This window comes from Scomber scombrus, chromosome 16, assembly GCF_963691925.1.
Source record: "Scomber scombrus chromosome 16, fScoSco1.1, whole genome shotgun sequence".
NCBI lineage: Eukaryota > Metazoa > Chordata > Actinopteri > Scombriformes > Scombridae > Scomber > Scomber scombrus.
The window spans coordinates 17,410,952-17,483,040 of record NC_084985.1 but is presented as its reverse complement, the minus strand read 5'-3'; the positions used below and the strand labels follow the sequence as shown (position 1 = coordinate 17,483,040).

The 72,089-nt window shown below is 41.0% G+C and overlaps 4 protein-coding genes and 1 pseudogene across 4 annotated transcripts; 2 read left to right on the top strand and 3 right to left on the bottom strand.

Annotated features, from left to right (window-relative positions):
• LOC133995926 (4-galactosyl-N-acetylglucosaminide 3-alpha-L-fucosyltransferase 9-like) overlaps nucleotides 1–11,065 on the bottom strand; it is a 22,703-nt pseudogene extending 11,638 nt beyond the window's left edge.
• On the top strand, nucleotides 11,066–25,461 carry itgb8 (integrin, beta 8). The gene is made up of 16 exons (XM_062436352.1): nucleotides 11,066–11,214; nucleotides 12,297–12,382; nucleotides 14,513–14,681; nucleotides 14,897–15,003; nucleotides 15,283–15,422; nucleotides 16,348–16,513; nucleotides 17,799–17,957; nucleotides 18,141–18,236; nucleotides 18,537–18,629; nucleotides 19,860–20,000; nucleotides 21,154–21,574; nucleotides 21,738–21,960; nucleotides 22,076–22,179; nucleotides 22,805–22,921; nucleotides 23,970–24,133; nucleotides 25,133–25,461. Exons 1-16 carry the CDS (start codon nucleotides 11,136–11,138, stop codon nucleotides 25,250–25,252), a joined length of 2,385 nt encoding a protein of 794 aa, XP_062292336.1. The 5' UTR covers nucleotides 11,066–11,135; the 3' UTR covers nucleotides 25,253–25,461.
• A 2,597-nt stretch (nucleotides 25,462–28,058) lies between these two features.
• Nucleotides 28,059–30,073, bottom strand: sp8a (sp8 transcription factor a). Its single transcript, XM_062435438.1, has 2 exons — nucleotides 29,936–30,073; nucleotides 28,059–29,258 (listed from the first exon to the last, which is right to left on the bottom strand). Exons 1-2 carry the CDS (start codon nucleotides 29,954–29,956, stop codon nucleotides 28,059–28,061), a joined length of 1,221 nt encoding a protein of 406 aa, XP_062291422.1. The 5' UTR covers nucleotides 29,957–30,073.
• Nucleotides 30,074–46,792: 16,719 nt separating this feature from the next.
• sp4 (sp4 transcription factor) lies at nucleotides 46,793–55,348 on the top strand. Its single transcript, XM_062436608.1, has 7 exons — nucleotides 46,793–47,018; nucleotides 47,316–47,386; nucleotides 48,381–48,719; nucleotides 48,842–50,084; nucleotides 50,456–50,645; nucleotides 51,472–51,671; nucleotides 52,067–55,348. The coding sequence occupies exons 1-7, from the start codon at nucleotides 47,012–47,014 to the stop codon at nucleotides 52,324–52,326; spliced, it is 2,310 nt and encodes a 769-aa protein (XP_062292592.1). The 5' UTR covers nucleotides 46,793–47,011; the 3' UTR covers nucleotides 52,327–55,348.
• A 1,530-nt stretch (nucleotides 55,349–56,878) lies between these two features.
• cdca7b (cell division cycle associated 7b) lies at nucleotides 56,879–67,664 on the bottom strand. The gene is made up of 10 exons (XM_062436345.1): nucleotides 67,590–67,664; nucleotides 63,959–64,102; nucleotides 63,759–63,859; nucleotides 63,218–63,431; nucleotides 62,978–63,040; nucleotides 61,531–61,713; nucleotides 60,561–60,716; nucleotides 60,292–60,441; nucleotides 58,778–58,914; nucleotides 56,879–57,271 (listed from the first exon to the last, which is right to left on the bottom strand). Exons 1-10 carry the CDS (start codon nucleotides 67,605–67,607, stop codon nucleotides 57,250–57,252), a joined length of 1,188 nt encoding a protein of 395 aa, XP_062292329.1. The 5' UTR covers nucleotides 67,608–67,664; the 3' UTR covers nucleotides 56,879–57,249.
• Between the last annotated feature and the right edge of the window lie 4,425 nt (nucleotides 67,665–72,089).

Here is a 72,089-nt window from a genome sequence, read left to right as displayed (position 1 = left end):
TTTAGGAACGAAGACAAAAATGTGAGATATTGGATATTTTTGTTTTGCATTTTTTAATATATCCTGACTTCTGTTTACAAGGTGGGGCCACAAGAGGGCCCTGTCACACAGTCAGAGCCTAGATATAGCTATATAGACACTATAGGAATATTAATAAAAAGCAAAAGGTGAGAATGTAATATGGTGCATTTTAATACCAGGAATGTCTTTATTATGTTTTTTTTATGAATGTATTTATTGTATACGTTATGGGTTGTGCTATAAGTCTGAATTTGATTGGACTGGACTGAACTTTAGGGCTGCAACCATAGTGATTATTTTCAATATTGAATAATGTGAAGATTTATTTTTAAATGAATCAATTCACTGTTCTATGAACTGTGTAAAATAAAACATTGTTCACAAGTTTATGAGCTCAAGATGAGTTGACTTGAAAAAAATACTGACAGATTTCTCTCAAATTGGTCCTGTACAGGGCAAACCATTTTTACATACTATACTGGCCATGTAGTGAGATTAAAGGATAGGTTCACAACTTTTCAAGTCTGTCTTAAAATTATAGGCAGGTGTCCATATGGACACTGAAAGAGAATTTTACTGGTCTTTGGATTTTGGACACCATCACTAACATTGAAAGCACATTAGGAACACATCTTTCCATTGCCAGTATAAACAGGAGGAATGATAACAGCAAGGAAAACATTTTTTAGTGTTCATATGGACACCTGACTATATGAAAAATTGTGAATCTATCCTGTAAGCTGCTTTGTGTCTCAGTTTTTTAGAGATTTATTAATCATGCCCACTGGATCTTTTACTTATACTCAAGGAAGAACATAAGTTAAGAATATGAGTTTAGATGTCTTACTGTTTTAGTTCAATCTTAATCTGGTTGTGTAAATAACATACTCACTGTGACTTCCATCCAAGTTTTAAAACTTGTTTTTTAGGTGTGGAAAGCTTATAAGGAGAAACTATTTGTACAGTATGAGGTAGAAGGGAGGCTGACTTTCATCAAAGTTGTGAATGTTCGCGTCCACTCTGAGGGTGAAAAGGTTTACTGCATATTTTCATTCTCCACCTCTCATGGCCGAGCCCTGACCACAGGAGAAGTCCACTGAATGACACACTAACTAGTTCACCCAGGAAAGGAAACTCCCCGCCTTCCCAAAGGACGGCCGTTCAAAGTCCGCTGAAGCAGCTGCTTGTTTGTGTGCATGCATTTCTAAGGAAAGAAAGCGGAAAGAGAGGGGGCTGTGTCAATACACACACGAGCCGACTCCCTCAAGTGTACCGTCAAGCATCAAAGGCGAAGTTTCATACTGATACCCACAGCAGTTTGTTTTAATAAAAACAATCCCTCCTCTCTTCCTTTCTCACAGCAGATTCAGATTCAGATTCAGAAACAAATCAAATAAGTGCTGAAATGCAAACTATAGATGAGTAGTTTTGTGGAGGGGTGACATATTCATGAATGACGCATGTGGGAGGGACACACACACACACACATGCACTCACTCACATCATCAACCTTACACTTGGACAAATAATTTAACGGATGACATGCACACCCACACACATTTGTAGAGGTGATGTAATAGCTTCCTGGATCTGCTGTTTTCCAGAGTGAATAAGAGTTGTTCAGGCCTCAGCCAACTGAAGGACAGTATATACAGTGGATACACCAAAAGACACACACATCTATTTACACCACTCCCAATTCTTCCATCATACACCCAGTACTGGTGTTGTTGGATCCACCTCTGTTTGATTTTATGAATCACATGAAGTTTTGTTTCTCACTGTAATGCTGCACACTTAAACTAAAATGGACAGTGATGTATTTCATTTCAAATCAGCGCTTTATGCTATTTTAGCCCAAATCTAGTCTACATATACTGTATGCTGTTACATCTTGATGTCACATCTGTGATCAAAGCACACCCACACAGGTGTTTTCACTTATTCTGGCTAATTAGTCTTCCGCTCAGGTAGAAGTTGAGCCGAGCTACACTCGAAAATAAAATATAAAAACATCAGAGAGGTTAGAGTGATGTCAGCCAAACACAGTCTGCACACCCCCACAAAGTCCTCAGGAAGGGTCTTAAAGGTAACATGCGCTGAGTTCTTCTGTCACTATTTTGCAGAAGATGTGGCTGTATCGCAAGTAGCCACTGGGTCAGATTAAATGAACTCTTAATAAATCTGTGGTAGAAGCTCTGAAAGCTTTAGCTTAGTTTGCAGCGCAACAACAGCGCCCTCTTCCCTCTTCCCTCTTCCCTTTTGTCATGTTTTGTTATTTCTTGAAAAGTGAGGAGAAGTTGCCTGAAATGTTAAGATTATTTTAAAAACCAAGAAAAATCCACTTGTCTTTGGTTTCCCTTATGTATTTTTATGATAGGATCTCAAAATTAGTGAACTAGTTTGCTAATGTTAAAAACGTTCTGATAGTACCTTTAAAGTCATGGCCTGGGTTCAAATGTTCAAAACATGTTATGAGCAATTATCACATTAAAACTAGTAAACAATTACATAGTGTAACCAAAAGAACTCAGAGTCAGGAATGCATTTTAACTTATGTTAACTTTGTGTTGACATTGTTTTGTCAAATACAAAAATTATTTTTGTATAACTTCTACACAGTGAGGATAAATGAGATTAGTACAGATAAAAGTGTAAATTAAAGGCTCGGTTTGAAACAAAATATCATTTTTTCAGGCACCACAACCGCATAAATTTGCAGTTCACTGTCAGATATAAAACATTATCTTTGACCTGACTTTATGTAATTAGCCAGTTAGACCAATAACAGGATCTGTTGAACTCACTACCTGCATCATGAGAAACTAGCTTGGCAGCTAATTTATAGCTACTTTGCTAAAATTTTCATTTTTTGAAACTGTAACCACCTGCTTATCTTGCTCTGTACAACTTCATTATTGTTTACAGTACAGACTGTCCTTGGTATCACCTCTCTACCACGTGAATTGGTATTACTGCAACAAAAGCACGGAAAGCACTGGGAGGTGAAGCAGACAGAGTTCCCGGATCTACCTTTAGATTTCCCCAGACACCAAAACCTTTTGGGGAATTAGATCAGAACTCTTATTGGGCTAATCTAGTTTATTATAGAGAGTTTTCACTTTCCCTTTCCACTTTACAGAGCTCCTCTCTTTTAACAAGGCCATGTAAAAGTTCTTCCTTGGCCTTTTTTCTCTCTAATATTGCCAGAAACAGTGAGTTGGCGCTTTTGCTCTAACCAGAGTCTCACAAGCAGTGGGATGACATCCATGAACAGCGGGGGCTCGTCTTCTGGCCTCTTTGATGAATTTAAATCATTTATGTGAATTTCAACAGAATATGATTCATTTTTAAAATTGTAAACAGATTTTGTTAGTATCTAAATCACTGCGGAAGTACTTAATCTTTAATTGTGTTGCATTTAGGGAAAACAACCTGTTACTCACCAGCCTCAACTGGGAAAAGGACACAATGGCTTCAGTGAAGCCACATTATTCATTTGCAGTGGAACTATTGCTGCACTGACACAGATAGTGGGTGTATTACCTGGAAATCAGAACCTATTTTCACATGACTGCACAAACAACCTCACAGTTGTGTCAGGGAAATATAACCTGGGTGGAGATTCAAAGGAGCCAGTGGCAAGTGTGTGTGTGTGTGTGTGTGTGCATGTGCGTGTGTGAACTGGAAGGCAAGCTGAACCACAGGATGGTATATCATTGTTACTCTTCCCTGCTGCAGCCTGTACTGCTGTCAAAATGTGTTATTTCCCTGAATATAGACACTGTGGCTTAAAATCCTTGAGAATGGTGACCTTTCTCTCTCCCTCCCTCGCTTTCCCCTCCTTTCTCATGGTGAGGCTGGCACAGAGCCGGACAGCAGCTCTGTCGGCCTTGATAGAATTACAGTTACAGAGGGCTCAGCAGCTGGCACCTGGGATGTGGGTGAGAAAATTAGGGACTCTCCAAGACTCCCTGGTGAGCAGGAAAGGGTATGATGAGGAGAATAATTAACCAGCCTCTCCTGGAGGTCTCTTCTTGCATTTCACTTTCACATTTAAAGGAAACGAGTAAAATTTGTCCTTCTGAAATGCTAAGTACTGTGACAGGTGTCCATCCTACAAGTTCTCAGTAAAAGGAATGCAGAATTCTGGAGTATAAAGGGAGATTTTACTATTTCATTTTCTTTTAGCACTTTGTTAATATATTCGTATAAATAAGTACCATCACTAGCTTTCTTCTAAGTTTTCAATTGCTTGGTTTCATGGTTTTCATCTGTTTCTGTTCATCTATCATGAAGAGGATTCGGTTGTAATCATGTGACCCATGTATGGAATGTGCCCATTAGCTCGTGCTCCTGGTCTGACCCCTCTCCAGTCAATATTGTGATCGGACTGATCGGCTGATGTTGTCTGTTTGCGGTGTTCATTCAGTCTCTTGTTTCCTAGCTGTTGCATTTGGGGAGGTCTCATCTTTAGGGTCTACCAGTGGAGATCATAAAGTGTTGGCTTTTGGTAGGTTTCTGACTCCTGGTGACCTTAAAACTCTGGTTTGATCTTCTGTTAGCCCAACCATGTAAGGGAGTCACACGTTAGTGACTGGTGACAACTAAGCTAATTCTGTCCTCTGATTAAGGTGAGATGTATTTAGCTCTGGAAGACACAAGTTAGTGTACCTTGAGCTAAAATTATTTTGTCAAACTACTAGATCGCGGGTCAAGAAAGACATTTCAACCTCGAGTTGAGTTGAGTTTTGCTTGCATTATCCATGCTGTGATGCAATAAAATCCAGCTAAACAATTAGTAGAGTTAAACATCAGCACCATTGAGTTATGTTAGTCAACTTACCAGATCCCAAAAATAACTGAATTGTATGAAAGATTTGTTTGTTGTCGCTTACTGAAACCACTGAGAAATACTGACCAGAAACACATAGGTCACTGTGGTATTGGAGTGTCTGTTATGTGCTGATAGTCATGCTGGTGGTTGAATGAAGCATAGGTTTCTGACTGTGTGCGTGTATGCATTTGACCACGAGGCCACCAATGGTCAATGTAAATGTCAGCATTGACATGGTTAGAACCACGGGGTTTCCTCGGTTATGTACAGGAGGGACCATGCAGATGTTTTTGGAAATTTAAGTGCATGCTATCATTCCAACCATAAAACCACAAAGGAAATATTTGATCCAGTTACTTCCCCTGAGAATTACATCTCTATTCAAATTCCTGAAAGTAATGTTGACATCCACAAAATAATGTTCTTCAAACACAAAAGTTATGAGTAAAACATTAACTCTGACATGTTTGTAGCCGTCAGGAAAGTGATAAATAGATTGGGAAGTTGGTCAAGTGGCATGAATGTTTTTACAACAGTAAGCAGCAATGGTTTATGTGTATTGTGGTCTTAACATGGAACAACACTTGCATAAACCACCAGTAAGAAGGTGGGGGATTTTATCAAAGTGTCTCAGTTACTTTGTGTTACTGCTGCACTGTGGAAAATGTCAACTATTGTTCTGTGTCTTTGCAACTTCTGCTATAATGAACATGTTTTTCATTAAGCATAATGAGCTCCATTACGCTTTAGTTCATGACTGGGGGCAGTGCCCACTGGACTTAAAGGGCGGCTGATATCATGGAAAATAAGAAAAAAGTGCTTTAGGAAGGATTTCAGTGATGGACCCTCTTGTACTGTAAAATTACTCAATTCTATCTTTTCTGTATTTTTAAGTTTTTTTTTGAAATTTTGAAATTAGTGTCTCAAGAGCTAGCGTGTTGAGGTGGAATCTGTTACTATGTTACTAAGTCTTTACAGCCCTCCAGAGGATGGAAGTTTATGTTCAGAATGGTCACTTTTGAAGGCAATCTTTCTCTAATATCGGAAAGCGGTTTGTCGTGGAAATTGTCTTAAAACACCACACACAAAGATGAAATAATACACAAAACACTAATAGGTTGAAGACCAGCATACACACAAAGTGGCATCAGCGCATCTCAACAAGCAAAGAACAAACCTAAACTATTATAGTTTCTGAAGGAACAAAGCAATGATCTGTGATAATTTGAAAAAAATATTTTGGTTCTTCCTATATACTGTCCCATGATTCCAGCTGTAGCCATTACTCCAGGTAAATGTCCCTAAGGAAATGTGCATTATTCATTAGGTGGTCTTCTGATTGGCTGGGGGCAACACCTCCAGCCAATTGAAATAGCTGCTCTTCTATAATATTGCTTTCATGTAAATAGCTTGGAAATCTGAACTGTAGCATTTAGATGGATTTAGAGAAATCTAAATGTCTTTTGGTGAATAAAATGTCACAGATATGTTTAAGTCGAAAAAGGCCATAATACCACATCTTTATTTTTAATTTTTATTATTTATTATTTTTAATTATCAAACGTTAATGTTTTTCTTTTACATTTTAAGTGAGTAATTATTTGGTTATGAAAGTCTTGTAATAATAGCATATCTTGTAGTAATTTGCACTTTTGTTGTTAAATGTAATTGGAAAATGCATCCTTTTATCTTCAAGGCTTCTTTGCCAAAGCAGCACCTTGAAGTATTTTGTACATGTTCTCCCCTTAATTTTGTTTTTCTGTCGCCTCGTCTGTCTCCTCGTCATTTTTCCCTGAAGGTTAACAAATGTATTATTCATGACAAACAGATGCAAATTCCTTCCCCAGCAGTAGCCCCAATAGACAAACAAACAGTACAGCCACACGACATGTATCTTAAATGAGGTCTATAATCGCTTTATAACAAACTACTCCCCAGTTGGTATCACTGCTGATTTTTCTTCCAAACTCAAAAACCCACATCATATGTGAGAGCTGTGGAATGGAGGTTGAATGGATGCAGCTTAACAGTTGTGGTGGATGAAATATTCAGATACAGTACTTAAAGGTTATATATATAGTCATTTACATGTGTCATTCATTTCTATTGCCAATGAGTGAATAGGTACTAAAGTAACTTCCTAATGTAACTAAATGAGTCCTTCCCCACTTCCCTGGTTGCATGTAACAGCCTGTGGTCTGATTTCTATTTGAGTTACCCAGGACGGACAACACAACAGTAACAGTATCCAACTAGAAACAGCCTGCAAATATTAGCTCTCCAGCTAATGAGATGGCTAGCTGCCCTCATTGAACACATTTCATGACAAAACATGGCCACAATGACCAGTTGCACACTGTTGAGCACACACACAGAAATATTATTTCCTCACCAAAGAAAATAACCTCCAGAGCAAAAGCAGAATATAACTTATCCCTTTTGTTTTTTCTGTTGGTTGTCCAAAGGTGGTAAGCACACATTTCACAACAAACAACACAGACTCAGCGCATTGTTTCCTGAACACAGCCTGTTGCTCCCTGACCACAGTGCTTTGCTCTACAGACACAGTGTGTTGCTTCCTGGACACAGGGTGTTGCTCCCTTGATACAGCCTGGTGTTCCCTGGACGCAATGTATTGCTCCCCGGACACAGCACATTGTTTCCTGGACACAGCCTGTTGCTCCCTGACCACAGCGCTTTGCTCCCCAGACACAGCATGTTTCTTCCTGGCCCTAGTTTGTTGTTTCCAAGCCACAGCTCATTGAGCCTACCAGTGTTTAGTAAATATGGTTTATAAAAAACAGTTGTTGGTTTGCAGGTTGGGTGGTGCAGATTCGTTCTCACCAGTCACCAACCAAGTACAACAGGAGCCTCTATGTGTGTGAGCATATAGCAGGAGGCATGGGAGGAATCACCAGCATTAGACTCACAAGAGTTCAAGATAGATGTAGAAGTACAGAAGTGCTACCTAAATTTATTAAAAATGTCAAAAGTAAAAGGACTCATCATGCAGCAGAATGGTCTCCGTAAGTGTAATATTACTATACATTCTTCCTTTTTCATTATACCTGGAGCAAATAGTAACCACTGTATGTATTGTTAGGTAGTTGAATCTTTAACATTGATCACATGTTTTGTATGTTACATCTTAATCTTTAATGTAACTATTAACTGTAGGTGTCAGATACTTTTAGTGGAGTACAAAATATAATGTTTAAATGCTTTAATCTTCACAGAAAATTGCATTTTTATCCCTGGATGAAATATGATTTCAAAAAGGATTGTTGTCGTGTGATTTGTCAAAATCACCCAGTATATTACAGTACAAAAATGACATTAAAAAGTGTGAACATGTAGTAATAACATACGCTTCACTTCTACATTTTTGGAAAATAAATATCAAAAAACAGATCAGCAGTTCATTGGGTATTCTGGACAATAGTGCAATCAAGGTCAAGTTCACACAATAACTGTCAGATTGTTTCCATGGTGACATTCAAAATAGTGAAGTGGTTACAATAGAAACAAGTGGGCTCAAACTAGACAATGTCATCACATGTTGAAACACTTCTTTATTACTATCACCTGATAGCGAGAATCAAATTTCAGTTCTATGTTGGATTTCCATGTAGGAGACTCTTTGACTAAATTGTTACAAACACACAAAACACAAAGCAAAACAGGAACGTAAAGAAGGAAGGTTCCTCAAGCACTATTTTTAGATTGTATGTTGTGATAAAGTGAAGTGGGTCTGTCTGTGGCTTGTGATTCATTAATTGCAGTTGCCAAATTTAAATCACCATGACGTTATTGCTGATATGCAGATTTGACTGAAGCTGCTGTTTAATTTTAAACTCTAGATACTCTCTCTTTAGACTCTTGTCTAGAGAATTTGAAAACAAAATCATTTCAGTCAGTGTGTATGCACTGTCTGGGTATTAATGTTTGAACGTAGGTGTAGGAAGATTTAATCTGAAGGGGAAATACAGTTAACTAAATGCCAGATGTTGACACAGTATGAAAGGGGAATTCATTTTGCTGTTTTTCTAGCTGAATCATGATGATTAGGAGAGAAAATACTACATAATTTACAATTGTGCATATTGTTCGACTCCCACGTACAGTAAATGTTTCAGAATATTTCACACAATTTCAGATTCAGTCAGTCCATGCACTTGTGTTGGATGGTTAAGGTCAGTGAATGGGAATCCTCAGTGGGGTCCCGTCTCCCCTTTGACCCCTTCTTTGTCCTTCCATCAACTTATCCAGTTGCGCTAAAGAATGTGCGGCTGAAAGGGGAGTGTGGGAGTCACTTCAGAGAGACAACCAGTGAGAAGAGTTGACTTTGAGTGGGGATTTGGAGAGAAAGGCAGGCAGGTGTTAGAGTGGGAGTGGTGGTTCAAAATTGGACATGAACTAGGTTAGTGTGTGTGTGATCGCAGAGTGATGAAACCAGACCAGCGTGAGGGAAAGCCCAGCCGACTGCTAACACAAACACACCAGGGGGAGAGGAGGAGAAAAAAGAGAGGGGGAGGATGTGGAGGTTAGAAAGGTGGGGGAGAATTGACAGAAGGAAGAGTGTTTTGTGTCAGCTTTACAAGGACTACAGCTGTCAGGAAGATGCTGATGTTGACCAGTATTGACAGGGTCGAGGGACTGTTTACACCAGAGTCCATTACCGAGTTTGCTTGGCGGAGAACAGATCCATATTTTGTCCGATCCTTCCTGCCACTGCAGCACGGAGAGCAGAGACTTGGCCTGAGTGGCGAGGCATCTATGAGTGAAGGGCCTTGGAATCTGGATTTCAGAGATGTTTCACACACTTAGAAAACAGTGTGGTGTGTGTTTGCATCATTACCATAATTGAGAGTGACTGTTAAGAGGGCATGCATGGGGAGGTGTTGGCACTCCTCGTCCAAAAAATCCTGTTTGACAAATTATGTGAATGAATGAGAGGAGAGGCGTAGCTGGCTTGGCTCCAGCGCTCCTGAACGATGGATAGGGTCACAGAGTAGATAAGGGACTTGTGCGAGTGTGTGTGTTTAGTGTATTTCTTGCTGTGAATTGGTTGCAACTGCTGGCATTTTCACAATCACTGTTTAGGCTACTTGCCAAGCAAAACATGTCTGTTTTATCTGGTAGACCTCTGCCTGAGACAAGCATCCGATCATGCCAAAGATGGTAGACTATTGTGTCTTTTGTCCCTGCGCGGCTCTGTTTTTCCCCAGCTTAAAATGTTGAGTTGTTTAGAAAGTCTTTGGCTCCTGCTCAGTGGAGCAGCCGGCGGAGTGAGGTTACTCCATGTCATTGGAATCTGTGCACAATGGACCCAAAACCCTCCTCCCCCTTTAGCACCAGCTTGCGAACCCCTCTGCAAGAGCTCTGGTTTTACTGACCCCCCGCCCCCGCACCCCCATCCTCCATCCACAGTTTGAGTCCCCCCAACATACACAGGAGCCCTCAGTGCTGTTAAATGGCTCCCTGAAGAAGCAATATAAACATCAGTGTTCAATTCAAGGCCATAGTTCAGCTGGAATGCACCCCACCACAACTGCTTATAGTAAGCACTTCTTCCTCTCTCTCCTTATTTGTCTCTCTTCCCTCCCTCTTTAACTCTCTCTCTCTCTCTCTCTCTCTCTCTCTCTCTCTCTCTCTCTCTCTCTCTCTCTCTCTCTCTCTCTCTCTCTCTCTTTTTCTGATAGCCTAAATCCACGGACAGCGTCGTTGCCATGGCACCGCCAGTGAGTCAGTAGCCTACAGCGGTTAAAACACGCTCACTCTCCTGGTTTTACTGTGGGATGTTCAGTCAGCATGTTGGAGCGCACCGGCTGAACGCAGCACTGGGAGCCATTGGTGTGCGCTGTAACTCTTAGCTCTGTCCCGGGATGAGACTTCAACTGTGAGACTGCGAGGTCCGTCGTGGACGCACAACGGGACACGTCGCACACCTGCGGCTGAATGGAAATAGATGGAGGGACTTGCGCTGCAGCCGAGCTGTCGCCGCACTCGACCGATTACTTCACCTCCTCTCCTGGTCCACGGGGGAGCGCGCTTGTAAGCTGATTTGACCGGGGTATGTGAATACCTCTCCGGGATTAGAAGGTTATTGGGTGAACGACAATGCCCCGTGGCTCGGTCCGGCACTCCCGGCTATTGTTAGTGCGGCGGCAGACGCACGGTGCCCGGTCTCCCCCGGTTCCACGTCATCTCAAGTAGCTGCACAGCCTGCTACTCTGCCTCCTCGCTCCGGTCGTCCTCCCGGTGTGGATAGGATAATATGACTTCCTGGCTCCGCACATACGGCAGCGTCCCTCTGTGTCTCCTGCTCGGCTTCTTAGGGGTCTACGCAGAACCGGGTGAGTGGAGGCTCATTAGGGCCAATTACATCATATCCTACCAATTACCCTACGTCTTTTATCATGTCAAGCCATCACTGCGCAACATCAGCCCCCATCCCGCATCAGTGGTATCTGTACTCTCTGCAGGGGATCCACTGGACACAAATCTTTCTGAAAATAGATTTATATATGATGACGACTCTTTATGAGCATTTTATCCCTCAATTTCCACAAAACTGTCATTATCACATATTAGAGGAAGACCGAACATTTTAAACCAGTCAGACATATCCTCATTAAATGAGTGAAATAGATGCTTATTTTAATGGGGGAACCTATTAAGCCTCCACCATGGCCATAGGGCCCCAGTCTGAGAGCCAGGGGAGCAGCCTACACTACACCAACTTCTACTTAAGCATTTATTGATCAGATATAATTAGAATTTAAATGTTTCACCTATTCAGGGCTTTGCCAGAGGCCAGGAGCGTTAATTGGGTCAGAGCAGCTTGTTAGTGGGCTGTTAGTGATGCTCAGACCTGCAGCCTTTCTCTGTCCTACATTTCTCTATCTCAGCTTACTGCAAGGGTTGTGGAAAATGAGATTTCAGCAAAATAAATCTTCTCAATGAATCATTAATCCCACTAAAGCAAGCCTGAGGTCCATTTTGTGCCATTTATCACCTGGTAAAACCTTTTGCTAACACTGTGTAATACTGCCTTGCAAGAGTGATTTGCCACATCAGTTTCATTCCATTAAAAAGTTCATGCACTTGTAGCATTGACTGTTGATTGACTCATGATTACATACCGTTTGTGTGTATGAGTGTGTATGGGTGTGGGAATGACCTATTGCGCCGCTCCAATGACTGAAGCACCTGCTCCCACACTCCCAGCTGTTTTTCCACAACACAGCCGGCTGATGTGCACTGAATAGCTCCATATGAGAAGCTAAATGGTGCATCGATCATTAAAAGTGAGCATGAATTCTCCACATATCCACAGGGGCTTGGCTGCATGACTAATGAGTGCTGACACACTCTTTCTTTCATATGCTAATTGAAATAACAGATTCTTTTGCCTCTTCCCCTCTCTTCTCGACAGGTGACAGTGCGTGTTGGTCTCCTAGTATGGCTTCTTGTGCTGAGTGTCTCAGACGTGGACCACAGTGTGCCTGGTGCTTCAAAGAGGTACTGTGTATAAAAGTGTGTGTTTAACAGAGGGAGAGAAGCTTAAACAATAAAGGGGAATGTGGCGAATATTCAAGAGCATTCCTCAGATGACACACACCAAAGCTTTGATGCCATCCACAGATGTGAATATAATGCAAATGTTTGCGCTTGGTGGCCTGACCTATGACCTATTTGTGTGACTGCATGTGTGTGAATGTTTCCATGCGTGCGTTCTCATGCAGCAGACGCAGAGACAGAGACACTTTCTATCCATGTGTTTAGTCTAGACACATCACTGCAGTTGTGTGCATCCGCCTGCATGTTTGTCAGTGTCTGCCATTACGTTTTTGGTGTCTGTCTGTCTCGTAAAGAGTCCTCCTGAAATTACTGAACAGAAGACAAAAGAATTACACCCACTCACACAAAACTGCACCGGTAGACCAGACTGTCAATATGTGTGTGTTTAAAGACTTCAGGTGGTTTCCCACCCTGTAAACTTTTACCTTATCTGACATCATTAAGTAGGGCTGGCTTCACTGGTGTGTGAAAGCATTAAAACTCTTTTAAACTCCTACATACACACAGACATGCGCACACACACACACACACACACACACACACACACACACACACACACACACAAACACACACACACACACACACACACACACACACACACACACACACACACACACACACACACACACACACACACACACACACACAAACTCAAAAGAGCCAAGCTGGGAAAAGTACTTAAAACTGAACAGGTACAACACACACGCACGTTCACACACAGCCGTTGATGTTCCGTGCCAGCTGAAGGAAAGAAAGTCCCAGGAAGTCTCTCTGAACCTTTCTGATATTCAGAGTTGTTAGAGGACAAATTATAGCCACAGAGGGGCAGCTATAAATAAACCAAATTCAGTTTAACTTAAGGGTTCATGCACCGGTCACATATTCAGTTTCAGCTTTTATTGTAGAGAGTTTGCTTTGCTTTCATGCAATTGCTGTTTTTGAAAGTAATTAAGGGTATTCATTCCCCATCTGCACAATCCTGCTGGTCATGTCGATTCTTCTATTTATAGTAAAATGACTCATGCCATCCTCTTCTGAATGAGCATGATGTAAATATTCACATTTAATGATCTAGTGTTATGTTTCTGTATTTGTGTTTCTCACAGACTAAACTACCAAAGGTCACTAATCTGTTGAAAAGCTGCAGGGCATGACACTGTTCTATTGTCAGGTTAGCTGGCTGTTAAGAGGTTAGCTACACAGTATATAAAGATTCATTCAATGAGGTGTTGATTAAATTATATCCTAAATAAGAAAAAGCCCATCGACCAATGTAGTCTTGCTTCTTTACTTCTTTATCCATCAAAATTCCTACTTAAGATTTAACTTTGACTCTTTCTTCAGTGATCTGATGAATACAAACACATTTTTCTTCCTGATATTTCAAACTAATTAGTAACTGTAGAATCACATAAAAAAACGTTAATGGTTCTCATGGCAGTGTAACAATGTAGGAAATCAATACAAACAACATCAAAATGTCAGAAATGAATAATGGAACCAAAGTGACTAATTTTGAAACCAGTTTCAATTTGCAATTGCTTTAAACCAAAGTGTTTTAAGCTAACAGGCTTATCACACTGAGTCCAAAGCTCACTGAGTAAAAGCAATGGGTAAATTAATACATACATTAAAAACTGTACTCTGTAAATCTTTTACTCCACCCTGCTGCAGACAGTGCTTCAAGTAGAAGTTAATCATTAGATGATTAGGAAACCCCAAAACACAGAAGAGATCTGACAGAACAAACTGTACATTTGTAATGATCATATATTTGGCAGCATCATAGCTTCTGTCTGTGAGGTCACATGGAAAAATCAACTTGACCCACTTGTTTGTGTCACTTGTTCTCATTCCTTACACATCCGATTATTGTGATAACATCTTGAAACACAGCTTAGTTGGATTATCTTTACAAATGTCTAGCAGGTTTGCTCTTTTGTCTTTTTTTCATTTTCTGTGTGCTGTTTTCTATATTTTGTATAATTTTGTTACCGTAGATTTAAAAACTAAAATCATTAAAATATATTAAAAGAAAACTACCTGATCTTGACCATGTGTGACCTCCAGGACTTTCTGGATGGGGCGGGCCCGAGCCACCGCTGTGACCTGCCGGTGAACCTGCTCAGAAGAGGCTGTGGACCAGAGTTCATGGAGCAGTCGGAGATTAAAGTGGTCAACACCACCACCAGCAGCACACAAGTGTCCCCACAGGACATCAGCATCACCCTCAGACCCGGTACAGGCGCCTCATACTTGTGTCTAAAGTAGGACTTGAAGTATAAAATGGTGGATCTCTGGTTTGCTTTAAGTTTCCTGAAGTCAGGTGTAGAGTTATCTGCTGTTATTTTATTATGTGTATGTGTGTGTGTGTGTGTGTGTGTGTGTGTGTGTTTGTGTGTGTGTGTGTGTGTGTGTGTGTGTGTGTGTGTGTGTGTGTGTGTTTGGCTCCAGGTTCAGAGGCCAGCTTCAGAGTGGATGTGAAGCAGCTGGAGCGTTATCCTGTGGATCTATATTACCTGGTGGATGTATCGGCATCTATGCAGGAAAACCTTGATCATGTAGGTGTTCATACGTGAGCTATGACCACCATTCAGTGAGTCAGTGTAGAAGCATTACACTCCCTTTTCTTAAGGAGATAGTGTAAGAATTTTTTACACAAATTCTCACACTGTTTTGATAATGGTCGGAAAAAAATAAGACCTAAGAACGCAGATAACAGTTTGGTATTAAATCATTTAGGCTGTACTGTGTTTACATTTGGGATGTGATAAACAAGCAAGAAACTTATTCATATTTGGCTTCTCCAACCTGTGTCCACCTTCTTCTGCTTGCTGCAGCTGAAGACGGTGGGCGTTGCTCTGTCTCTTCGTATGACGGAGCACTCCTCAGACCTTTGGCTGGGTTTTGGCTCATTTGTGGACAAACCTGTCTCCCCTTACATCAATGTCCATCCCTCTAAGATCAACAACCCCTGCAGGTAAGGCACATCATTTTAACAGCTAGATTATTGAACTAGCCTTCCAAAGCAATGTTCATCATCCTTATGTAACTCATTTTGTGAATTTTCTTGCAATCAATATCATGCATTTGTTTCACCATCGGAGTTGACCTCTTTTATATTCCTGAAATAACATGACTGATGTGTAATTTGACCGATTATTCGTTTACAGCCATGCTTGCTCTGGGTCTGTGGCTATACTTGGACACAGTAATGCTTTGAGCTAAACCAGTAACAACGCTGACATGATGATGTTTAGAAGATATAATGTTTATCATATTCACCATCTTAGTTCAGCCTGTTTGCATTTATTAATTAGCAGTAAATACAAAGTACAGCTAAACCTGATGGGAATCCCATTACAATATATTCTAGCTATAGCTTTGCATGTATTTGGTCATACTGTACAAAGAAAGGTTTTCACCTGATGTTGGCACTTGAAGAAAAGTCAGAGGATCACCAAAGTTATTACAATTCATCCTGAGGGAAGCATGACCAAATTTAATGTCAATCCTTCAAATGATTGTTTTCATTCAAAATCACAAATGTCAACCTTATGATAATGCTAGAGGAAAAATCAGAGGATCATCAAAGTCTTTAGGATACGTCTACTGGGGATCATGAACATATGTATAAAATATTGTGCCAATCCATTGAATAATTGGACAAATCTGGCGCCCCACAGACAGACAGTACAACAGCCACACAGCAAGCTGCTCCCATTAATTGTTCCCAATTGTAGTGTGACTCAAGCAAAGACTCATTGTTATGATAATGAGCTGTGCCGGGAGACCGAAACAACAAGCTTTCAAGATTTGTTCATTTCGGTTGTTGTTCTGGAGATCTGCATTCTTGAATGTTGCAATTAAAAATGTTTTTTTGGCACGTCCCTGCCTTTCACCAGTGATTTTGAAATCCGCTGTCGTCCAGCCCACGGCTTCCATCACGGCTTAAGTATGACAGGGAATATGAGTGAGTTCACACGTGTCATCAAACGCCAGAAGATCTCCGGTAACATGGACACACCTGAGGGAGGACTGGACGCTATGCTGCAAGCTGCTGTCTGCCAGGTGTGTGTATAAAGAGAGAACATTTTGAGATTGATTTTTAGTTGCTTTGTTTTCATAGCATACACGTTTTATAAGTAGGGGCTGTATTTGTAAGGGCTTCTCAATTATGTCCTCCTTGAATAGCTCTGAAATGTGTGAGAACCCTAATATGGTGATAAGTCTGCATAGTGGTGAAAGAAGCAATTATTCTGGGATAATGGTGGCACTCTGACTCAGCACTGGATAGCAACACTGGAATCCCACTAAGTAATGACAGCACTAATCGGGAATGACAGACACAGACACATAACAACCCACACATGCACACACACAGATTCACAATTGCTTATACTATGGCTGCAGGAGGGCTTTGAGTCAGACCATGCTGGGGGCCCTGAGTAAGTAGGCTGCAGGGAAACACCACAGTAGTCATGAGTCTAGAAATAGATTCCCGATTATGTCATGCCTATGTTATAAGATCACTGGATTTTCTTAAATACACACACATGTGCAGAAAGACCCACACAGAACCCTTTTTCTCACACTGCCTATGACGAGTCACAGACATAAAGAAGGGGTCTCTGTGACTGCTGCTTTTCCATGGGAACTAATATAGTTCAGATGAGGAAAATGTTTTGAATTTGGAGTATCTTACCACACATGCAAACATTTAAAATATAAATGATGCACATATTTTCCACAGCACTCTTCGTGTGTGTGTTGTGGCAAGTGATATGAAGTAATAGTAATGATGTAATTTGTAAAATATTCTGTGACTTTAGGCAATTGCTGTAGAAAATGGATGCTTCCATGTGTGGGGTACCAGACTGACGCATCAGCTATGAGGGGCATGAGGGACTTCATCTCATGAATTTATTGTTTGATAGTTTTATATTGGTTTTATTTATTTAAATGTATGTTCTTAGGCTGCTCTCAGGTTGTCTTTAAGGAAGTTCGCTTAGGTCATTTCAGCTTGCATGCTTTTATGATTCTTTTTGGTAGTAACTGAATTTGGCATAATTTAAAAATTGCATTTTTGTTTAATGCTGATCTTGTGACAGATTTTTTGGTTCTGCTATCACTCCCTATCTTGGCCAGAACCTTGTGAAAAAAAATGTTAAATAGTGTTTAAATAAATTAACAAAATAAGGTAAATGGCAGTTATGTCTGATAAGGTGTAGTTTGTTTTGTCCTGTAGATTTGTGATGGTTGTATGGTTCATATCAAAGCCAGTTTTTTCAAATTACAAGTAAACAATTTAACTATATTTGGATGACATTTTGAGTCCTCTCTGTCTCTCTGTCAGAGAGAGTTGGGTTGGAGGCCAGAATCCAAACGTCTGCTGCTCCTGATGACCGACCAGCCTTCCCACCTCGCCCTGGACAGCCGCCTGGCAGGAATCGTCACCCCAAATGACGGCCTGTGTCACCTGGAGAACAACGTCTACACGGCAAGCACCAGGATGGTGAGAGAGCAGATGCTGCAGGCTCACAGGAGCTACACTGAGGATTTATTACAGAGTGTGACATATTAACTGATTAAAACCCACATGGTCACATGCCTACATGGACTGTGTACACTATTGTTGTAGTCTTGTGAAAAGCGTGTTTCTCTGAAAAACTGTTAATTTAGTGTTTGTCTGTCTCAGGACCATCCCAGTGTGGGCCAGTTGTCCGATAAGCTGCTGGACAGCCATATCTACTCTATCTTTGCAGTGGAGAAGCAACAGTACCAGTGGTATGAGGTAATCTCTCCTACACAAGTGCATAAAACAACACATGCCTACGCTGTCATACATAGTTTTTGCAGGTAGGGAGAAATGTTCAACGTGGGATCAGCAAACGCTTGCCCTGTTCATGAGTTTTTAAGCAATGCTGTGAATCCCTGCTAGCTGCTGAGGAACAGCATCAGTGAGAGCTCCAGAGCCAAACTCAACTCTCACCTTTTATCTTTTATCAAATATGTTGCTATTGAAATGGTATTGATATGCCAGCTTTGTGACACTAGTGATTTTCTTTCTCCTCATCTACCTTTCCTTCTCTAGGAGTTAGTGCGTTTGCTGCCTGGCTCCTACCTGGGCAAGATAGGCTACTTCCAGGCCCCAAACCTCATAGAGCTGGTGGTAGACGCATACAAGGTACAGAACACTCACCTACTCCCTCAACTACAGAGAATGACTTCTCTCTCATTTTTAAATTTCCTGTCCCGTCCTCCCTCTGTGTATTATTCATCCTTTAGACCACAAACAAAGAGCAGAGATAGGTGAAAGGTTGGGCAGAAAAGTGCAGCAGCACAGCATGACCTGCATCCACAAGCCCACGCAGTCCCAGTTCAAAAGAGTTGATGCATTAGTCTGTTCATCTGCTGAGGGAACATGAAACTTTTATTTTGGCTTTGTTTACTTTAAAATATGCAAACTCAGTAATAGCACAATCTTGTTCGCAGACCAGGCATGGGAATACCTGATACTGAAGTTTCTGAAAGTAAATAATCTGCTTATAAGTATGGAGGAAATTTTGGTTTGGATGCTCGGAGTGCATACTAACGACAAAGATATTTGTAAAAAAAAAAAAAAAAAAAAACAATTGCATGAAATTAAGTTTGTTTTTGGTTACTGAAGCCCTAATGAAACAGAAAAACGTAGATGAGAACAAGAGGTTAAGGAGGGGTTAAGGCCTTCTGTGTGCATGTGAGTGTGTGTGTGTGAGTGACTAGGGGTTTGTTCAGTTGGCAGCAATCTAGGCTATAATCTTGCCTCAGGCACAGCGCTCCATTGTTTGCTACGAGAATCTGCCGAATCCACAGTTCCGGGTGCACAGATCCACATACACAGACACAGACACACACAGACACACACACACACACACACACACACACACACACACACACACACACACACACACACACACACACACACACACACACACACACACACACACACACACACACACACACAAGCAGCAGAGCCCAAACAGAAGCTGGCATTATAATAGCTATCAGATCCCCACGGAAACCATGTGTCTTAATCATGGATGAATACAAAGATGCTATTTTTGGCCCCACCTCCTTTTTCTCATAAGCCCCCTCGTATTTCAGAATGAAAGGACGACAATGAGTTCTTTCTGGGGACATGTGACAACTTTAATTAATCACAGTTCTCCCTTTCTGTCTCTCGTTCTCCCTCTTGCTTCATTACTTTCACTCTCCCAAATGATGGTCATTAAAATTTTAAATGGTCACTGTTCATTCTTCAGTCTTTTATCTTTTCCTACATTCCCCTCAAATGTAATACTTTAAAGGATTTCTCGATTTCAGGTAGTAAACTTAATGTTGCTTTTTCATTCCTTTTCACCCTCTCTGCGCCCAGAGGTTGTTGTCGGAGGTGGCGGTGTCAGTGTCAGTTGAGGACAAGGCAGCCAGCAGGTACTGGGTGTCTGTGTCTCCCGTCTGTCCTGACGGGTCCACTGCTAGGGACCAGAGCTGCTTGGGGGTGCAGCCCAACCAGACGGTAAACACACCTTCAGTACACAAAAACACTGGAGTACACACACACAACTAATATAGTGAAACAGCTAAATGTCAGTCATAAAGATCTTTGAATTAAGCTCCCAGAAATGTCATTTATTGGTTGTATTGGATTACTTTGACAAATTCAAACACACTGACAAACACATCACTGAGAGCTTTACGTGACAGAAAAGATTTGGTAAATAATCCAAATTAAGCGGATTAGGGGCTGTATTTAACAGGAAAAAATGTCCATGTGATTCCATGACCTTATCGTCCACAAATCCTTGCATGCAAATAAGACATTTGTTTTTTGAAATAGTCCATTGAACTTGTAGTGCTTTCATACCTGCTTCACAAAGCCGCTTAAGAGAAGGCACAAACACTCACTTGAAGATTTTAGTGCTGCTGAGAGTTTGCACTACACAGATTTTCTGACTTTGTTATAATGATTAAACAGAAGGCTAAGTGTCACAGAAATGTTCAGTTATAACAACCAAAGAGATATTTTGGTAGCCATGAAAACATTTCCTTTCTGTACACTCCCTGCCTATGAAACCTCTCTCCTCTTTAACCTTTCAGGCCTCTTAACTTTGTTGACCAAGATGCTTAATCACTGCTCTATAGTTACTCTATTGTGCAAAGAGAGTAAAGCTCAGCCTTTTAATCCATTGGTGGATTAAAGTGAATTACGGAAAGTACACACACAGTTACCAGAATCGTGATAAAAATCAACTGAAATGCCTGACTGTATGCATTCTCCTTTCCACATCAATGGAAAGGAGAATGATCCGAATTTGTTAAGAACTCAGTTCCTGGTTAAAAACAAGTCTTATCAGAGTTTGTTATAATTATGTAATGAGTGGAAGCACATTATAGGTTATATTTAATAGCATTTTGAACTGACTGCTGCTAAATTGCATGTTTTTTTAACCTCTCTCAACCTACTTGAAGATGTGTCACCCTTCCTCCTTTCTAACAGCTACCACAACTGAGCTTTTAACCGTATGGTGTTTTTTACCCACATTTTTATATACTGTATGTCAGGACTGAGTGATTTGCCTTTTATTACTGTTAAATACACGATATCTGCCTTCTCAAAAACCACTACAACATCACTTAGCAGCTGTTAACTTATTTGTCTTCTCGTTCAGGTTTCCTTCAATATCACCATCGGCCTGCGATCTTGTCCGGATGATGGTGAAGATGAAGACATAACAGTGACGGTTCGCCCTGTGGGTTACAACGAATCCACCATTATTAGGGTTCACGCTAAATGTCACTGCAGTTGTGGACCAACAGGACGCTGCCGTGATGGCAACCAGTCGCCATGCAGCGGGACTGAAGATGGCACTAACTGGGAGCAGAGGCCAGATCGGGGATTTCTTAAAGACTCAAGCAGAGATTCAAACTGGAATTGCAGAGCCGATGGGTCTGATGTGGACTGTAGTGGTCGGGGAGTGTGTGAATGTGGGAAGTGTGTGTGTGAGCAGAGCAGACTCGGGACAGTGTATGGGAAACACTGCGAGTTAGATGACTTTTCCTGCCCTTACGAAGGTGGACTGCTGTGCGGAGGTAAGAAGGAAAATAACATGGGCACACTGAAAACTGAAAAAAGCACTTTTCATCATATAAATTAAAGTCAGAGAGAATTAAAATGTGATTAAAATGGTAATAAAATGAGGGCTTTTCATGCACAAACTCACTTTTTCATCCTGTCTCTGCCTGTCCCTCACAGGACGGGGTATGTGTGTGTTAGGTGAGTGCGTGTGTGAGGACAGCTGGACAGGTGATAGCTGCAGTTGTCCCATCTCCACAGCAACCTGCCAGTCGCCTAACGGCCTGCTGTGCGGTGGGCAGGGCAGGTGTGTGTGTGGCAAATGTGTGTGTGATGACAGCCGATACTCTGGAAACTTCTGCGAGAGATGCCCTGCTTGCCAAACCACCTGCCAGTCATCGTGGTACTTTTCATTTTCTGTTTACTACCAAAAAGCATGATGGAAACTATTTTTACCTTTAATACTGACGCAATTATACAGTTATATGTAATTTGTTCCATCTAACTCTCTCACTCAGGAAGTGTGTAAAGTGCCACCTGTCTCATGGTCTCACGCAACAAGAGGCGGGCCACTGCAATGACACTTGTGCTTCATTGGTGGGCTACATGGATGATGTATCAGGTACATCTGGTTTGGCCAATAGAATTTTTCTCTGTGCACAATTTCACACCACTCCATGTGTGGTTTTGATGTTCAGAGAGAAGCTGATAATATATAAGAACTACGATGTGTTTTATGCATTTAATTGAAAGCTTGGGCTCCATTTGAGCTTCCTCTTTGTCAAAAAATGTACAGCTTGTTTTTAATATTTGATGAGAACATAAAAGTGCATGAATCAATCTTTTTGGCCAATTGGGGGCAGCAGATCAAGCCAAAAATGAGATCTGACAAAGTATCACTTCATTAAGTTGTTATGGTAAATATAGAAATTATCAAACAGTTTACCCATTTACACATCTAGCAGACACAGAGCAACTTAAGCATTCATTCACATTTGTGTCCATCTGATTTATGTAAGTCACGTTACATAATCTGACTCTTTAGCTGCTTAATGCCTCGCAATGTTCACCAGATATGTACAAACTATGTCTGTCTGGTGTTTAAAGTAAATAAAGTCAAAAACACAGCAACTCTCTAGTAATAATACTGTGATTGTTTCTTTGGTTTTCAGTAATCCTACAGGTTTTTCATCTGGGTTTAAAGTTCAACATGTTTGGACTGAACATCAGCATTCTCTTATTTTTAGGTCAAGTGGGGGAGATGTGGATTCAGTGTATGTACATCAGTAATGACAACTGTCGCTACCGGTTTCAAACGAGCTCAGAGACTGGACTGAACCAGCTTCACATTAGCACAAGACCAGGTATAATGACAATAAGCACACACACACACACACACACACACACACGCACACACACGCACACACACGCACACACACTTGCTTCATTCCAGGTCACTTCCGTTGCTACCATTGCTGGAGTACTGCACCCTGGTGTATTTGAGTCAGCAAACCTGCTGTCAGTGTTACAGCTGTATTTTACATTTCCCCTCAGTTCCCAGTTCCCCAATCCCTTCCTTGATTTTCACAGCCATGCACACACACACACACACACACACACACACACACAAATGTACATACACAACTGGAAACACACTAGTTCACACATGCCCTGGGATACACACACACGCATTATTGCACATCCAAGTGTTACAGTTCATCCCCGCCTTACCGATTTTGGAACAGCACTGCTCATTGTGCGTCCTCTGCCCCCCATCACCCCTCATCCCTTCACCCCCCACCCGTCCACCCAACGGGACACTCTCTTCCTGCTCACACCCACTCCTCCCGGGTGCAGCAGGAGCCAGGTCTCCATAGTAACCATGTTACAAAATGTCAGAGCACTCTTTGGGCTCTTTGTATTGAGCGATGAGCCCGTCATCCACACATGCTCCCCAGCAGATACACAGCTAACTAACTATTCAGTACAGCACCACTGGCACAGCTGCCCCTGAGTGAGCTGTGTGCGTGTACTCTTTACTGGTGGAAAGAATCTAAGTACATCTACTCAGTACTATACATAAGTACAATTTAAAGGTACTTGCACTTCTATTTTATGCAGCTTAATACTTCAGGGGCTAGGGGAAAGGTGGTGCTCACAAGTATAGAAGTATAAATGTGTGTTTGTTTGTCTTTTGTTTTGATGTGGTCACGAAGAATCTCTGCACCTGCATTTCTTTTTTTGACTGCATATTTTAGTGTGTATTTGTGTGTACATGTGTATATGCATTGGTGTTTGTTTAAATTCCACATGACTGCAGTGCTTACTTTCCTCAACTTTTTTCCCACCACAGGGAAAGGCAAAGAGTCCCCACAGTGAAATGTGTGTTTGTGTTTATGTGTGTGTCCACAGAGTGCACCAGCAACAGCCGGCTGGTAGGAACCTTCCTGAGCGTGTGCGCGCTGACAGTATTGTGTGGGCTGGTGGTGGTGGCTGTGTCCAGACTAGTGCTGCAGAAGAAAGGCTGGTCACCAGGGGACGCCACTGAGGATGGAGACTATCACTGCACTGTCAAGGTCTGCTCACAAAGGTTCACACAAAGCTGTATGTGGTCATAATCAGCACCGCAGGGCTTTAATTTAGCAGAGCTGAGGCGTCTTTGGAGCCCTCAGAGGCATTAAGGCATCCCGTAATTCTTTTATTTTTGTTCATGCACGCTGTCTGCTAAAACCAGGAGTGTGAAATTTGAGTCTGCCGTCAGTAGTACAGCTGTATTTTACATTTCCTCTCAACTCCCAGCTCACCATCTACAGCGTCCAGATTTGTGACCTTACAGTGATGTACAGCACCACTGAGAAGAAAAAAGGGATGGAGGTTTTAACAAGGGGTGGGGGATTTCTGGGGATATTTGTGCATAAATTGGTTTAGACTGCTAGTATCCATTAGATTCATCTCAATATCATATTACAGACTCTAAAAAGTCATGCATCTAGTTAGGTTCAAGTTAAATTCTCGAAAGGGGCACAATTCCTTGCTAGTTGTGCAGATGTAAAATGATACTCTCAGGAGAGCCTTACAAGTTCTGTAAAGCTGTGCATACTTCCACAATGATTACATAATGTGACAAATGGTTTCTCTCCACTTAAGTTAAATATTTATGAAATCCACTGAAAATGAGCTGCTAATATTAAAGTTGCACTCCACTGATTTTACATGTTAATGTAAAAGTCACAAGAGTTCTACACAGTCTGTAAAAACATTGAAAAGTGCTCTCTGGAGGAGCTTTTGTAAGTCTTACAAAATTACCCAAGTGGCAGTACTTGAGCTACATATTTTTAGCAGAAGATTGTATGGACATACTCTTAATTCTTTCCACTGCACAGTATTTATAGCCTTCACATGGCCAATGTCCGCCACCACTGCATCAATTTTGACCCTGTGATTGCCCCCATTATAGAAATGCAACTTTAAATCAAGCATCATGTTTTGGTTTAAATCTGTCTGTATATATCCATGGATAAACGCGTGTTCATGCATGTGGGTGTGACTGACTGCATATTTCTGTCACCCATCAGGACCTGTCATACATTCCTACAACCAATGAGAAGACAGTTACCTACAGGAGGGACCATCCACCTGAGCGGCCCGTGGAGATGCACATCCAAGTTTCCAAGATGCAGTCCTGGCACTGCTAGGTGGAGTCAAAGGTCAAGGTGAAGATCAGAAGGAAGTCAGTAGAGACATTCAGTAGAGAAGAGTTGGACAAATAGCTTCTCTCTTGCTCTCTCTCTTAACCTTCATATACCAGCTCTAAGTGAACACTCTGATGGTAGTAAACTAAACTATGAAACCTCTGTGGAATCACAAAATGAACTGAAATATTTTTCATAGACTGTGTGACTAACATGGCCAGTATCCTGGAAATCGAAATGAGACAAAGTGCACAAGTACCCCACCTGCCACCATCTGTAGCAGCGGGGAGGCTACTTCTTCTACAGGGTAAAGGGTGATCATTCCTCACTTTTCAGCCATGTAGCAATTACTGCTCTAACTTATGAGTGTGTATGTTTGTGTGCGTGCATGTGTGTATGTATGTGTGTGGTGCAGGTTCCAATGTATTGATGCTTGATGTAGGCTTTCTATTTATAATTTGGTAGTTAAAACACTACGTTTTAGGTTTACATGACTGTCTGGCTGTTAAATGCTCCAAATGTATTATTTCTCTGTCTTAATCTGCCCCCATGTGGTCAGTTTGAGGTACGACTTTTTTTTTCCTCCAATAATACTGTCTACACATTCCTGACCTCAGCTGTATTGCCTTGGGATTTGACTCATGAGACACACCAATGACTCAGTACGGCCTTGTATTTTTCATTTTTACTTTGAGTAGATTTTTCAGTGATTGGTGGTGTACGTTGTTCTAGTGTTTTGGAAATGTTTCATTGTATCTTGCATTGTGTTCTTGTGAATGGATCAACTGCATTGCATAATACTGTTATTTTAAGGCATTTTTCCATCATTATAGGGGAGACTGTAGTTTCATGTGATTTTCAGTTAATAACCTGTTAGACTTGCACTAGAACAATTATTTTGCATTATACTACTGAAAACTGAGGAGGCTCGTCATGACAGCACAGAGCTGGTTAGTGGGTTTGAAATAACTCTTGTATTATAAATTGGGCATTAGAAGGCATTGCAGTGATTGCGTTTGAAGCTAATATAACAAATCCACTGGAATTACAATGGACATATTTTAAAGCCTGAGCATGTGACCTCTACATCAGAGACAGAACTTTGTCTGCATGAGTCTGTTTAATGATGATCATCTGTTGCTACATCCAGCTGCACTGGACAGACAACTTTACACTTTGATAACAATGCCTGGGCAAAGGTACAGTCTTCATCTCTAAAGGTACAGAGATCAGAGATGGAATTACACTCCTAACACCCTTCATGCACTAGATCCTCTTGATCCAAAATGCCAACTGCATGGCATCTTGTGAGAATTTTGCTTGCCCGATCCTGTTACTCTTTTTGATTTTTATTTAACGCAATGTTTACAGCAATAGCTGCTCTGTTTTACTGTAAATCAGGAACACTAATTATTATTTATTGTTATATTATTATATTTTCTTTTTATTTGATATGTTAATTGTATTATTTTACTGTAAGGCTACTTGAGCTACAGATAGAAAGTACTGTTTGTGTTAATGAAGAGCAGTCTCTCTCTAACCCTGAGAGTAACTCAGCAATAAAGTACTAATCATCTCATATAACTGGACAGAGTTTGGAGTAACAACAGCACTTTTCTCTGTAGTTTTGCTATCAATCAATGTGACTAGTTGTGTAGCATGAATGTTTTCATCAGAATAAAAATGTGCAAAATTTTTTATCATTTCTGTTGATATCCTCTGCTTTCCAACAACGTTGAATTAAGACTTTTAAGAAAATGTTAGTGTAATAGACATGTCCAACCTATATGCATTATTAAGACATGAGCAGGTGAAGCACGACTAGTGTCTTATTTGCAAGATACTTTGTGTTTTAATTAATATTCTGCCACTGTTTTCAACTAAGTTGACAGTACATTTTTGTGTTGTGTTCATATTTGTAGTCCAACTAAATGTACAAAAGTTAAAAGTTTTACCAACTTTTTCATTCAAGTGTAGGATCCAAACCACATGTGGTCCAACTAGCAGCCACAGCTGACGGTATAATCTGAACACTAGGTGGAGATGCACACAAAGGCAACTGAGAGGAGTGTTGCTGGAAAGTGATTGATAAAAAAGGAGCAAGTTTTCACTGGTCATATCCCCAACTCAACTAAAATATTAATGATAAGTGTTTATAACAATCTAACACTCCATTTAAAAACTACATGTTTGTGTTTGATTCATACTAGCAGTGCTGATGATATTTGTTCGCCTCCTTTATACTGGTTAAGATAAAGATAATTAGTCTTGTATCAGATATAAGTTATACACTATTTAATGTTTTTTAAAGGCTCTTTAGTCACCAATTATAATATGCAATACAAATTATAATATGCTTAAATGATAGTAGGCATGAGCAGAAATGAAAAATGTCCCGAAATTGTCCTGTTTTATTGATACCAGTGAGATACAAGCAAGATAAATTATAACACTTAGTGTTCCAACCAACGATGTTTTAAAATAACCTACAAAGATAATGGCAGAATCAATGTATGCCAAGAAATAAGCCCTGATAAGAACAAATAATCACTTAATAAAAAGTAGAATAAATTAGGCACAGACAAACGTCTTCAAATAAACTGTAGAGTAAAAGTGTATTTTAAAGAAGGCTAAAATAACATAGATGAGGTAAGGACACATGTTCATCCGCAGCTGAGTTCATCATAAAGTGCCATTTCAGTCTTTAAGTACACTCCATACAGGCTGGTACAGTGTGATCAAATGCCCATGTGTTGCTTTGTTCATTTAGTTTTTCAAATTATTACCCCGCACTTTGTCCCTTGTTCCTCTAAACAGTCTCACGCACGTGCAGCTCGGGTGACTGTCTCGGGCTACCGGAGACGCTATTGTCCGTGTCGCTGCTGGTCTTACCGAGTCCCGGTTCCCCGCCGTCCTCTGAGCCCTCCGCGCTGTGCGTCCTTGCGTGCTTGCTCAGGTGGTCGGAGCGCATGAACCTTTTGTGGCAAGTCGGGCACTCGAATCTCTTCTCCCCGGTGTGCGTGCGCAAATGCCTCTGCAGCTCGTCGGAGCGCGTGAAGCGTTTCCCGCAGAAGAGCCAGTTGCAGACAAACGGTCTCTCCCCGGTGTGCCAGCGCAGGTGAGCCTTCAGGTGGGAGGTCTTACCATAAACTTTACCACAACCCGGGATGTGACAACTGTGAAGACCCCTCCGCCGCGGGCTCGCGCCCCCCTGGCCGAGGCTCTCCGCCTCCTGGCAGTTGGGACAGTCACAGGTGGCTCTGCCGGTGTAGCGGCGTGAGGAGGAGCGAGAGGATGCCGGCAAAGAAACTACAGGCGCTCCTGTCAGCTCAGGAGCACTGGACGTGGTGGACTCTGAGTAGGAGGCTGGGGCAGGTGGTCTGAAGCCGTCAAACAGGTGTTGCGTGGCGGGGAGCAAATGCTGAGAGGCACCAGAGCTGAAGGCGGAGCTGTAGTCAGTGCTGTAGCCGCTCAAAGAAGAGGATAACCCGGCCGGGCTCTGTGTGTCCACCCAGCTGGTACCCATATCCCACCAGGCAGAAGACCCGTTACTAACCTCCCCCACAGGTTTGAACCAGGACTCATAGGGATGCGAGTGCATCCTAGGGTATATCCCCGCTATGCTTTCCATTGAGGGGGGGAATTTGGCCAGAAACACAGACCGCTGTGCGTGCGGATCGGGAACACTGGTATCTGATGGCACAGCCGTCTGGTACATCGAAAAATCATTTCCAAAAGGAGAACCGGCGGTGGTCACTGAGAAAGCGCTGGAGGTCTCTGTCAGCCCGGTCCCGTTACTCCTGGAGGTCCCAGAGGGAACCTCGAGTGAGGTGAGGCAGGTGCCAAAGCTGTTGCTACCCGGGGCGCTCCGTTTCCACGGGTGAAAGCCCCTGACGAGCCCCGGGGCCCCATCGGAAAGAGCAGGGGAGCAAGAAGGACCGGGCTCACCGATTCTGCTACAGGTGGCAGCCAGCATAGCCAGAGGGGTGCTGCCCAACCGGGGCTCCTCCTGAGGGGAACACACAAACATTAACGTCTGCCACGCCAACAAGTCATGGCCAAATACAGTGTGCGTAAAGACGCGCAATAAATGTAATGCCCCAGTTATGCGCACTGATACAATACTTTGGCTCTTAAGGATCAAACTTATGTCAGTCAAGAATGGAGCATAGTTGTTCATTTTATAAACCGCTTGACTTAGTTTTATTAGAGAAGATGGGATGCGTTTTGTCATAAATGAACTAACAGCACCGACACTGCAGAAAGTCAACGATTTCATATTCCGAAAAATCAGCAGTTTATATTAATCAGAATACATTAAGATAGGGTCTAAAATCAAATGCTCAATTGTTGCTTTTCTTTTCACTTGAGCCAATACTTCCTAATGCCCAACCTGTAACAGCATTCATTAACTCTGTAATTATTACAAGATTTAAAACATCAGCCTCAATAATACTATTCATGCAAACTAGGCAAGAATATATGCTACATAATCTGAGTTTTAGCAGTTTATTAGGTCTATAATTATATATATTTTTAAGTTTAAGGTTACGGCAGCAAACCGGGAAATTAAAAAAGAAATAATGTGACTATAACTCCAAGTTTTCGCTTTGAACACAGTCACACTATAATCACATTAAACTAATATCATTAGTAGTTTCTCTGTAAATTATAATATAAACTTACCCCTAGCAGTGTAGCAGCCATGGTCTGTGCTTCCTCTGACTGTGCGAGTGTGTGTTTGTTTGTGTGTATGTGTGTGTGTGCTCGCAGAGACTGGATGTGATGAGTCTGTGCTCAGTCTCTGACTGCTTTGGTAGTTGTAGCTTCTTCATGGCTTTGAAGCGCCGCTGGGAGACTGAGGACCAATCAGAGAGCAGTCCACAATGTCTCTGAAGATTTGCGCTCCAGGTCGTCGTAAATTTGAAAGGTGAGGTCTCACGAGCGCTCGCACTAAAACTGCAACAAAGTGGGTGAGGAGAAGTTCAAGACAATAAGTAAGCAGTGATGGATAATCAGAAAGGTCGAATATTTGGCCATACCGGCCATTAGTGGGCCAAAAGCTACTTGACAATTACCTTCTTTTTAAAAAAATAAAAAAAAACCTATGACTACATGTGCTCTTCTACATTTATTATGACTTATACTTATTATCAGTTTTATATAATCTTTTAAAATGTATTTACACAGGTCTGACAAAAGAGGGTCCATTATGTATCAGACAAAGTGGGTAACTCCGAGGGCCTGAGGGACCCCATGAACCCAGTTCATTGTGTCCTCATTGGTAATTTGATTAAATGAAAATTTGTGAGGAAACATGCACAGTTTAAGCAAATTAAAGATTCTATTTTAAAAACAGGGGTCTGGATGTGTCAGACAAAAAAGTCTCTTTTCAGATAAAGACTGCTGTCTTTACTGCTGTTGTGAAGCCATGCAGTGGGAGAGGCTGATGAATGAGAGGCTGGCCTGGTCCGTCCCATCCTGTCCCTGGGGCGTATCCAGTCAGCCCTGGGGGAGGGAGGGGAGGACACCATCACTGCCTCCACAATTTCATCTCATTCAACCCAAAACAATTGTTGGCTTTCACATGAACACCTCTTGCCGTGATTTCTTACAACCAAGGGAAGGAACATATTTATCACCTGCATGTGTACATCTAGTTAATCTTATTAAGTCAAGAAATGGTTGATCAATATGATGACGCACACCCTGGAAATAAACCAGAATAATCCTAAGTCTCTTAATAATATGAACATCCGAAGCACAGAGGGAGTATTTCATTTGAATTTCAAATTTAATAAAATAGCAGGATTTAATCAATTTCCTTCATTTGTTTGGTATTAACTGCTTCCCTGCCTTTTTTTCATCTCTCTTGTTTTATGAGCAGCCTGATAAAGTCTGCCGGACACAGACGGAAAAGTTAATCAACATTCCTCATCCACTCAAACCCTCCCATATGCACACCAACACAACGTTTACATTGGGTGATTGATAGTGGGAAAAATTAATTTTGGTGATGCTATGCAAAGACAGACTGTTCACTCCATCAGAAGGCTTGAATCTCACATATTTAGTCTATTCTTTAAAATGGAGAAATTTTTCAAAATGTACAAAAACTGGATAGGAGTGTAGGTCATGTAAAGCACCTACATTACATTATATTACTTTTTGTTATTTTTAGTTATAAGGCACATGAATGTGATGTCTGAAATACACTTCCAATACATTTTACACCTTGGAGCCATTTTTCCCACTTGTTAGAAAACATGACCTTGCAGGTAAATGTAGGTTGTGTAGCAAATGTCTTGTTAAGGCATGATTTTTTTTTCTTCACAGGGTTTTTTATTTTTAACTATTCACGGAACTCATGACTGTATAGAAATAGATTGTAGCAATTCAATTTAATACTTCAGTTGTGCAATAAACCTCCAATAAGGCCTTTGAAGAGAGAGTCCAGCACTGTTTTAATATTGTCTCGAAACATTTCGTCAAAATTAAGAGTCAAATTCTACTTTTTGACATCTGTTTAATTATATATAAATAATTATGTCATAGAAATGTATCATTTCTGTAGAAACTGATTTTTTAATTTGTAGCAACTAAAACCAGACAGACTACTATGTAACCTAGACAGCTAAAGTGAGACAGCCAAATTAAATGAAAGCTAACTGGTGAGAGAGGCAACAAAAAGCCAGAAAGCTTGAGCTAAAGCTAAAATGTAGTCTTTGCTAAATTTTAAAAGTAAAGTAAATAAATTGAGTCATGATGGAGAAAGAAAAAACTGTTTAAAAAAAAAGATTGTTTTAAATTATATAAGTATCATATAACAAATAAGGTTGTAAATAATACATAAAGATTAATGGTAGAGGGACAAACAAACAGACGTTCATTCCTATAAGCTATGGACTATAATCAAATTAAAGTATATTTTCAGAAAAGAAAGCAAGAACAGGTTTTGTTCATAAATGCTGCATTGTTGGGTGTATAATAATCTGCCTAATTAGGTTTAATATGAAACATTGCAACTTTTGTATCTGTCTATCTTGATTTTGAGATTTTTTTTCAAGGCAAAATCACAGTATGGTCTATTATGAATTTATTTGGGTGTCATTTTGGGAGCTACCCACACCTCCCAGTGGCCTTGACAAAATCACAGGCTCCCACACTGGCCTGGCTCTCCCCCACAGCCTCAGGCATTGTTGGATGCACAGGTGGAGTTTACAGTAGGCCATCTTCCCTCTAACCTGATCACCATCCTCACGAGCCACCCAAACAGCTGTCCCTCTTTTAGGAGCATTCTTTTCCCACACTGAAAGTGTGTGTGTTTGTATGTGTGTGTGAGTGTGCTTTAAAGGCCCCCAATGAAACCCTGCTTGAGCCCCAACCTGTTCCTTTAGCGATGATAATGACCACATTATCACGCGCCATCGAACGTCAACAAAAAAAGATTGTCGTGTGCTTTCCAATCACTTTGTGGGCACTGAGACAGAAAAAAAGAGAGAAAAGAGTGAAAGAAAGATCTGGCACTTCTGGGGGAGAGGGATGGGTGGAGTATTTTATTTCTCCTTGGTGTTTTCCACATCTCCCCTTTTGTTGGTGGAGTGTAGTCACAGTGATCCTCATGCAGGGCGGGGCAGCCATCTTGGTCAGCTGCCCTGCTGAGACAATTAGTGGGAGAATGGCGGAATCAAAAGACACGCTGCTAAACGTGACACAAAAAATATTTGTTACAACCGAGGGGGTTAGCCAATCACTTTGTGTTAAAGAAAGAAAAAAAGCAGATTCCGTGCAGTCCTGTGGTGCATTTGTGACACTGACATCCCTGCTTATCCCCTTATTTTTGTCAGATTCCTTTTTCTCCTACTTTATTCTATTGTTACAGCAATATCGCGCCTCAGACGATGATCTTTTCCTCTATATTTTTGGTTGTTTGACATTTGGTGACCCAAAATCTGTCTTTTGAGTATGAATCACTCCCTCGCTGAGGTGTAAAAGGTGGCTGTAAAACATTTGTAGTTTGTACATGGGTGAAGAACAGAGGCCCTGCTCAGCTTAAATTTAATCATTTATGATGGATTCCAATATTGATCCATTTCCAAACCTCGCCCTGCAAACCTAGCTTATCCCTCTTCTGTCCACCATTACGCCCACTGTGAGCCAAACAGGCATAGTTTTGTTAAAATATTTTACATGCATCTCTCAAACACAGCTCTCCATCCTCAAATTGTTCATTTTTGGTAATTCATTCATTCACTCATTCGTTTTTCAAACCACTTATCACATTTTTGGTAATCTGTGTAATTGTAAAGTGTAAAAAAATGCTTCTTCTGAACACACACCTTTATAAAACTGTTTAAATGTTTATATATATAAATGCCTATATTTTATAATAACACTGTATGTGAATTGTTTTGTGAATGACAGTGAGGGCTCCATTTCCTATAATGTTTAAACTGTGAGAGTGCTTCCTTATCAGTTTAATATACATGTTTACCAGGATGTCTTGTGCAGTAGCATGTTGCAACATTTGATGATGAGTACTCACTGACTGCTATAATTAACCCGGAGTTACAGTGTCTCACCTATGACTGACTAATCTGAATTCTATTTTTCTTTTATTCGTGCCTTCAAAACTCAACCCCTGAAACGAACTAAACTTGTTTTACAGGAGAGAGAAGAAGTCATCCAGGTGATCTGTGTGCCAGGATGTGCCTGGAGCTGCTCCTCCTTGGCTTCCTGTAATTACTGTGTGGAGAGGGCACGTCCGACCGCCGTCTGTCAGCATGGGGCTGATGGACGAGTCTGGCAGCAGATTGAGGGAAACATGTTTGGGACGATGAAAACATTGTATACATACAAGATCTACTTTCATCTGTATTTACGATAAATGATCAATTAATACTGAAATCCCTTTTTACAAACACGCACAAATAATCTCACTGTCTTTAACTAAGCTCCGTCTCTCTACATCTTGCAAGTTCTGTTACGCTCTCAGAACACATAAAATAAGCTTTACTAGCATGCTGTTTTTATAACTAAATTACATCACTAACAAAAGTAATGTGTGGCAGACTAACAAAAAACAGTGAAACAAAGTAGAACAAAGAGGTTGTCTCGTGGGTTTTCAACTTGCTTTTGGCATGCAAATGCATATATAGCCATAGAAGCTGTTTCTGATCTCTCATATAAGCAACATTACCCTATTTTCTCCTTAATAGTCTCCTTAATTCTCTCATGTAGGGGTTATAAAGGGCATCTTTCATCTGTCTATGCAGCACAAAGAGGGAATCCTGGTCAATGTAATTACAATGTTGAAGCGCTTCATTCACATTCATGTATACAGTGCATCCACATACTGCAAAAAACACACTCATTCATGAAATGAGGAGAAAAGAGGAGGAGGAAGAAGAGTTTATGGGAAGGATGAGTGTGTGTAGGCTTCTGTGGTGTGTTTGTTAGGTACAAGTTTGGGCTGAGGGAGCACTGAAATTGCACTTTATGAGTAGCAGCTCTTTCTTTGTTCCACACACACACACACACACACACACACACACACACACACACACACACACACACACACACACACACACACACACACACACACACACACACACACACACACACACACACACACACAAAAACCACACACACACACACGGTTTGAGTTGATGGATGCATGGGGTTTGTTAAGTCATACATCACAGAGGTCATTTAACCTGCCAACACATCTGCTGTCTCTGCCCTCAGAAAGAGAGGAAGAGGTGGGGAGAGAAGAAAGATTTATAAAGGCGAGGGGGAGAATTATGCAGGGTGAGAGAGAATGAGACGGTGATTAGTAACTGGAGTAGATGAAAAGCTCTCAGTCTGTCTCTCTCTGCCTCACACACACACACACACACACACACACACACACACACACACACACACACACACACACACACACACACACACACACACACACACACACACACACACACACACACACACACGCTTGTGCTGTAAAGTGGTATCTTCTTAACAGGCATCTTCAATGAAGCTGCTTGTGTTATGAGTTTCTCCGCTTCTCCATCAACTTTCGTCCTATCTCTGTTAACTACCGACAATAAAGTTGCAGATTTATGCAGGGGAGCCGTTCCACTCGCCAAGATATTAATGAGATGCGTCTGAACGGGGAGTCTTCATTGATTTCTTCAAATGCTGTTGACGTTTGTGAGGGGGCTTTATCTCAGACGTTTTAACGGAAGCGTGTGTGTGTGTTTGTGTGTGTATTACTGTGTGGTGATTGCAGATCAATGGCTTTCATCCACTCATACTGCACCTTAAGTTGCCTCTTAGCCAGTGTGTTATCTTGTCTTCTAATAAAACTGCAGCTGCCAAGAGGTCTCCACTGATGAGGAATATTTTACTTATTCATGGAATAGATGTTAGAAGCTAGAAGCCAGAACATGAGTCAAGACTAACTCTCCCAAAGTTATAAATAAAGTTCTGTATTTAATTACATCTGAAACAATAATCAAATTTTTGTGTACAGTTTTGAATGTGACATTATCTTATAAAAGAGCAGCTTATGACATTACATGTATCTGTTGTGCATCGTTTGACATAAAAAAAACATTAGAACACTACAGTTAAAATCTGTGTCAGATCTTTATTCCTCACATCTTGTTACTGACATGTATTCTGTCGCTCACTATATCATTATGCCTTTGTTAGAAAGCTGACAGTAGAGAGATGACATGCAGGAGGGGGCAGAGATGGATAAACCAGGGGTTGGTTGTTGTATTATTGTTGTGAGTTAATGCCTTCCCGAATATTCAAATCAATCTGCATGTGCACACCATGCAAGAAGAATGTAACATGATAATGTGACAAATATTAATGCAAACTTAATCAATAACTCAACTAAAGCCAGTTCCAAAACTCTGCTGATTGATTTTCATATTCCACAGAAATGAATGGAAACTAAAGGTCGCCTGGAAAAGTAGGCTACATCCAAAGATCGAACAACAGGGAGGAAGTGTGATAAGAGGGAGGGAAGATGATGATGATAAGGAGCAGAGATGAAGACATGAGAACAGGAATGTTGGTGATGTCATACATGTTTCTGTTTTCCTAAGGTTTTTTTTCAGCAAGTTTTTTTTTTTTTCAAGTGAAGGTGGTGATGTTCTTCAGCATCAATAGCTGAGGAGCACTCAGCACTCTCTCATCCACAAACTTGCTCTCTCTCCTTGATTAAATCCTGCACCGTGATCTGTTCTCTTCACCAATAACGCTGTTCATTCCTCTCTCTGCTCTTTACCACACACACACACACACACACACACACACACACACACACACACACACACACACACACACACACACACACACACACACACACACACACACACACACACACACACACACACACACAGAGACACACACACACACACACACACACACACACACACACAGACAAGGAGATTAATTTACTCCTGTTCATTTTTCATGTTCTGTGTCTTCCTCGTGTTTAATGTGTGGTTGTGTGGTTCTGTGCGTGTGTGTGTGTGTGTGTGTGTGTGTGTGTGTGTGTGTGTGTGTGTGTGTGTGTGTGTGTGTGTGTGTGTGTGTGTGTGTGTGTGTGTGTGTGTTTCGTGTCCCTTGATTGATGTGTAGAAGCCCAGGAGCATAATCATACACTTCCAGACGTCATTTTTCACTTTCAGTCTTGATGGATGGACTTGATGTATCTGATCACTGCTACCTCAGCGTGGGGGGTCTAGGTCATCGTTGGGTGTGTGTGTGTGTGTGTGTGTGTGTGTGAGAGTGTGTGTGTTTGTGTGCTCATTGGTTAGCATCTGTCTGTCTGAAGCAAGTAGTGATTGAGTAGACTCCCCCTTCCCCACCAGAAGGCCTGCTTCCGGGGTCTCTATCCTCTCTGTATCTGTAAGCCAACCAGCTATGGCAGCCAACAGTGTTTGACATAAAGTGTGTGTTTGTGCATTTACATGGGACTTTTGAAAGTTAAATTCCAGTATTTATCAGTTCATTTACAAGTGTTTCAACCTTAACTCTTCATCTCATGTACAACAAAGTAAAGGAAAAGTTTTACATCTCTGGAAATATGCTTATTTGCCACGAACGCAAATAAGCATATTTGTACACAAATATTAAGTTGTAGCAGGCAGGCAATTAGTGTAGCTCAGCACAAAGACGGGAAAGAGGGGAAAACAGCTAGCAGAGCTCTGTAAACCCCAAGTGGGTATCTCCAAGTTTGAAAAGTGAGGCCAATGCAGAATTGCCTTAAACCTGCATTCTCTGTAATGGCCAACAGGGGGCAACTCTACTGGTTTGTCTGATTATATTGAAGTGTATGAGAAAATGACTCTACTTCTCACTTGATTTATTACCTCAGTAAACTCTCTCCTAATGAGTTTATGAACTCAGTCGCTAGTTTAAAGTTTTATTCAATACAGCACGATGTTCAATTTGTAAACTATGGTCCTAATTTGAGTAAAATAGATGATAAAGCGGTGTACGTTTTAGGGCATGGCTACATATTGATTGACACATTGTCATCATGACAGTGTGTGAGGTGCTGCAGTTGAACCCAGGAGGGTTCACCAGCTCCACGCTTTCATCCAAATATGGTCACTTTTCATCATTTATGGCTCCAAAAAATCAAGATGGTGATGGTCAAAATGCCAAACATGAGGCTTCAAAACTGGAGTCCATAAACCACGGTGGCTACATCCATTATTTTAATATAAGCTATGAAGAATCCACCGATCAGTGCCTCTTAACACATTGTATCCAGTATATTTACTATGGTTTAACATCCTGAAACAGTTTTTGAAACAAAAGAGATAAAACATGTTTAACAGGGACTTTTAGAAGTGTTGATGGGCAGATGTTTGTTACCATTGGAAAGAGTTTGGCTTGCTTTTTCACGCTGTTTTCAGTCATTATGCTAAGCTAAAGTAATCACTTGCTGGCTGTAGCTTCATAGCGTATTTAGCACCAAAGAATAAACATTTTAAGACATCTGAGAATTTTCAAAAGTCGAGGCATTTCCAGCTAGCTACAAGTGCTTCACATTTTTTGAGTGTGCACCTTTTCATTGCAACATACATGCACACACACACACACACACACACACACACACACACACACACACACACACACACACACACACACACACACATACACACACACACACACACATACACACACACACACACACACACACACACACACACACACACACACACACACACACACACACACACACACACACACACACACACACACACACACACACACACACACACACACGCTATTCATGCTATGCTCCTGGTTAACTATTGCTCCTCCCACTCATTGCGCTTCACCTCGCCACAATGACTGCCATAAAATTCAGGCGCTAAAGGAACAGAAGAAGAGAGGGGGTTAAGAAAAGCACTGAGAGATGGCTCAATGTTAAATTGACTGGAAAAAAGCTGCTTGCTTTTTCATGCTAATTGCTGTGCAACAAATTGTTAATTTATTCCACAAAGAAATGCAAAAACACCCCCATGTCACTGAAGAATTCTGCAGTTTGCAAGGCAAGCACAAATCAATTAGATCATCTGTATATCTACTCTTATTGTGTTTACAATCACACATTTACACTCTCACCATCGCTGCACACAAACACACAGAAATCCTGCTCTATGTGGTCATCAATCAGGGCAGAGTGGATGGAGGCGCGAAAAAAATGAGAGAAAAGAAGGCAGGTCAATACTCATGCTCTACTCTCCTTCAGTCTCCCTTTTGCTCTCACTCTTCCACACACACACACACACACACACACACACACACACACACACACACACACACACACACACACACACACACACACACACACACACACACACACACACACACACACACACACACACACACACACACACACACACACACACTATCTCGGACCAGGTTCAGGTGGTTTTGAGGTGATTTCATGGTTGCCGTTTTATTGATGGTTCCCGTCAAACATGAAACGTTTCTTTTCCCACCTAACCACACACACATGCACCGCCTCTGGGCTGTCATTCAGGACATACACAGACAGCCAGTAACAAGTGGTTGGCGTCAGCTCTACCAGGCCCGCAAGACATGTCAGGTCCTGCACTGAACTACACACAAACACACACATTTACACATTTATCTTGGATCTTTATGGTGTGCTGCACCCTCCACTTAGCACTGCTGTAAAGGTCTTCCTGAACTCATACAAGAGTACCATCTTCAAAGAGGTCCATGCACGCAAACACACACACACACACACATACACACTTAAGAGTTCTAAGCGGACTTAATTATTTCACATTTAGCTTCAAAGAGACTGTTTAAACACATGCTTGCTCACTGCCTGAGAGCAGAGCGTAGGTCCTGTCCTCTTTCAATTCAGCTTAATTCGGCGTCTTTACGTTCAGCTGCATCTTGGTTTTGAAGCAATAATGGAGAAACAGCTGAGATCATTAAGAGCACATTGCCTTATTAATACATTTCTCAATAACCAGCCCCTCATAAACAAAGAGGGAAGGTTTCGGTGTCCTGAACTTGTAACCAGGGATCTTGTTACTCTCACAACATACAGCTGTCAGATGAACATTTGTTGGTGCAACTTATATTTTTTTTATAATTCTTCAGTGTAAATAGGTGTTTTACTGCCTTCATTGCTAAAAGCAGAACCAATCATTACAGCTTAAATAAAAAATTAACAAATGGTTTATGGGGTCGCAGTTCAACTTGGAGTTCACTCTCAGTTCAAGGTGTTGCTCCTATCTCTCCTGTAATGATGTTACATCTTCAAGCATCTCCTCGCCTGTCTTCAGGAGATCTTTACCGTGACCTTTGAACCCCTGGGGTCACATAGTTGTGACCCCCGGGGGTTGTAGGTGACCGCAGGTTGACTTCTTCTCTGTCTTGGTGAATGTGTAGTGTCTCCAGTGGAGAGAAGGTACCTGACCTGCTGTATGAACACATGCATACAAACAGTACAGATGAATGGAGGAATGCCTACAGCATTTTACGAGCTTATACTAAATACCTGCAATTGTCGCCAACATTCACATTCTGTGAATTCTGATCATTCGGATTCCATCTTTGAAGGTGTCGCCTGAGTCGGAGGACTTGTAATTATGTTCAGCTGTCGGTCTCGCTGTTGTGAGAACAAAGAGTTGTAGACAGAGCTGTTTACTCTGCAGTAAACAATTTGTTAGTATTTGAAGTCCTTCGTGTAGTATTTGCTCACACACTAATGAAGAGGGGAACAAAGACAATTGGGGCAGTGCTGCACTAGATGAGATGTGGGCGACCTGTCATTGCTTATATATCACTGATAAAACGTATTGCTGAGTTTTCACTTTAGTGTCATATTTATTCTCTTAATTCATCTTAAATGAAAAAAAGTGAATTGATATGGATTGATGATGACCAGCAGAACTGTAAACTTGAAACTTGAAAATTATGATTTATTAGTTATCAGTATCAGTATTTATCAGTTATGATGACCAGCTCCATGAATCATATCTCTATCAGAGATCTATTTGTTAATGCAGCATTTTTTTTGCTTTAATCAGTTAAAGGACCAATATGTCATATATTTACTGTACTGTACTAACTCATAAAATTATCATGAATGTTATCAGACATTAAGGAAACATGCTAAGTTGAAATACTGGCTTCTGCGACTGCAATACTACATCCAGTATGTTTTTGTTTTGGCCTGTGTGATTCCGGCCACTGTACAGTACATTCAACCAGATCGTGGTGCTGGGACGAAATCTTAACACATTACGTGCCACGACAACATAATGCAGTGTTAAGAGGTTATAGACATTTCATGTATTTCTGTGAGAACAGGTTGACGCCCATTTTTACCCAGGTTGCCAGATATGAAACAATGGCACACACACACAGTGTGCTGCAGCCATGGAAGCAAGCAAACAAACTGGATCAACTGAGATAGATTCCACCTGACCAACAAAATCTACGAGCTTTGAGTTTGGGGATCAAGGGCGGGTGGAGACAACTCTCTTCAATATTTTGAAATTGGACTTCAGTACCCATTTGTAAGCTATTGCTGTCAGTGTGACATTTTTCTCCTTTAATATTATAAACAGAAATATTATTTATTTTAAGTACTTTGCCATGTTTCCATATTTGTTAGAACAGTGGTAGCCATGGGGTAAATGAAAGGTAACTTTAAGCATCAAAAGATGATTAAAACAATATGGAAGAAAAATATACTGTATAGCCTATATTACATTTCTGTCACACAAATGTATGTTTCATTTTTTTCTTAGTTTTCTCTCGTTTTCTTTTTTCTTGTGAAATATTTCTTACTTGGACCTCTCTGAAATAAACTCTGGACGAACTACTGTTGATCCCTAGTAGTGTATTTTTATTAGTTCAAGAAAACAGCACCTTCTATCTTTGTTTAAGGAGACAGGTGGGGACACAAGTTATTAAGAATCCTTTGAAAATTACATTTGTACTCAAGAAAATATTAGTCTGTTTTAAGGGGTCACAACCAAGAAGATTGGACACTGCTTTTTAAAACAAAAACAAGTGGCACACTCTGGTGTGTGTGCTAAAAAAAGATAAATCATCCAGACACAGGCGGGGGGAATCACCTTGACAGAGGTTTTCTCATTGTGGCTTAGACGTCTCACCCACACTCCAAACTGGCACAATGCCCGCTGAGACACACTGGTTGTTTTCCACTTGATCCAGACAGCAGGAAGCATCAATCATTCAACTATCATTACAGTGTGACACTGCCAACTTTCACAGAGCTTCATGCAAGTTCTGTTCAGTGTAATGTGATGTGTCATGTTTCCAGGAATAAAAAAAGATCTTTTGTGAAGCCAGGATACATCTACTCATGTTACTGTAATCATATGTCACAGATACTTAGAAATGAGTGAAAGTAGAAAAAAGTGTAAGTATAAGTACTGCATTTACAGGTCCAGTTACTCTATTATTCAACTTTTATTTTGTATGTCCATGCATGCTGGTGTACATAACTGCTGTAGTAAGAACAATAGAAAGTTATCACCTGATCTCTATAATGCATGTTTGTATCCATCTATGTATCTATCTACATATCTATCAATGTATGCATCTATCTGTCTATGCATCTATCTTGTTTAAGGAGAGTTATGTGAAACATTTCTGTTATCACGCGGAGGAACGGAGGAATCTGCCAAAACATTAACTCATAGTAGAGCTCATAGTAGAAGTCGTAAATCTCTTTGTCTTTACAACCTTACCTTTATGAAAGGGAGACATCCTGACGCCACAGCCGTGGGTGACAAATGCACAACTACACATATGTGTGTGCAGAAACCTCAGTATCATACAAAAAACACGACTGCACGCAAGCATGCTCTGAGTCACACATGCATACATGTTTGTGCATATATGTTCCATTTACATTCCTGCACACATATTCACACACTGGTGTGTTTTATAGTCATGGGACATCTGGAAATAAGGTGGACAATGTAATCAACTCCAAGCTATATCCATCAGAGCTGTCTGAAATGATGCTCTCACTCAGTGGGGTAGTCTGTTTGGTTTTCACTTTGATGTTGGCAGACATGGAAGTTTATTAATAAAATAATGTCTCAAATTGGCAAAAGTTCATATTTTTCTCTTGCTGTATCAGCTATTTCTGGGTCGTGTTGTCTTAAGTTATAGAAGGATAAGACTTCATTTTAACAGTCAAATCCATTGGATTTTGCATATGATGGATACAAACTGCCCAAACTAAGAATCACAGAGCTTTAAAACATTACAAGGAACCCCTATTGCTTGCTAAAATGTAGTACTTTTGGGATCAAAACATCTAAAAACACTAAATTCTGGCCTCGCATGTGTCAGAAACTTGTTCTGCGCTCTCAAATATGTCTGTGCACATTCTTAAACCTCGACTTACAGATGCAAATTTGTTACCACGCTAAGCTGTAGTTTTGTGCTTGCTCAACAGTTTTAGAGTCTGAATGAAAGAAGGAAGAAGGAAGTACTTTGATCAGTTAGTTCCTCAAAAAGATGATGTTTGGACAAATGTGACATGTACATATAAGTTTCTTTTGAACGATGCGAAAAAGGTCAGTAATAAAAATTGACTATTAACTTGTGTACTGTACTCATGTACAATTTGTTGGTACTTTAATTTTATGCTACTTAACACTTCACTATATTTGAGACTGAAATACTGAAAGCTATAGTTCAGTGGTCTCCAACCCTGCTCCTGGAGAGCTACTGCCCTGCATGTTTTAGGTATCTCCTCACTCTAACACACCTGATTCTAATAATCAACTCGTTATCAAGCCCTTTGACGAGCCTCAGCTGCTTGATAACGAGTTAGAGTGAGGAGATACCTAAAACATGCAGGGCAGTAGCTCTCCAGGAGCAGGGTTGGAGACCACTGCTATAGTTACTGGTTACTATACAGATAAAGATTTTACATACAAACCCTATGATAAAAAATATGATGCATTGATACAGATTTAATAATCTAAAATCAAGTAAGGTAGTGAAAAAATACTACATTAAATTGTGGCTTACAATACATAATACTATAACATGCATAACATGGTGAAAGGGCCATTCTGCATAACAAGTACTTTTTTATACTTTAAGTACATTATGTGTTTTGCTATCGCTGCTTTTACCCAAGAAGAAGATCTGAACACTTCCATCACTGAATAAGGTGCAGATATGAGTGTAAAGACTGTTACAAACTATGAAGCGCCACCTGGTATATGGCGCTATCTAGTGGCGAGTTGAAACATAAGTATAACAACCATTTTTACTTTCTTAACATTGTGGGGATATTAATTTATTAGCTATTGTGGATAATTTATTTGGGCTTTTGCTCAAGTTATTTTTCAAATAATATGCACCCATGGTTGAATTTAACTTTAGTGAAGGTTAATGCTGCTATGAGCAAACTCCTCACAAGAACATATACAGTATTATAGCACTAAATACTGGAAATAAGCTTTCTGATGTGTGATTCAGTTACCATAGTCCATCTACCACACCTCCTTCCATCAGCAACTGTAGGCTACATACTCACACACAGACAACACCCCATCTTCAGACCATACCTCGTTGCCTAGCAACGCCCTGCGGAGTGGCTCAAGGGGCGGGAACAAGCCACTTGGCTTCCGCAGTAATTACAGTGCATGTGTGTATATGCATGTTTCTGGGCCACCCCAGGTTAGTGTGTGTGAGTGTGTGTGTTTGTCTGTGAAAACATGCTTAGGCTGCTAGAAGTCCCAAGAACAAAAACACAGAGAGAAACCATGCATGCACAACATGTATTAGGTCTGTAATAACAACCATGTTCAATACAGTTATTTCCTTCTAGGCCACTGATGGGGTGAAATCAAATGCTGAAATCATCAAGAAGTGATATCGAATGTCTCAGCATAATAATAATGACACTTACAGTGTGGTTAAAAAATTATATTTTTTATTTATTTCCAATCAAAATTAATTTTGTAAATCAGTACTGACTGAGCAACTTTAATATCATTCTGACTTAGTTTAAATGTGGCTGTGTGCACCTTAGTAAAACAGTGCCTTGGCTGACAGTCTGTAAGTGTAAATATTTCCCTCATGTGCCAGGGGCATATCCTCAGTTGGCCACTCGCTAATAATGTTTTCTGCTTGGTGTACCGAAGCTGTGACTGCACTTGGCGAAAGTCACTCCTGACTCAGGAAGGGCTTCTCGCTTCTCTAAAAGGACAAGACACACTCGGCCTATGAAACCCCTGCCAAGGACCATGCAGGCCTACGATGCCTAGATGTAGCTCTGTTTGCTGGGATAAATTTAACATATAATTTCCCTTTGGGAGATTGAAAGAGTTTTTGGCAGATGGGCGGGAGACCTGACCTTTGTTCCAGACGGATACACATGCAAGAAACTTCGCTGTGTGACTGCTGATAATACAACAAATGCTTTGACTCAGTCATTTTCTCTGCTGCTGTATTTTTATAGGCAAATTTTATTTTTGTCGGGGTAAATTTTATATTTCCAACAAACCAACAAAATCTGAATTTTAGATATGTAATTATCTGTGAAACTTAGGACAGGTTAATGTGTCAGGAACCACTGGAAACTAGCCTACAGCTATCCAGTTTTCAATTAATCTTTTCATTATTTTTCCAATTAACTATTATCATTAACAAATTACTTAGATGATTAATCAACTATCGAAATTGGAGCTGTTTAATTTTCTGTTCTTCAGCTTGATTAATTAAATAAATGTTTCAGCTCTACTCCATATCCCAAAACTATTTTCCTGTTCTGATGACTTCAAATTAATTTTTTTGTGTTATTAGTTCAAAAGAGAGAAGAATTCAAAATAATTTACATTGACATAAAACACAAAAGAGGCAGCAAGTCTTTACATTTAGGAGGCTAACACTAGCAAATATTTGGCATTTGTTCATGATAAATAAACATAAATAAAATCATCAAAATCATTGGCAGTTAATTGGCAATAGCTAATAGCCTAATCATAAGTGTGACTTCCCTGACAGTCCTCAACAGACTATTGTCCTGTTTTATATCATATAAGCTTCAAACTTAAGATATTAGTGCAATGGGAACTGATAAGGAAAATATATTTGAGGCAAGGCTTTTTTTAAATTATTAAGTAGCATTATAGTTACATAGTTTCTAACTGATCTCCGTTATTTTACTCAATTACACTATGGTTCTGTTAACTCTTTTTATTTCCTTTTTTTAACTATGACTCTTATCCTGTGACACCAGTGTGCAGACGAGAGAGGACACACACACACACACACACACACACACACACACACACACACACACACACACACACACACACACACACACACACACACACACACACACACACACACACACACACACCTCCCTTTCCCGTTCGCCCAACCCCCAACAACACAGAAGTCACCGCCCTTCCCTCTCGCTCTCACACCAACATGACTACCAACAGCCGCCGCTCCACCCCGACCGACAGCACCGGAGCATCATGGGAAACGTAGTCCCAGTTGCCCAATCCAGTTCGAGAAGGCGAGGCCTCACCAAAATACAACTCCCATCTCGACCCTCGCACGCCGAGTCCCGTCGTCCAATCTGAATATGTGGGAGGAGCGCGTCCGCCCACAAAAGCCACAGCTATCTCCCCGTATCTCCCCTTTAAAAAAAATCAATTGTGCACGAAAAAAAAGGGAAATAGGCGTAAAATACAAACACTGGTGACGGTTTGTTTTCGGTGCACGACGGACGGCGACGAGGTGTCCCCGCGTCGTACAGCAAGAGAAACGGCGGCGACAGGCAGAGCAGAGAAGAGGGTGTTGTCCTGATGCTTAAATGGAAGTGGGTGGGCCTCTACGGTCACACACCGCCAACTTCTCTCTGGATATCACTCTGACAAGCGCTAATTTGCTCGTTTATGGACTGTCTATCCGGTAAAAGAGACGTACGACGGGGCTGCGAGGGGGCCGACGGGCCGGGGACGGTCACTGTGTTCTCAGTTATTTCCGTTATTTGGGGCTGCTTGATTGTGCCTGCGCTTGGCACCGCCCTTCCTGGCCGGTGGGTGGTTTCGTGAAACGGGCAGATCCGCCACGGCCCAGCGCCGAACATATAGGCCGTCCTCCGCCTCTGTACCCGGCCGGCCTTCCACCGTGAACTACACCCTCTCCCTCTTAGTATATTAATGCGTTATGAGTGGTAGGTACACTCCCCCCCTCTCCGTCTCCACCCCTCTTTTCCCACTCTCTCCCTCCGTCTGACAGATAGGAGGCTCCAAGCCTCTTTGATATTGATGATGAGGTTACTGGTTTTCTTCTCTGCCTTTATTGATCACCTTTGTTTTTGCTATATCTGCCACATTTTTTTTATTCACGCCTCTCTGTTCCTACATGACTGTGCCTTATCCTGGGACTTTGCACTACTCAGAAGTACTCACATGTGATGATGATATTATATCAGGGAAATATTCTTGACATGTTGTTCTCTTTTTCACAGACTCGAAGAAGGAATCATCTGGATCAGAAGGAGGGAAAGCATCTAAAAAGGGGAAGAGCTCTGGATCACAGGTACTAAAATAAATAAGAGTTCATTATAGTTCATTACTTTTTGCTTTGCCTGGAGGCCAAAAATGTACTCCCCTCCCTCCCAGCCAGCCAGCCAGACACCTCTGGGGGCGTTTCTCTGGTGAATTCCACTTCCTGCTTCTGTGAAGCCCTGCTGAGAGCCAGCCCAGAGCCTCATGAATAGGTTTACACGGTTGTCACATTTCAACCACTGTACTTTGAATTGTCTGTTTGAATTAAGGTCAAAATGATTTAATTCAGCCTATGGGTTTATCCTAAAGACCTGCAGCATTGGTATGTGGTTCTGCAGCACTTGAACTTCTATTTTCAACTGTTTTTCATAGGATGTATATATGTTGGAGAATATTTTCTGCCAGGCAGTTATTCTTGAGTGTATCTTTTGTTGTTAAATGTGTATGACAAGCGATGCTGCTATGTTATTTTTCATGCTACTGTATTTGTTACAACATCTAGGCTGTTTCCATGCAGTGTTGAGAGGTGTATAGCATTAAAAATTTGCTTGCGACCTAGTTCCTTTGAAAGGGAGGAGAGAGAGAAGGCGGCATTTTCCTCCAGTGTTCTGAGAAAAGAGAAATGTGGTTCTCACACGCCCACCCACTCGCTTCCTGTAATACCGCCCACTTCCACTGACAGCTCTCTCTCTTTCTCTCAGCTTTTTGTGTTTCTGTCTCTCTACACCATCTTTTTCCCCCACCCATTGCTCTTTTTCTCTTCCTTGTTTCAAGTTGTTCCTCTTATATGTAGGTATGGGTGAGAGTTTGTGCATAATAATACCTGCCTATCCTCTCCCTTTAGCTTTGTTTACTTACATGTTGTACTTTCTTGTTTGTGTGTGTGTATATGAGCTCCCTATGTGTGTTTCTGTAACTCCTTCCCCTCCTTTCTTCGTCACTACATTTTAACCATCTCTCTCTCTTTCTTTCTGTCCCTCCCTTCCATCCCTCCTAAAACCCCTGTCCTACCCCGTCTCCTCCAGGATTCCTCTCAGCCCTCTCCGTTGGCTCTGCTAGCGGCCACCTGCAGTAAGATCGGAGGGCAGGGGGGAGTGGAAGGGGCCCAGGCCCAGCAGATCCAGGTCCAGGCTGGGCAGATCCAGCTGCAGGCCGGTCAGCTCCAGGGTCAGATAGTGGTGGACACAGCTGGGGGCCAGGCCCTGGTACCCCAGCAGCTGGAACTGGTCCCAGCTCAGTTCACGGGGAACGGTTGGCAGATCATTACAGCAGGGCCTACTATGGCCAAGGAGAACACCAATCAGCCTGTTGCTGTGACGGTGGCCACCACCTTGGCTAATGACAGCTCACCTGGCGGACGCAAGGTGAAGGAAGTGTGGGAGGCAGTGGGTTTGAGCCAATGTTTTGTTTTTGTTTAGTTTGTTGTTGGTATTGTCCGTCAGTGTTTCTCCGCTAACTGTAACACTGCTCTTTTCTTGTTGGGCAGGTGAAAGCAATTGGTGGGATCAACAGCAGTGCAGCTAATCAGCATCAGCAGCATCAGCATCAGCATCAGCAGCATCAGCAGCAGCAGCAGTTCCAAATAATCCAGGTTCAGAACCTGCCCAATGCTGGGGGCGGGGTCCAGTATCAGGTCATCCCTCACCTGCAGACTGCAGATGGACAGCAGATCCATATCAGCCCAGCTCAGACAGCCTCCATTGGGGCTCTACAGGAGCATGTTCAGCTCATCCAGACCCAGAGTCCAGGCCAGACCCAGGCCATTCTCCAGCCAGCCAACCAACAGACCATCCTGACAAGTACAGCCAATCAGACGGTTCCGTTACAGATCCGCCCTGCCCAGTCTTTCCCACTGCAGCTGCAGACTCTACAGAGCTCCCAGACTCCTGTTATGACCACGGTACCCATAAACCTCGGTGGCATGACCCTGGCTTTGCCTGTGATCAATAATGTTGGAGGGGGCGGGGCCGTGCAGCTTATCCAATCCGCAGATGGCACGTTCTCTGTTGCCAATGGCAACCAGCTGGTAACAACAGCAGTGTCCGGGGCGGCTCCTGCTGCAGTATCAACTGGATCGACAATGGCAGTAGCCGAAGGTGACAGCGTATCTGATGGGACACAAGTGGTTTCTGCTGGATCTGAGAGTGGAACAGCTGACACCCAAATACAGACCAGTGAGGCAGACTCACAAAGCCAGAACCAGGCCAATGGGCTGCAGAACCAGACAGATACAGCAGGAACAATTCAGCAGGTGATCGTGGGCCAGGTGGGGCACCAGTTGGTGCAGCAGATCCAGCTGCAGCCACAGTCTCAGAGTCAGGGTCATGCTCAGGGCCAGCAGCAACCTCAGCACATTCAGACCCTCCAGCTTGCCCCAGGACAAACCCTGCAGCCCATCCAGGCCTTCCAAAACCCAGCCCAGGTCCTTATTCGCACCCCGACTCTGTCTCCTTCTGGGCAGATCACCTGGCAGACACTGCAGCTGCCCGGTGGAGTCTCCCTGCAGGGCGGCCTGGGGACAGCCATGCCACAGCAGTTGACACTGGCCCCTATGGCCGGTGGGACAACAGTGGGGAGTGGAGGGCTGGTCTCCTTAAGTGGAGCTCCCCTAACGCTGAGTGCAGCTCAGATCAACCCGGGGTCTGGGGTACAGACGGTCAGCATTGCAGGGCTGGGCAGCACCGGGGTTCAGGTGCAGGGTGTGCCCCTCACCATTACTGGTCTACAGGGTAAGAGCACACTAACAGCAGCTGTGTGAATTTGTAGTGACTCATCCGTTACTGAACCCTTCATTAATAGAAACAACAATGTGGTTAAGGCAGTGTGGTTTGGCAATGTGTAAATTATTAGTTTATTTTGAGAACATTAAGCTCGTATGATTTTCCTGTACCAGCCTTACAATCTAGTACTGTGTGACACGCAACTACGTACATTTATCATTTAGTATTTAACTGTACCAGGATGTCTTGCTGGCTCAGTCAAATTATGTCTCTGACACTGTGCTCAAGGCTGTTTTGTATGTTGCTCTTTCAGCTTTCTCTATATACAACTCTTGTTTTTGAAAAGGTAACAGATTTTGGCTTTTTCAATCACCTTTCAGGTCAACCACAGGGTCAGGATGGGGTCAAAGCTCCTGTGACGGTCACTGTGGGCAACGTGGCATCGGGTTCAGCAATGAGCCCAGACCAGCTGGGATCCGTTCAGAGTTCTTCAGACCTGGAGGGACAGCCCAGCAAGAGGCTTCGTCGTGTCGCCTGCTCTTGTCCGAACTGCAGGGATGGAGAAGGAAGGTATGAATACATTAGAAACACAGAGCAACATGCACAGATGCAGTAGGAGAAATTGTGGTTAAACATCTTATCATTTAAAAAACAACAGGTTCTTGAGATAATCGAAATATTATAATTTAAAATTGAATTAAAATATATTTCTAGACAAATTACTTATCAATTTTAACATGCATAATCGATTTAGTTAAATTATGCACTAAGCAACAACTTGATGCAGAAATATTTAAATATAGTGCATTACTCAGTAATTCACAAGAAAAATGGCTTTTGGACATCAAAAGGTTTCTGTGATTTTATACTGGAGTCTTTTCTCGCTTAACCCACCTACAGTACTAATTTGACCCCAGAGCAGCTCTGTAACAGTGAGTAATTAATTTGACTTTATTTGTTCCACGTGGATTTACAGCTATGTGTGTTGAGGTTCATGATTTATAAACTGTATGATTATCCCATAATTATCGATGACTGTCATGTCATCATGGGACAACTGGTTTGACAGATGGACAGAAAACAGTGCAGCTTGTGCCTAAATTTAGACATCCTACCACTCAGCACTTCACTTAAAATATATTCAGTTTTGTTAGAATTATCAGTGAATCTGTTTTGTTTTTTAGTGTGCAAATCCACAATTATTTAGCAAAACTTTCTTTCTGTGTAAATGAATTATGGTCACCAACAATTTTCTGTTTATAATACTTTTTATCAAAGACTGTGATGCCTAAAATATAGCTTCAAAAAAATAAAACTTCTGGACACAGTGCATTGTGTGCTGAAAACATTTACTACACACACACACACACACACCTGACACAAGTGTGTGTTGTAGGAACAGCGGGGACCCCACAAAGAAAAAGCAGCACATCTGCCACATGGAAGGCTGCGGGAAGGTGTATGGCAAGACGTCGCACCTGCGGGCCCACCTGCGCTGGCACACCGGGGAGAGGCCGTTTGTGTGTAACTGGATCTTTTGCGGCAAGAGGTTCACCCGGAGCGACGAGCTGCAGAGACACCGGAGAACACACACAGGTAGGAAAAACACATACACGGATGTAGACTGGTGATGTAGGTCACCCTGTATTTTCAGCGTAGGTTAAGATCTCATATAGTGTATTAATCTATGCCATTGAAGTCCATTGTTGTCCAAGAATTATTAAAAACACATCGGTGCACTTTTTCCCTCTTTGCTAAAAACTATAGTGCCCAGCTGGAAATTATTCAGAAAGAAGAAGTATTTATTACAGTATTACACTGTATATATAACGTATATATATTTGGGACCTATTTTTTAAGACCCTAACCCTAACCCATCTTGAGTAACAATAACAAAAATATAGAACACCTCCTGTGGTTTATTTCAAAGTCATCATGACTACTTGTGGCTCTCTTCTTCTTTGGGTCATTTTCTGTCTCCTTCCCTATAGGAGAGAAGCGTTTCGAGTGTCCTGAATGCTCCAAGCGCTTCATGCGCAGCGACCACCTCTCCAAGCACATCAAGACCCACCAGAACAAGAAGGGCGGAGCAGCGGTGGCAATCATCACCACTGAAGACATGGAGGAAGATGCCGCCGAAGGCCTGGGCGCTTCTCCTCAAATTGTTGCTGTGGCAACCCTCTCACGTGACTCTGACCCTGCCACGCCCACCACCTCTAATCACCTGGAGGAAGAGGAGGAGTTTGAATAGGCAACGGCTTCCTGTTTTTTTGGAGGTCTTTGCAGGGACTGTATGGGTGGCTGCTTATTATTTTCTTTTTAATATTCCATAATTTTAAAAATGTTGTTCTCTCATGAAAAGGGACTCAAGAGTCGAGATCATGCAATGAACAGAAACCTAAAAATATAAACATCACAATCTAAAAAGAACTAACACATATAATAACTAAAATGTAGTCTAAGCGTGTGAAAGATTAGTTTGGCATTTATAAATGAATCTATAATAATTCCATGCGCAGTGGGGAAAGGAATGTAAGTAGTTTCTAGATTAGCACAAGACAGGGGGACCTGCTGAATCTCAAACCATCCAATATCGAGAGACATTTTTCTAATCGCAACAGAATCAATCTATCTCTATGCACAACGTTGTGTTCCTGTTTCATACCTGTCCGACAGAGCTGAGGGTCAATCATGGTACAGGACTGTTGCAGAGCAGTGATAGAGCAGAGGTAATGTTGGGATGGTGTGTGTGTGTTTGTGTATAGAGACAGAATGCAATTAAGTCCTACTCAACCCGAAGGGGAAAACAATTCATCGCTCTCTGCTGACTTTGTATTGAGTGAAGGTGCCTCCTTGTCACCAATGGCTAAAAGCTGCTGTGTGGTGGGATGCACAAACAGCAGGGTAAAGAGCCCATAGCTAAGTTTTTATAAGCTACCTAACCGAAAAACTGAACCCTTAAGAAGACAAAAGCGGATAATGTTACAGGGCTGTGTGCCGTGCAGTGGTAGAGACAGACCTGACCTAAGCTGCACAGACAGCCTGCAGCTCAAAAACTTCACACATATACCTGGACAGGCTGCTAGTCACAGAGAACACACATGATATTAAAAACAGAACAGCTGTTTAATTGAAAGATATGCAGTGTTTGTAATAGACATTTAAACCACAGAATAGCTAACCTGCATTCAGCTGACGTGCTAGCTGGATAAAGAGCCCACATGGGAAATGATTGCATGTCTGTGCATCAAATTTCTCTGGTTTGTTTAAAAACTGTAGTGGCCATATCAGCTGTGAGAAGTGTCATGCCAGCCTGTTATATGATGGAGTTTGTTATACAGTTGTGCTCTCTACTGTGGATGTGATGTCAGCCCTTGCATTTAGGTATAACATTATAGCATATACAAAGTAATGGGTTTCAGTATATGCTATAAACTACTGTTTCCTCTCTGGTAGACATAGGGTGCTAAAGTAATGCTTTGACATGCTGAAATCTAATGTTTTTAGCTAGCTACAGGCACTTAAGTTAACATTTCACCCCTTAGTTGCATACTATGGCACTGTTTGTTTTTCCCTCCGGTGGGCATAGTTTTAAGATTATAACGCATTGCGCTCTGTCTCTATGCAAATATGTGAACTGTTTGAGTGAGTGTACATTTATATTCCCATGCTGTCGTGAAGAGGATCTACTTAATTTGAGTTTTATTCATGGTTCAGGTTTAGTCTTCGGATCAGATTCAGGTGTTGATCCTTTTGTGACCAGTCAACGGATAAACTGTTATTGAAGAAGAGAGGGGATAATTCTTTAGAAAAAAAAAAAAGAAAAAAAAAACAGAGAGAGGAGTAGACAAAAAGCACATATAAAAAGATTTATAAATAATGCATTCCTATTGAGGCGCAGTGGCCACTAGAAAAAAAAAAGACGGTTTCTATAGAGAAAAACAATCTAGCTTTCTACAACTTTGTTCGTGTGGTGAAAGCAATACTATAATGACAATCCTAGTGAAACCATGTTTACATTGTCAGGGGAAGTTTTCGGTTAATAAAAACAAGCCAGTTCGCTCCAAGATTGGGGGGAAAACATCTGAAAGCAGTGCTGTTGTCTGAACAAACCCTTAACTTTGCAAAAACCTCAGAGTGATTTCAACACAGCTGCAGTTTGTTTGTTAATTCCCTGCAGTCTATTGGATGCGAGTTTGTTATTTGAGTTTGTTTGATTTCCATCAGATGGTATCTGGTAGGTATAACGATGGTTTGGTCAGATAGCAGCACGGTCACCGATGTTTGCTTTTTGATTTCTGTGCTCTGGTGATGAACCCTCTCCACCCCGCCTCTAACCTGCTATGTGACCCGATGTACCACAATTGCCTTAACACAAGCTGTTGTACAGAGGGAACTACAGAGGGAGGTGGGTGGAGACAGAGGGCAGCTCTCTTGTAATATTAGGGGGTGAATAGAGAGCAGACCACAGCATAGAGAGGTAAAGTGGGTTAAAGAGACAGGGTGGTAAAAGCTGTGGGTGGGAGTGGGTCGGGCTATTTAGCTGTGTGGATATGAGATGTTTTCTGGTGGTGTTGCTCTGTGTTAGTTCAGTGCGTACATTATTTTAAAATTTAAAAATATTTTTATTTTATAGAAAAAAAAGTCCCCTCCCAGTATGTTAACACACAGGAACCCCACTGTGTAAAGCTAATTTATTTTCCTTGATTTGTAATATTTGCCTTTTGCTGGACTTGTATTTGTGTGCGTTGATTCTGAGGTTGTGTACAGCATGTTTCAGTTCTTTGCCGTAGTGCTGCTTCTCTCTTCTTTACTCTGTGCTTCTGTTTTCTTTTTCTACGTCTGGCCATTGCTGTTCAATTTCTTTTTCTTCTTCTCTTTGCGCCATAATGTGTTCTTTTTTTTGGAGATAATAAATAAAACAAGAAGCAAGCAAAAAAAAAGTTAAAATTGTTTAAAGTTGAAAAAGGTTGATACCAAACAAATTTAGATGTTTTTGGTAATATTTTGTGTGACAGCCAACTTTTTTTTCTTTGATATTTTGTAGTGACATCTCATTTGTAAATCTTTTTCTAAAAGATGTTTGTTTGTCTCCATGACATTTGATAATGGGTTTTTGCCAGGTTAGCCTCAAAGGCTCCAGTTTATTGATATTTTTAAAACTGGTTTGTACAAACGTGTTATGTCAATAAAAAAAAAAATTTAAAAAAAGGCCAACTTCAAGAAGAAAAGATGCTTTGCCTGCATAACACTTGAGAATAAAGTGATTTAAAACTGTCAACTTTCCTTCTGATGCTCTGGTATTTGTGTGTTTTAAGAAGCTACTTGTAGATAAGATATTACAGTCTCACCTCTGTAACAGCATGTCATGAAGACAGAAAACAGAGTGAGCCTCACTTTCATTCCAGCATCATGCTCCTCTCCTGTCGATCGAAGATATCGACGAGCACTAAAGCCTGATAGAAAATGCAATCACAGAGAAACACAAAAGAGCCCCTAATGATCTTTGATCTCTACACGTGCTACACTCTGACGTCAACACACACACACACACACACACACACAGTTACTATAACTCCTCCAGCCCTGTATTGCTTGGTAATTGCTTGGCTGTGTTATGACAGCAGTGATGATGGAGTATCTGCACTCTTGGGGAAACAATTACCGCTTCTAGCTCACAGTTTATGCTGGTGATAAATGAATAGAGGCTGCGTGTATTGAATCTGTGACCATTTAGTTAGGGGACAACCTGTTTACCACTCGGAAAAAGATGCCTGCTGATGGTCGCCATCTTGACACTTATTTGTACTTTGACTGTACATAGTCCACAAAGTCTACCAGGTGTAACTCACCTGCAATCAAAGTGGGACTTCTGGGTTCATCGGCAGGTCACTCTGATAGTCAGTTCACAAAAAGCATCATGTAGCAGGCAGTTCACACTTACCTCTGACAAGTCACTCCTTTGAAGCACTTCAAAAAAATACCCTAAATCTAAACCCTCAGGTGGAGTTTTGAAGGTAAAATGTTGTTGAATATAGTGAACTCTCAATGTATCAGAACAAGGACAGAGTTTAGATATTTTAACACCATTATTCTCATCACTTTGGATGTTCAATTGATACATTGATGGGATTTTGACCAAAAATGTAAACAACTTAATACCTGGACGAAAACTGTGTTCATCACTGAGTCAAAACCTTTTACTTTTAATTCAATCTTCAGTCTTAAGTGTGCACTGCAAGACTGATAAACACATCACACAGACAAGACAGATAACAGTGATTAGATAAAAGCTCCACAAGACAGTTGCTAACTTCGCTGCATGCCAATGATGCCTTATGAGGATCCAGTGACCTCAGGTTGATCTCTGACTTTGACGTGAACCTTGCCCTCCAGTTCAGGTACCCGGCCATTACATAAAAATCAGCTGACCGGCTCCCTCGCCGCCTCAGGAGCAAACGGCTGACCTCGACCTGACCCCACTCACCTGGGGAAATGACACCAGATCCACAATATCTACACACACACACAAACAGAACCCCCACCACACACACACACACACCTACTCAGCCTCGCCTGCAGCACCCCTTCAGCCAACATTGATTCCCTGAATGTACAATGATTTTCTTCCTTAAAAAAGGCATTGTCCCTGTAGTGCATTGCTGACATCTGTAAAAAGCTGAAACAAGCAAATAGACGAAAGACTGCATGAAAATATTTTTTAAAAACCCATGGTAAATCATTTAGATAACACCAGTCTTTATTAGAGTTTACAGTAGACTGACAAGAATGCTGTGAAGTTACTCAGTTTTAGAAAAGTAGCTGGTATACAAAGCTTCTTTTGCATCCATAACACAGAAAATAACCAACCACTCGCTGCAATGAACACCAAGAGTTAAAATATTGCAAAGAAAATATACAGCTCAAACTTAAGCACTGGTCTTATAACAAAAAAGAACATGTCTGCATCTTATGCAGAATTACAATCAGAATATATAAAACATATTAACAGTGTATGTGCCTTATCTTAAGGTTACAAGAAAAAGAAAGTTCCTCTAGTTAGAAAGGTTGATCTAAACTTAAGAATGTGCATTAAAATGAGTTCTACAGTACTGTGCAGCACAAGAGCGGCTCCAGGTTTCAGCTATACCAGTACATTCTCCTCTCTGGGCTCTCACTTCAGCTCCCTCTGAATGCTGCAATGAAGAAAAAGCAATGCATGAGTTCTCAGTAGGGTTGAACCTTATTGTCTAGAAGACCACAAATGTAGCATGAGCAGTAAGTTTAGCAGCAGCAGTGTAGTCTGTGCGTCTACTAGGGATGTCCTGATCCGATATTTGGATCGGATCGGCCGCCGATATTAGCAAAAAAATGCATATCAATATCGGATCGGCCTGCACGGGAAAATCCCGATCCGGACTCCCGATCCAGTTTGTTTTCAAAACTCCGGTCTGTGTTTTCCAGCGCACCGATGTAGGTAATCCATTCCAGTTTTTTTCAGCTTTTCCCCCTAAATCCGGTCCGCGTTTTTCAGCACACCTAGCGACCTGTCCAGCATCCCACTATTTATTTTCTACTCAGCTTTTTTGTGTGTTTGCTTTTTTAATACAGTTTACAATATTGTTTGCACTGATGGCTTTTTAAGCCTTGGTTAACACTCTTGTTGTTCAAGAGCAGAGCACTGATGCCAATTCAGTTTGTGTGGTTAATTGACTATTTATTATTTTGTCTATTTTGTGTTTATTTAACCCTTAAGAATAAACAGGTCAGCTTCTCATTACCAACCATTGTGGATTATTCAAACTAACCTAATTAAGTTGGCTACTTGTTCTTAAGAGTAAAACCCTTTTCAACATGAGTATAACAACAAAATAAGTAAATATCTTTAATCTTTAATACATGCTTGGATCGGCCGGTATCGGTATCGGCCTATGCTAAAAGCTATAATATCGGTATCGGATCGGAAGTGCAAAAAGCTGGATCGGGACATCCCTAGCGTCTACACAGGAAGTGTTCAGGCGAAGTGTTGAACGTAGGTCACCTGTGTTTTGGAAATGCTCAGCACCCGATACACAATTACTGTGGCTTCATGTAAAAATGGAGGAAAATAGACTTGAAGATTAAATAAACTTTTCAAGTCATGGTTACGCCCGTGAGCGCAGAGCTGGTAAAAACAGCTACAAATATTAAAATGAGTATCTGTAGCGTAAGATGTGCAAGTAAAAAACATGTCTGTTACACTTGCGGTCTAGACATGGAGTTCAAACTGCTTGTTTTTTCCAAGACGAATGTCCAAAACCCAAAGACATCAATTTGCAACTATATATATATATATATATATATAAATAAAGAGAAAAGCTTGTTTCATAAATGATTTAATTAACTGATCAATTTTGGAAATTAATTGTCTGATGACCAATTTGTCAATCAACGAACCGTTTCTGCACTACTCTTTAAGACTTTAAGCTTCAAAGAGTCAAGTATCCCAACAAGGGACTACATCAGGCTGAACCCTGTAATCTTTGTGCAAGAAGAAAGTCCATTATCAAAACTGATTGAGGAATTCTTCTAATTCCATACGTAAACACATTTGTGCATGCAAGTGTTTCTTTTTCATTTCTATATTATTCTCATTATGTCAGTTTTAAGGAGATCCCAGTCTGTGACATTAACCTATACAGGGGGAAAGGGGGTGATGTTACCTCTTTAGATACTCATGAACATTGTCGTGGCCGTTGTAGCGGGCCAATCCCACCAAGATGCCGGTAGCACAGCGACCCTCCTTTTTTCTACACAGGCTGCAGTTACACATGTCTCGGCAGATGGGACATGACCATTCCTAGAAAAAGAAAACGCACAAGTGAATCCAATTTCTTGGTGTGTTCAGATATATTGATTCTTAAGGTTTCTTTTGACTATTGTGTTCCGTTTATTATTTCCCCCCAAAACACCAAACCCTGGAAATGTTAACCAGATTACAATTACAGTTCCAATAAACACACACACACACACACACACACACACACACACACACACACACACACACACACACACACACACACACACACACACACACACACACACACACACACACACACACACACACACACACACACACACACACACACACGGTTGACGTTTGTCGTTTACAATCAATTATGTTGATAACTATCAGATTACCATGAAATTTGCTACAGTTTTTCAGGTTCACTAAAGGATCAATTCTAGTGATTTAATTGATCCTCTGACTTTTCCTATAATGTAAACAGTAAGTCAAAAATGTATTTATGACCTGATGGATTATCATCTTTTTTATTTATTTTTTACAGACATTCATAGTTCCCAGAACATTTTTTTTTGCAGTGTCTTTTACTCTACTGCCACCATGAGGTTGAAATAGTGTTGTTTGGTATGGACATTCATTGTCACCAAAGAATGCAGTGTAGCTTCGTCACCTGACCCTTCAAACTAGGACCGATATCAGGTCAAAATGTGTGATTGTCCAATACTTTTAGACTAAATACCAGCAAGCTAGTGAAACAATTAGCTCTAACTGTACTTTGTGTTTAGTGCTAGTGCAAATGTTAGCATGCTAATGTGCTAAACTAAGTTGGTATACTAAACACATTGCAGACTGTTCTTGGTAAAAAAAAGTCATATTTTTCCATTTACAGTCTTGTGTTTGGAAAATGAGCAACAACACAATCCACAAACATTACAGTATTATTTTGTTGTGTGAAATCAAGATGAACACCCATTGTTTGTGTGTGTGTGTGTGTGGGGGGGGGGGGGGTATTTTGTGTCAGTAAGATAGTAAAACAAAGTATTAAAAAAAATCTAAATGTGGAGACAAAAAACTTTGAAGTTTGTTAATATTGTCTTTGGTGGCCTTTTACCCCTATTCTGAATCGTAGTTGTTACAACCCGACCTGTCTTATTTCCTTTTAGATATTTGCTTTTAACCGTCCCCTCTGTAGCTTTTTGTATTTAATGACAAGTCCCAAAAATAAATGAAGATAAACTGCATGTCTTTTCAATTTTTTTTTAGCAGTTACTTGCAATATTCACTATTTAACTACTTCAGTTTTGACAGACTGTCTCTTTCTTTCTTTTCTAGTCTCTATTCAGTCTCAGACCTCATATTCATTTCAACTTTACCAAATCCACAGTGAGAGAATTAGAAAATTAAATGTTTAACATGTGTGTTAGTACTGACCGGGTCAAGCAGCACTGTGCGTACATCCTCTCCGTAGCGGTTCTTCAGACACGGCCCACAGAACTGACCTTTGCCCCCTGAACAGAAACCACTGCGACACACTGTCTTGGTGTCCAGAGTTTTCTGTCGGCACTGGTGACAGGAGCTTCCCTGATTGAAAAACACACACACACACACACTCATAATGAAGAAAACCACCACCCCAGCAAACCTGATTTTAAATCATAGTACGAACAACACTGAATGGACAAACGCTTGTTGTGACTCACATTCTCTTTGTCCCAGATCTTGTCTTTGCTGCGGTGCGCTATGTTGTCCAGATCTTCTTTGGTGATCTCGTCGACTGATTTCACCTCATATTGGCTCCTCCTGGAACTGTGGCTCTTCCTCTTCTTCCGCTTCTCACCAACATGTTCCTCATCCACCTGTCCAATCACAGCAGACAGACTTTAAGCACAACTGAGAAAGCAGGACCAGGTCACTGTTACGTAGCTAATATATATTTTAGTTTAAATATGAAATTAGAATTGAGCAAAATTAGTTTTGTTTATTGTTAGTGAACAAATTTCTTCACTACAGATGTTAAACCTGCAAGAACTGATTTTTGGCCACTTTGGGACAGCAAAGCATATAAACTCAACATTAACATACTATAAACTTCTAAAAGTTGATATGGTGAACTTGTGAGCGCAGTTGCCTGTACAGCAGCTTAACAGTGACATTTGCACGAATTTGGAGTCGTCAGATAGTGTACTGTTGGTGTTAGAGCTTTTTCACTGCCTGTTGCTGCTTGGAAGAAAGATGATGGGAGTACTGAAAGTGAACCAAAACAGTAAAGCTTTGGGCTGTAAAAAAACAAAGACATTAGCTGAAAAGCTCTGCGGAGCTGAAGGGAACTGCAGTTGGGTGATGATTCTCTGATTTGTCATTACAAGCAATCCCATGCCCCCAACAAGTAGTCATGTGATCAATCATTCAGATAAAAATATTGACATCTGGCTAAAATGAAAACCATTGTCAATGTATGTAAGACATAAAATTGGATTTGATTGTGAAACATAAATACACCAAATATAAACATTTGGTTGCCAATTTATCAATATACTATCACAGTACTGCCCTGTAACTGTACTGACAGCACTGTTGAATGATCATTTCAACATCAATTCTCAACTCAAACTTGAATATGCATGTGAGCTGTACAGCACTGCGTGGCAGCGGATGTGTTGCATGGCGTACCTCCACCAGTCTCCTGATGTCTACAGTTCCGGGGCTTCTTTGGGTGAGGGGCTCGCTCTTTTCCTCCACTGCAAAGTTCTCAGGAGGGCGGGCCTTACGGGATGGGTTCCTCCTCTCTGACCCCCTTTCTGGTTCAAATTTGCGTTTCCGTGGCGTTGTTTTGTCTGAAACGCGCTTCTTCTTCTGCATAGATAAGACAGATCAGATCAGTTAAAAAGAAAATCTCTGTAGAAAGTAGCAAACCAATCTGTTTAATCAGGTTATTCAATTAAGAGTGCTTTGTAACGGACATTGATACGACAGGATTTTTTTTTTTTAAAGAAAAAAAAAAACTGACTGGTTGTCTGACCTGCATCCACAGCTCATCTTCAACAAGTTTTTAAAGTGGCAGTTTCAAAGATCTTTTATATAAATCAAGTCAGTTAAGTCACCATCTATCACTTCATGAGGTAAGATGATAAAAGCCCTTTCATTTGCATTGTTATCAAACAGTATGATTAATACTCTATAACTAGGTGTTGGCGACAACTTTTCCGCAATGCATTCCAATCGGCAGAGCCAATGCAACAGACTTGCTCTTCATTTGCTTGTGTGTGAAGCGGCTTATCTTTTTTTTTTTTAAAGCTTACTCTTATTGGCCTTTTACTGGCAAATCTTTTATTGCAAGTACAGTAACTGTGCAGAGCCCCGTCCCTCACCACTCCTCAGAGCAGAGGAGACAAGGTAGCACCGCAAAACGCAATAGAGATTATCACACTGAGCTGAAATGAAACGAGCACACATAAATTAGGTAAACAACATAAATAACATTTTTACTGTCATTTATGATTATACTACATCCTCTCCTCTCCATTAATTCTGTTTCAACAACAGCTCCTTGTGTGTGCTGCACACACAGATGATAGTGAACCAAGTGAAGTACGGATACCTATACTCATTACGTTACTGTAAGTGCAAAGCTTTGTTAGTAAAAACCTATCAGATTTTTAAAAAATGTTTTCAGCACAAAAAAACACCTGCAATTATCACCATACGGGGCCACCAAAGAGAACAAAACAGAGATCTTTGAGACTGACTCTAACATGGGTCTGACACTTAAAAACTGTTATTAAAACAAATAAATATGACTTAGTATAACACAGCACAGTAATGACACATTAAGTTAATACCTGCAACTTCTACTTAAAAGGCATACATTTAGCTCTCCTTGATCACAAACATGCTTGAACAAAGTTGTTGCTGAGTACAAAGAAGAAATATAGTTTGCACCATAATCTGATTACTGTACACAACACAACAGTTTGATTAAGAAAGCAAACAGAAACAGAATAAAGGCCTTTGGTAAAAAACTACAGCAAGGTTATTCATCACCGCTAAATGAATGGGTACTCCCCAGCTGTGGACATGTTTAATAGTGCGTGTTATATGTGTTTGCGTGTGTACTCACTTGAGGACTTGTGGGCAGAGTCAGGTCAGCCATGCTGCTCAGATCAGCAAACAGCTTAGCCAGCTGAAAGACAACAACAGAGACGACTAATCTCATCTGACACAGGAGGGACTGAATGATGTAGATGTAAACTTCAGATTCACATTGTTATGGACAATGAGCTGAAAGAGTGAGCTCAGACTATCAATGCAGCTAGAAAGTGTATTTAGCACCACACCAAAGGTTGTTGGAGTTTTTTACCATGGCCTTATTTTCCTGGATGTTCTTGTCTCGCTTCCTTAGGCTCTGAGACAAGACATCCTCTTTGTCTTCCTCCTGCTCCTCCTCTTCTCCCTCATCCTGCTGCTTCATCCTCTGCTTGGCTCTCTGTGAACGAGGAGTTTCTTTGACTGGCTTTTTCACATTTTTCTTTTGTGGTTCCTGTTTGGGGGTAGATAGTCTTTTGATGGGAAACCTGAGGAGCAAGATTGAAATAATATCATTGTAAAATCAACATAATTAACACATTTGTCATGGAATAATAATGTGTTTACCAAGGTCCCTTCCATAGCTGTGCAAATACACCAGCACACAGCAAAAGGGTGAATCTATACCTAACATTGTTAATTTTTGAATGCAAATTAACATAACTGCTTTTTCTATGCTAACACACTTAAAGTGTATTTAGGCACAAACGCTGCTCAAAATGGGATTATATTTATGCATAATGCGTCTGTATTGCAACACACAGAACAGACTTTAACATGAGTCCAGGTATACATTTTCTAATTCACACACACACCTCAGGGCTACTAAAAGACTCCTCCTCTTTTGCGGGGGGGCCTCCTCACCATCAGAGTAAAAGCCTGTGTCGACATCACTGTCCTCCTCTGACTCTACCATCTGGAGAAGAACAGAGAAAAAAAAAAGCATTCAGGCTTGTACTTGCGTTATCACACACATTTGCATTCAATAATACAGCCATCATTGTTTGTCTCATACCTTGGTCTTCAGTCTCTTGTTATAGCATCCTCTGTCCTCTTCCTCCTCACCATCGCTGAAACCTTCAAACTCCCCTTCACTGTCTGACTTGCTGAACAGATCAGCCAGCTCAGCAGTTATAAACTTGGACTTGAAACACGCAGCCTGCAGAAAGACAGTGTTTTCATGCGTTATCATCATAACCCAGAACTACAGGTCCAAATTCAAACGATAAATATCTAGCAGACTGACTGACAACAATACACCTCCTGCACACAAGAGCATGAGTACACCATTTTCATAGGAATGTGTAAATTACAGCAGGGAGGATGCTGCAAATATAGTGACAAACAAACTCCAGACTAGAGCTGCACTTTCAGGACCATTCATTGGTGAGATCATACAAGAGCTACTATAAAATATTACAAAGCCACTGGACCATTACAGTTTTCACATTGGACACCAGAGGGAGCCATTACATCACTGGACATCCTTGGTAATGAAGTGAAAGCTGTGTAAACATTGAATAAAGTTCAGCTTTGTGGGGGCTGGCTGTCGGTTTACCTGGGTAGGTACCAAGTTAAATATAAGGTGATCTTGATTGGTTCAGACCGGTGCAATTCTCAGGGGCAGGGTGTGTGAAAATAGCAACAGTAACTGCCAAAATAAACATGTTCTTACCCAGGCTGGTGGCATACTGTCAGATAGACAGGACAAAAAAACCAAACCAAAATGACTATAAAATTTAGTGATGAATACCAAACAATGTGTATATTAATATGGTGTCAGGATTATTTTTTTTTAAAAAGTGTTTTTGTGTGAACTCTTATCTTTGGGCAGACAGCATTTCTTATTGGGGCCCAAATCTTTTTGACAAGTATGTCTGAGACTGTCTAACTCTAAAGTCACTATTTTTATAATTGATTATAATTATCCAGACTAATTCATGGACGGGGATTTAGTTTGGACCAACATAAACTCAGTGATCAAATGTAGCTGTTTCCAGCAGATGCTCGTGTTTAAGGTCAAGTCCTGTTTATTGTTTTACGATTTTGAAAAGATTAAACATGCTTTTATCTCATCCTAGCACACCAGACAGGAATCACTGGCCCCCTGTATGTTTTAGGACTCATTTAAGATTTTAATGTTTGCCTACTGCCTACGAAGCATTACATGAGTGAGCTCCAACCTCTCTGATCGAGGTTGAACTTTCAGGTGAGATCGTGCCTTTGCAGTTGCAGCCCTCAAACTCTGATACGACTTGCCTCTGCATGTTTTAATCTTAAAACACATCTTTATTTCTTGGCTTTTAACTCAGTATGAGAGTTGCCTTGTTATTTCTTAAAGTTATGTTGCTTTATTATTTTACTGTATTTTTAACTGGGCTTTGTGTTTTATCTTTTTAGGTATTTAAATTGTAAAGCACGTTTGTAGTTTTTTGACTTGACTATTTTTTAAAGAAAAAAGTGCAACATGCAAAAAAAAAAAAAAAAAAGTAATCTGCTCCAAGCTTCGTATATTTAGGGCCCGAGCGGCGACTGCAAGTCGCCTGGCGAAAGCCCTATTGAAATTGTAATGTTTATTATTATTATTATTATTAGGGCCCGAGCGGCGACTGCAAGTCGCCTGGCGAAAGCCCTATTGAAATTGTAATGTTTATTATTATTATTATTATTATTCCGACATTTCGTGCCCCAATTTCGCCCCTTTCCCAAATGCGAAAATGCTTATACTTTTGCACGGACGTCCGGCCTCATCCGAAATTCGATATTTTTGGGTGGTCGCACATGGTCGACGCAGAATGGCGGAATAGCGCCCCCTACAAAGTCCAAAAATGCCCATAGGGAATTTTGCTAACTTTGTCCTATGCTCACAACATTCGGTACACATATGTATTATACCCACATATGCAAAAAAGCCTCTTGACCTCATGACCTCAACCCAACAGGAAGTCGGCCATTTTGGTTTTGATTTTTCCCGCCTAAAATTAACTCCTCCCACAGCGTTTGCCCGATCAAGTTCAAATTAGGTACGCAACATCTCCAGACCTAGCTGAGCTTAAGTTGTGCTCTGCGCATCCGTAGGTCAAAGGGCGTGTCTGCCAGGGCTCAACTAACTTTGGCGTGCTCGCCATGTACATACGAGTGGCTCTCACGCCCACATACTTCATCCAATCAGCTTCAAACTTGCTGGACATGATGATGGCTCCGCCCTGAACGTCCCGATATATTAACTTCCCACGTAACTCATAGCGCCCCCCGGTGGTAACAGGAAGTTAACTAAGATTAATTAAAATTACATACTTTGCCCCATCAACTTCATTCAGAACCAATTGGTGAAGCTACATTATGAAGACTGTGAAGCTACGAGTAATGGCGTCCGTGTGGCGACGCGGTGACCATCAATTCCTCGCCATGAAAATACGTTTGGCATTTTGATGGCTTTATTGAACTCGTATCATCTGGACATTGGTACACAGGTCCAGGGTGCCGACCTCAACGTCTCCATTCGCTCATAGGCGATCTCACTCGTGTCGCCCCCTAGTGGAAACAGGAAGTGCCATATTTTACATCATCATTGTGCGATTTCCACAAAACTTCACATGTGTAATCACTGTCCCACCCTGAACGCAACCGCTTGTGTTTTGTTACACTCTACTGCCCCCTGGTGGATGAACCATCAACCTCTCATAACTCCTTCATGCTTTGTCCAATTCACTCCAAACTTCACATGACTGATGAGTGGCCGCCCTGAACACACCAGACCATATGTGTAACTACCTGTGACTGCCCCCTACTGGATGAACGAAACATTGCATTTTTGGCCTCCTTCCAGGTTTTTTCTCACTTTCTGCTTCACGCCACAGCCCCGCCATGCCTCAGGCCCCGTGGTGGCATGGGTGAGCGAGGGCCCGCCATCGCCGCTTGCGGCTTTAATTTAATATATTTTCCGGTTCCTTTAAGGTTAGTCCTATGATAGTAAAGTGAGTATCTTTGGGATGTGATTGAGATAAAAGGAAGCATTTAAGTTGCATCTTAGGCTTTGACAAACACTGATCGAAATTTTTCCTCTTCTGAGATTGTGTAGACTGAATGACTAATCGATAATTGATCGATCAATCAATAGTCTGATCCATGCACTGATTGATATTCCAGGTCCAACTTGTTGATACAGAAATGTTGACCTCTGACCTCTCCGGAGATGGGATGACACAGGTCGGACCCACCTCTCCAGATCCCTTGCCAAAACACTGAAGCCACACTGCTTTCACTTTGAGCATTAGATGCGAGTTCAGACATTTATCCAAAATGTAAACGGTCACTTGAGCATTGAGGCCGATCACGTGCAAACAAGCTAACTAGTATCCAGGTCAAAACAAAGACGGGCGACAAGTTATGAAAATAGTGCTCAATATACAACATTATGGCAGGATATGTAGGTCACCGAACCTAATTACTAACAGCTAGTATAGTCACTTATACCGTGAAGAAGTTATTAATGTATCGTTACAACTGAGCAGATGCGGGTCGGCCAAGACAGCAACGTTAGCTGTTAACAATAGTGCTCGTTTTGACTCATTATGAGTTTTTTTCATCATAAAAACAGACAGAGAAAAGGGAGCTACATTTTCAGACAATACTCAGTCGCTTACCTTTGATCTGAGTGTCATTTTTAGCTGCGTTTTACAGCAAAATCTCCGTCCAACGGAAAGTTTAGCTGTGTAAAAAACAAATGAGTGGATGTGGGTTTAAAAATGAGCCGCTACTGAAGTCCGATGATTGCAAAAGTAGGGGTGATGTCGTGGCTGGGATTAAGATTACACTAGTGGTTTTTACAGTTATTGTAATTTTGGGAGTCCCTTTGTGATTTTCTGAAGTCAAAATATATCCAAAAGCCTGCGTTCATTTACACATTGATTTAGTGATGGTGTTTTTCCTATGTTTAGGAGTGGTCTTTCTTCTGCGTGCCCCCCTCGCCACACTCAAAATGGTACAGTCCGTTCCTTCGCGCGAAAACTGTATATGGGCGTGGTTATCCTGTGCAGGCAGACAGGCTGCCAGTATCATTACCTTTCTGGCAATATTAATGCCCTTGACTGCATGTATTAACCATAGGTATTAACCATGATATATATCAGTGAGATATAACAGTATTAACAATTTAAGCAGACTTTCAGGTATAAGATCTGCGAGGAAGTTCTGCAGGAGAAATATTGGACCGTAGTTCTCAAACTCTCTTGATCTACAGGTAGTCAGCAGACAAAGGAGTATCAAGCGGGTATCGGTCCTTACACATTTTTTATAGTGCTTACTGTTTTTTAACTACTGATTTATGTTTTCCTAAAAAAAAAGTAATTATTTTAATTGAGTCTTAAGTATGACAATAAAGTTGTTTTTTTATGATGATACAGCCTAGTATTAGAAGCAGTGGCGGCCGGTGTTACAAATCAACTGGTTTCCACGTTAACTGGTTACCTTTGTTTATAAACGTTGGGCCTCTCTCACTGTGACTGCAGATGTTTCGATCACGGAGAGAAAACGTAGCTGACCTCGCGTATGCCTGAATGTACTTCCATAAATATCTGATGATCTCCCGCTCCACCTGGTTAATCCAAGCATGATGCTTCATGTTGTGATGTACAATTGTGGGACCCGAAATACTGGTCACCATATTCTGTATAAATGTCTAAATAAAAAGAAAGAAATAAAAAGTCACCCGACACGGGATTTGAACCGAGTGTGTCACCAACTGCAAAACCATTACAGCGTAGTGTTTAACCATTACGCCACGCAATTACACTCAGAAGTTGTCACAAGTTGATATAACAACTGTTGAAGTAAAATTGAAGTGTGCACAGCCACGATTTTCAAAACACCACAGCCAAATTAACTTGTGACCACTGTTACTGCAATGATAGCCACCTTACAGGTCCAGCTTGTTGCACCTCTGAAAAACATTTCACGATGATAAAAGATCATCGCTGGGGCGCCGCCCCCATCAAATATCTGGCCAAAATCTACTTAAACATATTAAACATAAATTAATTAGAAAATGCTAAATAATTATGAAATAAATAGTATTTGTTAGCAAGATGGTCCTGTTAGCCTCTAAGCACCTGTCATCATTCATTATAAATCGATTCCAAATGGTATTTTATTAATTTCTATATGTACTTCCTGTATGTGGGGCGCCGGACTAATGGAAGTCAATGCAAGCCCTCAAACTTTTGACAAGCATGTGACCTTAGGCTGCTCTCTCATTGGCCTGCGTCACGTTTCCCACGGGGCGCAGCTCAGTGCGCCCCGGACACGCCCACTTTTATTGGCAGCGAATTGTTGTTGTTTCATGTTTTTTAATCTACTGTGATTGGACAGTTCCGGCTGTCATTCACGCCTTCCCGTCAGCTGCTGTCACCCAAACTCCTGCTGACGGTAGGTTCAGGAGATGACGTTAAAGTGGAGCCGCGGAAATTAAAGAAGATTATTTTGTAATTTCTCTACAAAAACCTAATTTCACAAGACTTTAACTAGAAGAGAGAAAGAGGATGAAGCAGCAGCAGGTGATGGAGGAGCTGAGAGTTTCTCCTACTATGAACTGTAAAGTGTACTATGAAGTGTAAAAAACTAAAATGCATAAATGCAGGATAAGAAATGATGGAAGTAATTTTGACTATTACAGTTGATTTGGGTACATTTCATTATTAAAATAAGTTAAATAAATTATGCCTAATCACAGCAGTGTATAGTGCTTAATGCGCCATCTATTGTCATGTTTAGGTATTGCAACAACTAACAGATTACAGTGAAATCAGGACTGAAGACACAATAACTAAAATATAGGTGGTGTCTCTTTTTAAGCATATTACCTTATTGGTAACTCTGCTTTAACTGCTGGTATCTTTAAGTGATGTGAGTGAAATGGGCATTTTATCATATCTGGTTATAATTTTTTATTCCTCTCTCTGTGGGTCAGAGATACTATACTGGGACAAACCAGGGGACATTATAGTGTGTTGTGTTGTTTTTAGATTAGTTTTTCTTTCTTGTTTATATTTTTTTGCTACGGCTTATTTGACACTAACCCTAGGACCACCAACCATCAAACTGCGCCCCCCCCAAACATTTTTGTCACCAGCCGCCACTGATTAGAAGCGGTAGTCAGCGAATAGATTTCAAGTTAGGCTACTCAATTGCAAGAAATGCCAGTTCAATAGAGCTTATATACAACAATATATAGCTAAAACTGGTATGAGTACTCAGTGATGGGGAGAAAGAACACACACACAGAGAGAGAGAGAGAGAGAGAGAGAGAGAGAAAGAGAGAGAGAGAGAGAGAGAGAGAGAGAGAGACTTTTGACATCCTTTAATAAAACAGACACAGTCATTGATGAAAAAAAAGGAATTTAATCAATTGAAATTGGAATAAGGCTGTAACATAAAAAAATAAAATGTGGGGGAAGTGAAGGGATGTGAATACTTTCCGGATGCACTGTATGTGTTTAAAATATATACATAAATACTGGAAAAGCTACACCTTTTTTAAGTGTATCCCAAAGGTTAAAATGACAATATCAATGTTATGGTCTAAGCAGAGTTACCCTAACCCTTTGTTGCAGGTAAAAACTATTGGCCTTGAGGGGAGGCTGTTTGAAGTTTGTGTGATTGAAATGTCTTTATGCTATTATTTTTTTTAAAAGTAAATGCCTTTTGTTGTAACGCTGTAAATGATACATTTTGTACTGTCAAACTGTGACAAAAAAGAAGACACTTTGGCAAAGTTGTATGAATATTCCTTTAGACCAATAACTGGAGTTACATGTATGAATGTTCAAAATTCATGAAAATAAAGGGAACTGAAAGTTTGTACACATATTCAAAGTCCCAAAGATATTTTTTAATGAACTAATGGTGTTGATAATGTGAATGTCCAACACTCGTGAAATTAATCCTGTAAAGCTTGAACCATCAAATAATTGCCAGAAAATTAAAATAATTTGAAACCAGAGTTTATTTGACCTTCTAAGTAATTAAAAAAGATGAATTAAATAACACTTTGCATCTATGAGTTTTGTTTTGTATCACATGTATTTGATCGAAATATGAACACACTGATGAATTAAAGGTCTCTAAAACTCATGTATCAAATATGGTACACTTGGTGATACAGGGTTAAGAGTCAGAGAAATAACTTACTGTACACACATGTAAAATTGTGTATTTTTATTTTTTTGTTGAGGCCAAATGCATTTGAAAAGAGCAGCAAGTAGAAATTCACCAGGTTGCACTCAGCAACCATCTCAGTTGCTACGTGCAGATTATGCGAGAAGCACAAACAGACGGATAAGTGTCAGAACATGTGCCATCATTCCATTTCAGATCATTTTCATAGTTGTTGTGAACACAATCTTCAACTCCAAGAGCATTGTCTGGCATTCCTGAAAACCAAAAGCCAAAGTCCACTGCACATCCATCAGACCACATCCATCCTCCTTCCTTCTGTGTGTCACTCAGTCCGATCCGGTTGTATCCTTCAGCATGGTCGAAGTTCTTGATCAGACTCAGACTCTGTCCCCAGAGCCAGACCAAACAAGAAGAGGAACAGGAAGAGCATGTTGGAGTCTTTCTGTCACAGGAGCAGGATGAGAGGTTGATCTGTTAGTCACAGATGATCTGCGCTGTTGGAAGTGATCAAGAATGTTGCAGACAAGTGAAAGGCTGCTTTCTTTTATATGCTTCAGAGAGGCTGTCTGCACTGTTGATTTGATATCATTGGTCAAAATCACATGTCATAGACAAGCAGTTGTACACACCCACACTGAACATAATGAAGTTCTGTTTAAAAGTGGGTCTTCATCTTTACTCTACAGTACATCTATGCTTCATGATCCAATGTGACATTTGATCCATATTATACCGAGTACAATATAAAATTATTATTATCAACTGGAATTAAAAATAATGACACTGAATGCATGATAAGTGTTTGGCTAATTATCACTTCACTAGTTTAATGGCAATAACTGAAAATTGAAGATAGAAGATTATGAAATAACATTTTTACATATTACACAGTCATATACAAATGGAGTTTGTCTAATGTACCGGAGTCCAAAGTTCTTTTGCAGCCTGAATAATAACTATACCAGGTATTT

Bases quoted from the DNA above. Each gene is read 5' to 3' on its own strand.
- sp8a (XM_062435438.1), bottom strand. From the start codon at position 29,956: ATGGCTGCTACACTGCTAGGG. The intron at 29,259-29,935 runs GTAAGTTTATAT...TGTTCCCCTCAG, and splicing joins TGGCTGCTACACTGCTAGGG to GAGGAGCCCCGGTTGGGCAG.
- cdca7b (XM_062436345.1), bottom strand. The intron at 63,860-63,958 runs GTATGAGACAAA...GTTCTTCTCCAG, and splicing joins ACAAGAGACTGAAGACCAAG to ATGGTAGAGTCAGAGGAGGA. The intron at 60,717-61,530 runs GTACGCCATGCA...GTGATTGGACAG, and splicing joins ACATCAGGAGACTGGTGGAG to GTGGATGAGGAACATGTTGG.
- sp4 (XM_062436608.1), top strand. The intron at 48,720-48,841 runs GTGAAGGAAGTG...CTTGTTGGGCAG, and splicing joins GCTCACCTGGCGGACGCAAG to GTGAAAGCAATTGGTGGGAT. The intron at 51,672-52,066 runs GTAGGAAAAACA...CCTTCCCTATAG, and splicing joins ACACCGGAGAACACACACAG to GAGAGAAGCGTTTCGAGTGT.
- itgb8 (XM_062436352.1), top strand. From the start codon at position 11,136: ATGACTTCCTGGCTCCGCACATACGGCAGCGTCCCTCTGTGTCTCCTG. The intron at 15,423-16,347 runs GTAAGGCACATC...GCCTTTCACCAG, and splicing joins AAGATCAACAACCCCTGCAG to TGATTTTGAAATCCGCTGTC. The intron at 24,134-25,132 runs GTCTGCTCACAA...GTCACCCATCAG, and splicing joins ACTATCACTGCACTGTCAAG to GACCTGTCATACATTCCTAC.